Consider the following 72,089-nt stretch of genomic DNA (forward strand, 5'->3'; position numbering starts at 1 on the left):
ATTCAATCACAAGTGAACATATTGCCCTCTCCCTTTCAAACATTTTTCTCCTTTGGTCATCCTTCTTACCAGCTGGCAGATAGTTGTCCAATCAGCTTTAGGTTATGGGGGCAGCATTACCTTGACAGGATTCTTGATTTTTTTACTTTCTCTCATACATTATATCCAAATCATCAGTAACATTAACTTTATCTTAAAATGAGACATAAACCCAACCATTTCTTATTTTTTTCCAACACCATCACCGAACTCTTACCCCACCCTACCTCTTTTGAATCACAAGCCCCACTCCTAACTTTTCCTTGGCTCTTCATTTGACCCTTAATTACCTACCTTCACACAGCAAAAATAATCATCCTATCAGGGCATTAATCAGATCTTGTCTAGCATTTGCCTGCCCGCCTTCTTCTTTTGAGAATATATATTGCCTTCTCTCTCACTCAGTCTTTATATCAGGCTCAATTAAGAAACCAGAAATCCTTCCAAACTTCCCCAAACCATCAAAAACACAAACCTAGAGTTCACAAAGCTTAGCAGATATCCTTGGACCTTGAATTTTATTCTCAGTCTTTTAAACAGATACTGTGTGTGTGTGTGTTTGCAGATATGAAGTGCATATGGAATGTCTTCTTCAAAGTTCTCATTTTTATTTTTTAAGGCAGGGTCTCTCACTGAACCTGTATCTCACAGATTCAGCTGACTAAATGGCCAGCAAGCACCAGGGACCCTGTTTCCTCTGCCTCCCCAGCCCTGGCATTATAGGAATGTGCTACCATAGACTGCTTTTTTATACGGGCACTGGAAATCAAACTCAGGACCTTATCTTTGCACAGCAAACGCTTTACTGACTGAGACATCTCCCCAGTCCTTTAAACAGACACTTCTTCACTACCCACTCTCCCTTCAGCTCCAGGAACCTCACACTTCCCTCACACAGATGTCTCCAGATTCCAGAAGGGAACAAATGGGTCAAATGCCTTTAAATTGATTTCTCTCTCTCTCTCTCTCTTTTTTTTTTTTTAGGAAAAATGGCTTTATTCATTAGATGGAGGACAAAAATAACTATGTCCCCTTCTTTTCTGCTTAAATAAGTAAATTTTTTAGTGCGGGTTTTAACATGGAGGGGCCAGGCCTGCTTGTTTGTTGTTGTGGTTTTTGTCCTGCCCAGTTTCCCGGCTGTTTAGTCCCAGAGAAAAATCACACATAGGTCTTCATAAGTTATAAAGCTGATTGGCCCATTAGCTCTAGCCTCTCACTGGCTAACTCTCACATCTTGATTAACCCATTTTTCGGATCTATGTTAGCCATGTGGCTCAGTACCTTTTTTCAGTGGGGTAGATCACATCCTGCTGCTTTGGTGGTCTGGGCAGGAGTGGGAGAAATCAACTTCCTCCTAATTCTCCTGTTCTCATTACATCATTTCTACTTCCTGTCTGGTTTTCCTGCCTATACTTCCTGCCTGGCCAATCAGCATTTATTTATAAAATGGTTGACAGAATACAGACAATTCTTCCGCACCACTTCCCCTCTTTAAAAAAAAAAAAAAAAAAGGAAAATACCCATAGTCCATATTTTGGGAATGTGGGCGTAGTATTCCAGGCTACTTCCAGCTGGTTGGAGGTGCTGTTAATCTTGATTTCTCCTTTCTTCCCCTTATTCTTCAGCTAACATAGAAGAAAGAAGATGAGCTTTGGAGTTGGACAGACTTGGAATAGCATCCTACCCAGTCACCTCTCTCACAGTCCCAACATTTCATCATTAATATAGGCACAGACCTACTTAACAGGGTTTTATGATACTCAGTGCAGCTCCTAGTTATTCTCTGGTCTCCATAGGCACTGCCTTGTTCCTTCTCTGCTCCGTCCACAGTATCTCTTTAGTCTCCCCCTTTCTTCTTTTCTTAGTGTCTCTTTCTTCTGGGTCAACTTTGTGCACAGTCAACCAATGGATGTCTTGGCAAAATATAGTGGAAAATGAAGCAGTGGCAGGCACTTGGACATTCTAAATACCCATTTCGGATGTTGTAAACAAAGGCTCTTAGGTTACAACAGCAAGTGTGCCATTGATGCTGGTTTGATTCCTTGGCTTCACTTAAACAGGAAAGACCCGGCTTTTACTTTCCTACTTTTCCAGCCTGAATTCATGTGTAAGTGACCAATTTCTTCTGTGACCAAGAGTAATGAGATCTCTGAAATATAGGGGACCTGAGAGGAAAATTCAGTGTAGAATTGAATTCATTTGATTGAATATTTAGATCTCACTGCTTGCAGAGAAACCATTTTTGTTGAAATAGAGTATATGTGTCTCATGCCATATCTTTATTTATGTAACAAGGCTTAGTTTAGTAGGAAAATTCTATACGAAGGAAGGAAACCTACTCTTATATTATGCTTACCCATTTTATGAGAGAAATATGGGGGTGCAGACAGAAAACCTGCAGACAGGGAATAAAGACCTCTAAGATATCAGGTTCCTAGAAATCTCTATATGTGGAAAAATAGAATCAAAAATAACAAACAGCAAATTACAGACTGAGCAGGTTGCAGGGATGATTTGTGGGGTATTTCTATCAGAACTGGTCCTGACTATAACTGCGAGATTTTATGAGGGAAATGGAGCAAATTACACAGTCTTCTGCCATTTGCTAGTGTTAGATTTGATGATCGCGTTTCACACACTATGTGTTCCTGATGTACAAACATAATACACTGCTGTCTGAGGTATTCAAAAACATGATTTTCTGTTTTGTTCATAAGGAAATGGTTGTTTGGGCTCTGGTTATGTGACTTTTGCTTTCTGTTTTGTGGGGCTGAGGATACCCAGTCATAAATCAGTGTTTCCAAAACCAGGCAGCCTCTCTTACCTGGAGGCACAGCTCAAGGGAAAAGGAGGTCCTTCTTCAATTGGAATAAGTTCACAGTGTAAAAAAGTCAAGACATCAAAACCAGTGAAAAGATGACTCAGTGAGTAAGACTGGCCCTTGCTGTCAAACCTGAAGACCTGGGTTGATTTCTAGGATCCGTGCAGTTGAAGAAGAGAACCAACTCCCACATGCCATGGTATTGCCTTCACCAACAAACAAACAAATAAATAAATAAATAAATATTTAAAAGCTCAAAACAATTAGTGACCTGGAAGTTGGTGAGTTGGAGCAAGAGAACAGAAATCACTATACAAAGTTGGATGACTCCATCACTGAATTCAAGTGGACACTTTCCATAGTCCTGTCTTACAGTTACTATTGCTATGAAGAAACACCATGGCCAAAAGCAAGCTGGGGAGGAAAGAGTTGATTTGGTTTACGTTTCCACTTGTCATCCATCATGAAGGAAGTCAGGACAGGAACTCAAGCAGGACTGGATCCTGGAGGCAGACACTGATGCAGAGGCTATGGAGCAGTGCGGTTTACTGACTTGTTCCCCAAGGCTTGCTCAGCCTGCTATCTTACAAAACCCAGAACCACCAGCCCAGAGGTGGTACCACCCACTGTGGACTGGGCCCTCCCCTATCATCACTAATTAAGAAAATTTACTATAGTCTGATCTTATGGAAGCATTTTCTCAATTAAGGTTCCCTCATTTTGAATGATTCTGGCTTGTATCAAGTTGACATAAAACTAGCCTTAGGCCTTAGACCAAATAGGTTTTAACTTCTCCTTCTAAACACTGTGTAAAAGCAGAAACTGTCCAGCTATTCAGTGCCTTTGTTTATGTATCCGTAATTGACAACAGTAGGGGACTGAAAGCGATGACCACAGATCACAAAAGGCTCTGCCTTTCTTTTACAGGAACATGATTTTCCTTTTTTCAAAGCTTGCACAGAGCTGTGCAAGGCTGTGAGCCAGAACCTGAGAGATGCAGCAGAGGACAGCAAGGAGTTGTCTCTGGAGCTCAAGAGATGGATCAGCAGTTAAGAGCACTCCCTGCTCTTCCAGAGGACCTGAGTTCAAATCCCAGCACCCACAACAGGTGGCTCACAACTGCCAGTAGCTCCAGCTCCGGGGAGGATCAAATTCCCTCTAGTGGCATCCACAGACATCTACATTCATGTAGACATACCTACATGGAGACATATAATACGCATATAAATTAATTAATTAATTTAAATAAAGAGACCCTATCTCAAAATAAACCTGTCTTAATGCAAAGTCTATATTACCTGTACTATTCCAATAAGTATCTATACCTTACATTACTATTAATCAATATTAAAATCTATCATATTTCCAGATGATTTCAAGAATATTTACTGTAGTCTATATAGATAACAATAAAAATAAATAAATAAATACCCAATGTTGGCAGAGACCACTCATTTGTTCCTGGCTGCCAAGACCCAAAATAATCACACAGAAACTGTATTAATTAAAACAGTGCTTGGCCAATTATTTAGGCATATTGCTAGCTAGCTCTTATATCTTAAATTAATCCATCCTTATTAATCTGTGCATTACCACAAGGTCATGACCTACCAGCAAGTTTCCAGCAGACTCCCATAGGCATCTTCCTCCTTTGGTGACTACATGGCATCCCCCTGACTCTGCCTACTCTCTCCTCCTCTATCTGCTTGGAATTCCTGCCTTGCTCTATTCTGTGCTGCAATAGGCCCAAAGAAGATTCTTTATTAACCAATGGTATTCACAGCATACAGAGGGGAATCCCACATCATTTCTCCTTTTCTGTCTAAATAAAACAGAAGGTTTTGACTTTAACATAGTAAAATTACATATAATAAAACTGGTATCAAGCAAGAATTATAGTTGCAATATTAATATTTTTATTGTAACTAAGGAAAACTATAATTATAATTATCTATTCTCCATTAAAGACCCCAGAGGGATATAATATTACCTAAGCTAACTGGAAGTACATTGTAAGCAACTTCCAAATCTCTAGAATTGACAGAGACATCCTACTGTCTGTACATTAACCCAAAGTTCTTTTGCAACATTGGGGCATCTAATCTTCAGCCTATAGGGTCATAGTATCTGGAAGACTTTTCCGTGAAGCAGGAAATTTCAAAGACAGCTCTGGCTATATTAGCAGTTTGTTAGTCACTCTCTTCTGTGTCCTGCAGAATGTCTTGCAGAATGTCTTGCAGGAACACTGAAGGACTATCTCACTTTCTTTAGGCAACTACATCAGTCATTTTTCTGTAGGTCCTTCATGTCCAGTTTATACAGCATACAATCAAGCAGTCCAGGCAAGAGCAATTTCTTGCCCAAATGGCTAACAAACTTTATAAGGAGCCTCTTCAATGCCCATCATTCTCTTGAAGTAGATTAGTATTGCCAGGAGCAGATGAGTCACAATGTCATGAAAAGTCCTAAGTTTTTAAAACATTTTAAATGCCATATTCTGTTAGTCTTGGAAATATTCGAAGAATATCTATCCATCTAAAATAAATCTCTGTACATCTAGAAAACTAACTAACATGACTACAAGCTTGACTGTTATAGATGACTATCTAGTAACCAGTATTTTTTAATTATACATCACATTTTAAATAAGCTGTACAAACATAATATCTTAATCAAGAGCAGAAATATAGATATAAAAAGTTGACCTTAAATTTGTATCAATAAACTAAGAACCATACCAAGGCATTAATCTGTATATCACATCCCTCTTTAGATGTAAACAAACATTTATGAACAATATTTTTGAGAATTTGTGTGTAGTTTACTCCAAACTGCTTCCTTCTTTTTATTGGGTATTTGTCCACAGAGAACTTTCAGTGGGTCTTGTTCCATCAAACCACATTTGTCTAGAAGGAAGTTACAGGTTCACATCTTCTGTGGAAACAAAAACAGAACCTCATTTCCAAAGCAACATATCCTTAGATCCAAATTTTGAAGTCAAGATACCTTTAAAGTACATATGTTGGTTTAGCAGAGCAGCCTGTACTCTTTGTACTTAGATCCTTCACAGTCAAAAAAATTCAATGAAAACTCTGTGTATTTTCCATTTTTACATAACCTATTTTTCTTTATCCTTTAGTCTATGACTATCTGTATTCTGTCTCTTTAAAGACTATTTTTTTAATGATTTACTTCTTTTTATAACTCTCTATACTCTTTTTTCTTCTGTTTCCCAAGTCTATGTACACTTATCCAACACTGTGACCCATTTAGAGATCTTTTCCATCTGAATTTGTCTTTATTACATATCTGTAATGATTTTCTGGCCAGGACCACTTCTTAAAATGCTAAGTGGAGTAGGTAGGACTAAGATTGCTTTTGCCTTTTGGCTCTGCCCAGTCCAACATGCTCTGTTCACTGCTTCTGAGACTGCTGAGTGGGAGCCTCAACTCTGGGTAGCACCATGCAGCATACGAACCTTTTTAATTGAGTAGAATCTAAATCTGCCATGCAGCACACTACGCAGCCTGGAAATAGCTCTGTGAATGGCAGCAGGAATCTACCATCTCTCCTGCCTGTGCACACCTAGCAAACCCAATCCTGCTGCCTGCCCAGAGGGGAGGCACTGAGCCACAGGTATGGTCTTAGCTACTTTCCTCCCAACCCCAAGTGGGTACACAAGCACCTGGATCCAAAGTGGGTGGTGGGCATTAGCCCTACATTGGGCACCATTCTGTTGGCAGAGACTACTCATTTGTTCCCAGATGTTCAGATCTGAAATAATCACACAGAAACTGTATTAATTAAAACACTGCTTGGCCAATCACTTTGGTATGTTAATAGCTAGCACTTATATCTTAAATCAACCTATTTCTAGCCATCTGTTTAGTGGCTACATGACGTTCTCCTGACTCTATCTACTCTCTCATCCTCTATCTGCTTGTAATTCCCACCTTGCCCTATTCTGCACTACAATAGGCCCAAAGCAGATTTTTTTTTATTAATCAATGGTATTCACGGTATACAGAGGGGAATCCCACATCAACCTATGGCAAAAATTGATGGCAAGCAAACATATAGCATATTGGATGCCACAGTCTGAGGATAAAGAGTATCTGTCATCCCCCTGTGCACATGTGCTGAGCAGCCCTTAAAAGCTGGATTGCCATCTTCAGCTCTCTCTCTCTCTCTCTCTCTCTCTCTCTCTCTCTCTCTCTCTCTGCACACGGACTTCACCAGGCTTATACCCCCCCCCCATAAACTCCTAAGCAGGTTTGTTGCATGTTCCGTGTTTTCTACTCACTCACGTCAGGTAATTTCAGTGGGTATAAACAGAACCTCATTGCTGTGTTCTTTATTAGAGGCCCTTTCTGTCTAATCTTACCCTCCCCCAACTCGTTTTATATCCCAAGAGAACCTGGAACCATTGGTCCTTCTGCCTCCTCCACCTCCCTGGGATGATGGACATGCACCTCCACACCTGGTTTGGAATTTAATCTTTTGAAACACTGTCCCACACAACAGCTTCTTCACTTATGTTTCATCATGAACTATCTTTAATTAGAAATATTCTATGGAGAATAATGATATAAGCTATGTTTTGTATATCTAGAAAGCTTTAACAAAGTCTGAAAATTTTCCACTCTTGCTCCCAACATCTCTTTTTAAAAATAAGCCATTACGTGGTGTATTCTTGGTTATCAACACACTCATGTAGTGTGGGGTTTTAGATGGTGAATAATCACAGTGTGGGGGCAAGCATGGTGCATACTGTGTAACCTCGGTTACCTGATGTGTGTACACTTGCAGCACCCAGAGGGATACAGCAAGCTGAGCTGCATGTGGCTGGGTGACTGTTCCTGGCTTCTTGTGTTTTGTTTCCTGTAATGCACATGCTACAAAATAAATAAAAGCTTCTTTTTAAAGTTTAAAAAAAATAAGCCATTACTAATACATTTGAGAGCTGCAGATGTATCTTAGTAAGCAGTGTGCTTGCCTAGTGCTCCACCGTGGTTTGCCTCCATAGCACCACATAAAACAGGAGTGATGGTCAAAAACCACATTTATCTCAATACTCATACCTCAAAATAAGTTTTATTTCTGCATAGGAAAAGTTCCTAAAATTTGTTTTTCAAGCATCTTTTTTTTTGTTTTTACTGGCTTTTTCTTCTTTGTATGAATTTTAGAATAATCATATAAATCCCCATAAATTGTTCCATTAGAATTTTGACTCAAAATGCACTTCCTTTACCAGGTAGTAGTTGAAAACTTGACACAATTANATCCATCTACTCAGAAACAATTTGTCCTTTGATACATTCAGTAATGTACATCGTTCATTCATGAATAACTTTGGGATTTGCTGCTCTGTGAGTGATGCTTTCCATTCTGTATGGATCATTGCTATTGTAAGAAAGGCTGCTGATTTTACACATCAGCGGATATGCTGCACTCCCCTTTGACTTGTGCTTATTTGCTTTGAAATGTTTTTTGAATTTTCTATGTAGATAATAATATATCTGTAGACAGTGACAGTTTATATTTTCGTTTCAATTTTTATATCTTATATTTTCCATGTCTTATTTATTAACTATGACTTACACTGTTGAATTGTAAAAGTAAGCACATTTTCCTTATTCTTGAGTTTTAGATAGTAAATACGATGCTTTCATATTATTTGAAGCACTTTATTTAACAAGTAAGAGGGCTCTTTTTATTTTCAACTTAAGAGGCTTGTGAGGACAAAAGGAGAAAAGCAGCTGGGACCCCAAAAGTTGAGAAGCAGCGCAAATGTTAGCTTACACAAAGCCCTAAGCTACATCTCAGCACTGAAAAAAAATTAAAAAGAGTCTTTTTATTAGTTACGGTTTTTTAAAAATTCCTCTATCATCATGTATAAAAAGCTAGAAGACAGGATTTTGAAAGCTTTCATCATTAAAAAAATATTTGAAGAGAATCATGTAATCTGATTTAAATATCACATAATGTATATGGTATTGAAATATCACATAGAAACCCTTAATGTTTACAAATTTTATTTTCTATGTATCAGTTAAATTATAACTATTTTAAAATTGTCATATAGCATTTCCTTGAATCTATGAGTGTCGTGAGAATAAGTTTTAGGCACATATATAAAATTTAATTTTGTTTCATATTATATTTTATTATAGTGGGTTATATAAAGTCATTTTCATGCAAGTATATAATGTGCTTACCAAAGTGAAATCAAGACTAGATAAACCACTTAAGCACACCTATAACCCCTAGTAAAATAGAAGTAGTAATTAAAAATCTCCCAACCAAAAGAAAGGCCCAGGCCAAGTGGCTTTAGTGCCAAATTCTATCACGTTTTCATAAAATTAAATGCCAATACTCTTAAAATTACTCCACAAAATAGAAGCAGAAAGAACATTGCCCAATTCTTTTCTCAAGGCCAGTCACTCTAATAGCTAAACTACATATAGACTCAAGAAAAAGAATTATTGATGAGTTTCCTTTATGAACGTAGATGCAAAAACCCTCAATAAAATACTTGCAAACTGAGTCCAAGAACACATCAAGATCATCCACCATGATCAATTAGGCTTCATCCTTCATCCCAGAATGGTTCAACATACATAAATCCATAAATTTAAGCCACCACATAAGCAACATGATCATCTCATTAGATGCAGAAAAGGCCTGTGACGAAATTCAACACTGTTTGGTGATTAAAAAAAAAAAGTCCTGGAAAGACAAGGAACACAAGGGGCATACCTCAAAATAATGAAGGCAATTTAATTTACAGAAGCCCACAGCAAACATCAACCTAAATGAGGAGAAACTCCAATTACTTGCATTAACATCAGGAACAAGACAAGGTTGTCCAGTCTCGCCATAACTATTCAATATCGTACTTGAAGTCTTATCTAGAACAGCAAGACCTTGAAGACGGGCAAGGGGATACAATTCATTTACAGAAAATATGACTGGCTTCATAAGTGACCCAAAAAATTCTACCAGGAAACTTCTATGGCTGGTAAACACTTCTGTCAGCAAAGCATCAGGAAACAAAATTAATACACAAAAAATCAGTAGCCTTCCTATATACACATGACAAATGGATCAAGAAAGAAATCAGGAAAACGACACCTTTCACAATAGCTTGCAAAAACAAAATATTGTAGTGATAGATCTAACCAAGCAAGTAAAAGAATTGTATGATTAAAAACTTTAAGATATTAAAGAAAGAAATTAAGGAAGCTATCAGATGGAAAGATCTCCCATGCTCATGGGTAGGCAGGATTAGTATAGTAAAAATGGCCATCCTACTGAAAGCAATCTACAGGCTCCATGCGACCCCCACCAAAAGTCCAACACAATTCTTGACAGAACTTGAAATGACAATCTCAGCTTCATATGGAAATACGCACACACATACACAAACACATACCAAAAAAGACTGTTAAAATGATTCTGAATAATAAAAGACCTGTTGTTAAATACCACCATTTCCAATTTAAAATTGTATTGCAGAGCTATAGTAATAAAAACAGCATAGTATTGGTACAAAAACAGACACATTGACCACTGGAATCAAATTGAAGACACAGACATAACTCTGCACACCTGTGGACACCTAATTAGAAAAACACAGTGGGAAAAAAACATCTTCAACCAAAGGTGCTGACTAACCTGGATGTAGCAAAATGCAAATAGATCCACATTTATCACCATGCACAAAAATAAACTTCAAATAAATCAAAGACCTCAAAATAAGGCCAGATACACTGAATCTAATAGAAGAGAACGTGTGGAATAGTCCTGAATTCATGGGCACATAAAAAGACTTTCTAATCAGAACACTGATACGCAGGCACTAAAATCAACAACTAATAAATGGGACCTCATGAAACTGAAGAGTTTCTGTAAGGCAAAGGACACCATCAGTTGGACAAAGCAGCAGCCTACAGATGAGGAAATATTTTTGCCAATTATGCATCTGGTAGATGTTAATATTTATCAGATAGAGTTAATATCTAAACATTATTTTAAAATGAAAAATAACTGGGCATCAAGAAAACACACAACCAGCCAGGTGGTGATGCGCATGCCTTTAATCCCAGCATTCGGGAGGTAGAGGCAGGTGGATCTCTGTGAGTTCGAGACCAACCTGATCTACAAGAGCTTAGGTCCAAGTCAGTCAGGTTCTAAAGCTACAGAAAAACCCTGTCTAGAAAAAGAAGAGGAGGAGGAGGAGGAGGAGGAGGAGGAGGAGGAGGAGGAGGAGAAGAAGAAGAAGAAGAAGAAGAAGAAGAAGAAGAAGAAGAAGAAGAAGAAGAAGAAGAAGAAGAAGAAGAAGAAGAAGAAAATACACAACCAATTTTTCAAAATGGGGTACAGATCCAAACAGAACCTTCTGAAAAGAGGAAATACAAATGACACACACACACAAAAAAAAAAGTTCAACAGCCTTAGTCATCATGGAAATGAAAATCAAAGTATTTTGAAATTTCATCTTATACCAGTCCAAATGGTCAAGATCATTTAAACAAATGTCAGCTCATGTTGGTGAAGATGTGGGAAAAGTCACTGCTGGTGGGAGTGCAAACTTGTACATCTCCTACAGAAACCAGCATGGAGGGACCTCCGGATCCAGCTGTACCACTCCTGGACATACTTGCCAAGGATTCTTCATCCTAGTACAGAGACATTCAATCAACCATATTCGTTGAGGCTCTATTTGTAATAGTCAGAAATTAGAAACAGCCTAGATGTCCATCACCAGATGGATGAGTAAAGAAACTGTGGTTCATTTGCACAATGGAATATTAGTCAGCCATTAAAAAGGAAAAAGAATGAAACTCACAGATAAATGGATGGAGCTAGGAAAAAACTCATCCTAAGTAAGATAACCCAGACACAGAAAGGCAAATAGGGTATATATTCACTAATGGTAAGTCTTTAATAAGCAAGCTAAAATTCATATAACCACAGAGGTTAGGTATAAAGTAAGGGACTAGTGGGGAGAAATGGATCTCCATAGGAAGGGGAAATAAGATGGATGAAGAGGGAGAGGATCAAATAGGGAAGGGGAGGGAGGGACGCAGGGGTGACAGAGGAAGTTTGAGGAAGAGCGACTAAGGGCTATTTGAGAAGCCACATGAAGAGTTGACGCAGTAGAACCTTCCTAAGAATGTATGAAGCAATCTGAATGAAACTGCCAAATAACAGGGGAGACAGAACCCCAACAGGATATCTCTCATAACCAAGTGAAGTTTCCAATGCTGGGAATGATTACTTCTAATCAAGTTGTTGGCCAAAGAGGCTTCATGGGAACCCCCAAGCAACCCAGGTTATTGCTAAGGTTATTGGTTGCCCTTTACAAACTAAGAGTAAGGCCCTGTGTTTATGTCAACTTGACATAAACTGAAGTCATCTGAGAGGAGGTTAGTTTCAGTTGAGAAAATGACTGTGTTCTAGACAAGCCTGTAAGACATTTTCTTAATTGGTGTGTTGAAATAAGAGCAGCGGGGCCCGAAATAACAACACACAAACTGTATTCATTTAAACACCGCTTGGCCCATGAACTCTAGCCCTTACAGGCTAATTCTCACACCTGGACTAGCCCATCTCTAATGATGTGTGTAAGCACCCCAAGGTGTGCTTACCGGTAAGATTCTAGCCTCCATCCATCCTGGGTCAGAGCTGCCTGGGAGAGCGGAGCCTGGTGTCTCTGCTCCAGAGAGCAGAGCTGTCAGGTCTACCCGGGAGAGCTGAGCATGGCGTCTCTGTCTGAGGCGTCTGGCTCTGAAAAGAACTGCATTACTTCTGACCTCACTTCCTCTTCCTCCTGTTTACTCCTCCCACCTATGCTTTAACCTATCAGGGCCAGCCAAGCAGTTTCTTTATTGCTCAATGACCTTCCTCCATCATTGGTGATACATGGAGGAGGACCCAGCCCATTGTGTGTGATGCCATCCCTGGGGTGGTGGTGATCCTGGGTTCAGTAAGAAAGGAGGCTAAGCAAGTCAAGAGGAACAATCCAGTAAGCAGCACCCTTCCATGGCCTCTACATCTGCTCCTACCTCCAGGTTCCTGTCCTGTTTGAATTTCTGTCCTGAGTTCTTTTGGTGATAAACAGTGATGCAGGAGTGTAAGCAAATAAACCCCTTTCTCCCCAAGATGTTTTGGTCCTGGTGTTTCCATACAGCAATAGTAACTCTAATTAAGACAGGCCCTATTGCTGAAGGCAACACCTACACAAATCATTGAGCACGGAAAAGTCAAGCCAGTGCCTACCTAAAGCTTTCAATCCTACAGACTAGTGTTCATGGTGTTGGAAGGTACTCTGCATGCTACCAAGGGAGAAAGGAAAAACACCAACCAGGCTATAAACTCTTCGATCTACAAGGATAACCTGCCAGCATGATATACTTGTGAAATTGCAGCACAAGGCTTGTAAGAGGAACCAACCAATATCAAACTGGATTTAAGGTTCATTTTACGAGCTGAAACTCATCCCCTACACTGCCCAAGTGGCCAAGAACTAACTTGAGATCAAATAGGCCAGAGACATAGGGAAAAACCAAACTCTAGTGTCCTGCTAAAGTAATGAAGAAATACATTGACAAAGTTCTGCTTGTCCAGTGTCTTGCTCAGCCCTGATCAGAGAAGCTTCCTCCTTCAGGAGACGGGAACAAATACAGAGCAGAGACCCACAGTCAGACACTGCGCAAAGAAACCTTGGAACCTTCAGTCCTAAATAGGATGTCTCCATCAAATCTGTCCCCTTGGAGCTCAGTGAACCATACAAAAGAGGAGGCAGAGAAAGTGTAAGAAACATGGCGGATGGAGGATAACTAGGCAGCAAGGTCTTCTAACTCCAGTAGGACCGATACACGGATGGGCTCACAGCGACTGACGCAGCATGCACAGGGCCCTCCCGGGTCTGCACCGGCTGGGATCCCAGAACTGAGAGGAGAACTGGACACAAGCCCTTAGCCCTAACTCAGAACCTGTCTCCAGCTGATAACCACTCGCAAATGAACAATTGGTTTTCTCTGACAGTTCCAGTAAGGATACAAACCATTTTTAAGGGCAGGCCCCGTGCCTAACACAAAATGAGCTCAATGGCATCTTTGGAGCTTCCTTGTTTGAAAATGTTTCGTCAAGGCAGCTTTTTTTTTTTTACCTCCCAGAGCTTTTGATTAGATATTATGGCTTTTGATTTTGTATATCTATGGGATTCCTGTGTGTACAAATGTGTGTCTCTGCATCTATGTGTGTTTCTTGTGCTTTTTCCTTGGCTCTTTTTCTTCTCTTCTGCTTGTTTGGTCCTATAATGGTTTATCAGTTTTTGTTTTTTAATTTCATCATTATCCTTTAGAAGTTTATTTTCTAAGGAGAGACAGAAAAGGTGGGGATCTGGGTGGGGGAGGAAAAGCATAATCAGAGTATGTTGTGTGAAAAAAATCTATTTTCAATAAAAGAAAAATGGGGGGTAACCAAGACAACCACAAAGAACATTTTTAATGAGATAGTATTCCAGCTCAGCTCATAATGAAAGAAAGCATTAATTAACAGATTAATGAAATTGTATTGGTATTTGCTATCTAATCAACGTGGAAGGCGGGATATATACATCCCTATAAGAAAAGGTCAGATTTGGTTTGGTTTGGTTTGGCTTTCGAGGCTCGGAAATGAAGGAAAGTAAGTCTACAAACAGACTGGATGCTCCCTTCTCCCCATCCACCTCACAGCATTGACTGCAACCACGTCTCAGAATCACGCCTCACCTCTCTCTCCCTGCTATCCAGATCAAAAGCCACCTTTATGAGGTGATCTGACAGAAACACAGCTGAAACATTCCTTGTGAGGTACATCCAGATGGCTTGTGTTGACGCGAGCGTGCCTTCTCCTCTCACAGAGTGAAGCTGTAAGAAGAGCTCACTCAAACCCTCAGGAGAATTTCTTTCCCTGGGAACACATGGAAGGCATCAAACCTTCGCTATCTGGGCCCAAGGAAAAGGGGGTAAGCCTCTGTACTAGGGGAGCGCTCCTGCCCGCGGTCCCTAGATCGTTTCCATACCAGCCTTCTCGTGACCTTCCATAGAGCTTCCCACATGCTCCCTTTTTTTTTTTCTGCCACTTTCTCCGACCTCCAAACCCGGTGAGACAGGATACTGGATATCCTCCATCATCCAGCCTCAGATGGCACTCACCCGAAACGGACCTGGGACCTAACAAGCGCCATACCGCCCCCTGGCTTCCGACCTCTTCCCTTTATCACGAGATAGTGCCCCTGCTGTAAAGTCGGTGGCCCACCTGCTACAGAAGGATTTGCTTCACCTGCTTTGCCACGCTCATGTGCCTGTCTGGGCCCCTGACCGTGGGCTGTTGGAGAACCAAAGGTCAGTCTCCTGACCGTGACAAGGGCTGGTCACCTGTTTAGCAGAATGACTGCCGTGAGGTAACCGTGGAAAGTTGCTTAGTCGACTGTGCTCGGAAGGGTGTCAGATGCCTCAACGGCTGTTTGGTTGCAAGTTTCTCATCAGAGCTTGAGTTGCCTTTTAGGCAGCAGAGCCAATGTCTCTCTTTATGAAAGTAAACCTTGAGATGGGAATTCCTGAATAGAAACTTTCTCCCCATCAAACATAGGGATCATCCTTATTATAATAAGACTGGAAAATCCCCTCTGTAGTAAACAGACTCATGACGTGTGTACCCACCAATCCTCCTAGTGTGAACAAAACACAACTCCCAGACATGCAAAGAAAGCGTGTGTATCTGAACCAGATACCAGAGCTAAGATCTGGATAGTTTTCTCCCGTGTGGCTTCTAAACTAACCCACACGGCAGCTCTAAAGAGCAAGAGATATGTCTAATTCAACAGTAGTCTCCGGGCTGTGGGTATAGTTCGGCCATGCTGCATTGGGCTTTAATCTCCAGAACCCACTAATATTTTTCAAGTAGTAAATGGGTGATTCCTGCATGGACCGGTTCCATCCATAGGTTCTGCTGGAACCCTGTGGAACCCTACTGTGAAAAAGACTTCTGGCCCTCAAAGAGACACAATGAGATGATCGCTTTAGCTCAGCACCTTGGGGAAGCATTTTACCCCCATAAATCTCAGGGTTTCTGTCTCTAATACCAAGGCAGGGGACTAGCTGATGTCTAAGGTCAGCTTACACATTTTAAATCTCGATCCTGAAAGTCAAATCAAGCACACTTTCTTCAGGCCGGCAGGGAACATTCCCTCTATGAAAGCTTCTTGGTCAAGGGCAAGAAAACGTGCCTTGGCAGTTAACTGCAAGTAAGGTGGTTTAATGGAAACCACCCAGAGGAAGGCTCCACTCCGTTCGCTTGATTTTGATACACTCTGTGTTTAGGGAAACTTGAAAGAAAAATAGAAAATACGCCTATGGAATGGAGACATGTTCAGAATTTTATTGTGTTTAATGTATACATATATGTATGAATATACATATCCATACATATCCATATATATCCCAGTCTTCAGCAAAGAACAGTGAGGTTTAAAACAATGCTTTTAGATGACTGAGATCCCTCAGATGTCAAGGGAAGATCTCATATTACACACAAATAACTTATTTAAATTAAGAAGGTCTGTAATCAGGACGCAAGATGGGTAAAAGCACTTGTCACCCAAGTGACCAGAGCTTGATTCCCAGAACCCAGAACAGAGAACCCATGGTGGGAGGAAGGAACTTAGACTCTGACCTCCAAATGCACAGGGCACACTCACACAAACTCGATAATAATAAATGAATTTATAAGATTTCATTTTATAAATGAAAGTCTGTGGTTAACTAAGCTAAGTTGAAATAGCAATAAGGTTTTGTAGAACTAACACACACGTAAGTAAATTGAATTCACCTGAATAAAATTCTAGATAGTGCCCTCTTGTGGCAAAAGCATGCAATTGCTGAATGGAAGTTTTGTCAGAGTACTGGGCAAAGGGTGGCAGCCATTTATTAAGCATTTTTCACATTTCAAGGATTGCCCTAGATATGTTTCACATGTCAATAAGATTTTTTAAAACCTTTTTTAAAAATAAATTCTAATACAGGGCCTTATGTATCTTATTCTGGTCTCTAAATAACTCCTTATGAAGCTGAAGACAACACTGCCTTTCTGATCTTCTAGCGTGGGCCAAGCGCTGGAGAGAGCACCACCTTGGCGCTGGACATAGAACCCAGGGCCTGGCAGACACCAGGCAAGCGCTCTGTAGAGGAACATCTCCAGCTCTACCACGAACGGCGTGGGGAAAGTGGTTTTCAACTGTGGAGAGTCCTGGAAATCTTTTCTTTCAGGTGAACTCGCCACTCGCACAAAAGCTTATACAGCTTGCATCTTGGGCATTCACCAAAGGCCTGCGCCTTAGGGTTAGTTCCCAGCTTGGCACCCCTGGAGGGCGGGTTGTGGGTCACTGGGAAGGGGAGGTGTTCCCTCAAAGGAGAACTGTGGAACTCTGGGGCCTCTGTCTCTTTCTCCTCCTTCCCTCCCTCCTTCCTTTCCTCCCTCATATGCTGGGAGGTGAACGCGAATGTTCTACTGTATACTCCCACCACAGTGGGCTGCCTACTATAGACCCAAAGCAGTTTTAGACCAAACATTCCTGGACTATGAGCCGAAAATAAATCTTTTTCCTTTATTTGGTGATCTATCCCAGTTACCTGTTTTAGCGGACGCTGCTCGACACGCGATGTATTTTCCCCTCGCTATCATGGAAATGGCAGACATGGCTAACCTTGGCCTGTCTTCCTACAGCTTCACTCTATCTCCTGGGATCCTGAGCTGTGACTCAGAAGCTGCCAGTCATACTTCAGATCCTGCTCATGGCCCCTAATTTCAGGTTGGCAAGATGAAGAAAGAGACAAGAAAGAAAAACAGCAACACCAAAAAGTAAGAGGGAGCTAGGCGGTGGTGGCGCACGCCTTTAATCCCAGCACCCGGGAGGCAGAGGCAGGCGGATCTCTGTGAGTTCGAGTCCAGCCTGGTCTAGAAGAACTAGTTCCAGGACAGGCTCCAAAGCCACACAGAAACCCTGTCTTGGAAAACAAAAAATAAAAATAAAACCAAAAGTGAGAGTGAAGAAAGGAAAGGGGGGGGGGGAATCACAGCTCAGTAAACACATTGTCGATAACCTTAGCCATCCTGGGTCTTTTTATTCAAGTGGTGGGGGTGGTCATGACTGTGAGGCATTTTATGAACAAGAACGACCTGCTTGTAACACTACATGCATATCTTCACTACAAATTATACTCCAGGTCTCTCATGACCCAGGTGTTAACTTACAGTAGGTTTCTCTACCACAGGTCCCAAGCGTGTTTCCAAATGGCGTTGAGCCCTCATACCTGGGGCCGAGGAGATACGCAACCAACCACTCTGATTCAGAGTGCTCAGTCCCTGCTTTACAGAACCCACGCTTCGGCCTCTTTAGGGGAGCCGTCCCTTCACCAAAGGCTGCACACTCAACTAACTCATTTGCTGCTTAGTTTCAAGTTCTCACGCGGGAACCAGGCTCAGTATGCTGAGATCCTCCAGCTGGTTCTCAACTTGTGGGTCATGACCCCTTTGGGGGCACCAAATGACCCTTTCACAGCAGTCCCTGTATATCAGATCTTTGCATTGTGATGCATACCAGTAACAGAACTGCAGTTATGAAGCAGTAATGAAATAATTTTACGGTTGGGGGGTCAGCACAACATGAGGAACTGTAGTAAGGGGTCCCAGCACGAGGAAGAGTGAGAACCTCTAGCGTGTATTCAGTGTCTGTGTTTCACATTTCGTGTCTGTGTTTTGCTCATGTTCACCCTTCCGTTATGTTCTGTCTCTTATGCCTCTCCCTCCAACTTCTTACAGAAATGCCAGGATTTCAGTTCATATAGAAACCTCCAAATGTTTACAGTTTGAAACTTGAAATGTAAGACAAAATAAAATAAAACTGTGTGTGAAACCCTGCCTACACTGAATGAAATAGGTGTTCTGCCCAGATGAACGTCGGCTCGCAGACCTCAGCTTCTGCCGTGGGGGCCTTTGTGGACTGATGTTCAAGCTACGGCTGGAACATGTCCGTCTCCTATGTCTCATAAGGAAGAAATTCCAGAAGAAACTGCTCGGGGCTTCTGGACTCTGTCACATCACTGTAGACGTCTCCTCCAGGTAAACAGCCTACCGTCTTCTGCATGAACGTCTCATGCTCGATGTGTCCGTGACATTTGATATTCCCATCAGTTCCGAAAAACATGAGTTTACAATGTCTGTGATAACATGTTTCTTTATTCTCTCAGGGACCACTCATAGCTATATATTTTTCTCTGTGTTCAAAAAACAATCTGATCATCAAGAAAATCTATCCCACTCCTATGGATAAAGTTATGATAGCTCTAGTGGGGACTGTGAAAACTCCTGGAGGATCAAGATATTCATTGACTAAGACACCTGTGGACATTTGGACTTGGGTCTGAGAAGAGAATTCCATCATTAAAGTTCTCCCTTCTCATCTCTTCCTAATTAACTACTGAAGGGTAAGATTGGCACCTGACCATCCCTGGGGACCATGAGCCCATCATCAACCCCTTTCCCACAGTCCGTCTGTTGTACATGTTGGTAATGTATGTGCAGAGAAGTACAAAGTAATTAGGCATGCTCTGAACCTACAACACTCGAAAATGTAAATCTCTGCCACTCTCTGGGCATACAGCACGTCTGCTTTTAGTTCCTCTTTAAGCCTTGCCCTCAGCCCAGACATTCTTTTCCAGTTGGTTAGCTGGTTGGCTGGTTGAGTTTTTCAAAACCAGCACACAAAGTAATGGGTTTCATTGTGACATTTTCATACATACTTCATTTTTGCCAATCCCCCTCCCCTCCTCTCCTCCCTGTCCTCTTGCATTTCTCCTGCTGGCCCCTTTTCTTCCCCGGCAGCAGCCTCTCTCTGCTTGCGTCCCACACCTATTCCATCTTCCTCGCTCTCCTCCAAAGACCTCTTCTTGCTTTCTCATGATCTCCTTCCTAATTTGATGAACTATATGTCCCCCAATACACACATATAAACAGACACATATATACATATAAATTAAAATCTAGGATCTGTGTATGACAAAAACATGCAGTATTTATCTTTCTGAGTCAGGTTATGTTGCTTAATAAAATAATTTCCAGTTCCACCCACTTTCCTGCAAATGTTATGACTTCATTTTCCATTATGACAGTCCAAAGGGTTTTGACTGCAGAACTTCCAAAATTGATACAGAGTAAAAATAAAAAAAAAAGTCACATCTTCAGATCATACAATGGGGGGGAGGGGCATGGAGAAAGGGGAAGCTTCTAGAAGGAATAGCTGAGGAGAAAATGTCTCCAAGGAAGGTCCTCTGTGAAGCTCCAATAGGAAATTAGGCTAAAGCTCCCTGGCAAACAGGAATAAAGGTTAAGCAGGCATGATTCAGCATGCCTCAGGCAACTGGAATAACAAGAGACCTATGATCACATACATCATCATATATATACATATGTGCAAGACACAGGCCAGTTTCGTTTACAGCTTATAGTTTCAGCAGCTGGGCAGTTTCCTTGTAGAAGCTTTGCTCCTTAAAATTGGGGTTCTTTAAAAGATGAATGGAATGAGGGCTTTCCTAGATTTGGGGTAATCCTCAAACGTCTTGAGGTAGAACCTAAAAAGACAAGAAAGGAAGGAATGATTACAAACAGAGTAGTTGTGAACCACTGAGCTTGCGCACGTCAACCCGGTTATTCAGCACCTGACCCTTCCTGGGGCCCATGTGCCCATCATTGGCCCCTTTCCTACAGTCTGGCTCTGTTGTCTTGGCCACCTGTGTGCAGATAAGTACAGAGGACGATCAGGGGGTAGTGGAGATGATTTTACAATATTACAGATGCACTTGCCATCAACTTTACACTGGAAATTGTTAAAGTGGTAAATTTTATGCTGTGCATATGTCACCAGTTTTTTTTTAATAGACAAAGGAAGTACTCATTTGGGCTCACTCTGCTGAAAACTGCAGGAAGCTAGAGCCTCCCAAAAATCTGGACAACTGGTGAACTAGTGGCAAATTAGTAATGGGGCTCTCTGATTGGACCAGGGGCCTGCTCCACAGGAGGAAATCCACATCTGGGACAAAAAAAAAAAAAAAACCTGGACAGGAGTCCACGGCTGGGAAGCAGAACTGCAACTGTTCTGCTAAGTGGAAAAGACGTTGCCCATCGAAGTGCTGTGTAAATAGCTCCATTTACACCCGTAGATCGGTGCTACGACGTTGCTCAGAGCAGCTTCTTTTGGCAGTAGGCAGCAGTAACTGCGAAGATTCATAATGAGTCAAAGTGTTAAGAACAAGGAAATGCTAAGTGCTCAACCATGAAAGGAGCTTCTGGATCATGCCAAGGCTTAAGGAGAATCACAGAAGATGGGAGAGGAAGAATTGCGGGTCAGGAGAAGGAGTGGAATGAAGTGGAATGCTGTCTTTAGAACACGGCGGGCGTCACCATTGCACTCCGGTCCTTCAGCAGTTGAGGCCTGAGACCTGTACAAGACTGAGCTTGTCAATAGCCTGCCATGGTCCCCTCCCCGGGACCTCCAGGAAGAGAATCATAGCTAGTAGGAAGGTGTTCACAGGGCTGGCCTGCCCCTGAGGGTCTACAGGCAGTTACTAGTTGCTAGAGTGAGGGAGAGACATTTGCTTTGGTGGTGTGGCCACCTACAAGGATCTCAAGCTCTTATAAACAACCCCTTACCCAGGATCCTGTAAGCAATTCTACGAGACTCACTCGGTCATGAAAAGTAAATAAACAGGACTAGAGAGATAGCCCAGCAGTGAGGAGCTCTTGTTGGTCTTCTAAAGAACCCGAGTTTGGTTCCCAGCACCCATGTGCAGTGGCTCACAACTCCATGCCTGTAACTCAGCTCAGTTGAGGGCCTCTTCTGGGTGTGCACACACACACAATACACACACACACACACACAATATGCACGCACGCATGCATGCATATGAACACACAGACACAATACGCACACACACATGCACGCATGCATGCATATGAACAAACAGACACACACAATACATGTAAATAAAATAAAAATAAGCTTTTAAAAATAAGATAAAACCATTTAAGAGTAGGGGAAACAATAAAGAGTAGTAATGATGAACATGATAAAATACATCATATATGTAAGAAAATGCCTTGAGGCTCATTATTGTATCTAACTAACACATGCTAATTTAAAAAAATTACAAAAAGTTATGGGAAAAGTTAACCTCAGAGAATTGATAGCACTTTTTGGAAAAAATCCCCTCCTGAAACTTGGGAATGCCGCTGTTACTATGGATTGCTATGCCACTATCATTATGAATTTTGCCCCCTAAAAGGTAGGGTGAAGTCCTACCTCCCGACACCTGAAGATGCAGTCTTGTTTTGGAACTCTGGTCACTGCAGATGTAACTAATTAAAATAGCTCATAACGGTGCAGGGTGGACCCTTAATCCCACAGACCTGAAAAGAGGCAGGAAGGCGGAGGGGATGGGAAGGTCACAGGCAGACTGGCAGAGGTTAGAGATCTGCTCCAGTCATGGAAAATCAAGAACAATAGTCTCCACCAGAACCGAATAAAGGCAAGGAAGGGTTCTTCCTCAAGCTGTTCCAGAGAGCACGGCCCTACCTGTACCTTAAGACCAGAGCTCTGAAGAGAGAGATTTCCCTTGTCCTAAACCCATGCAGCTGAGGGTCGTTTCCTTCGACAGCCTAATGAGATTAATGCATCTTACAAAAAGCCTCTACCCTGTGGGACTAAATTGTCCTCTTTGCTAGCTGAAGCTAATGGCCCTTGAGGCATAATAAAGACCAAATACACTCAGCTAAAGTGCTTTGGGTTTAGACTGGAAAACCAGAAAATAAATAAATAAATATAATAAAACGTGCCGGAAGGTCCTGGCCTGAGCTGCTTTGATTTGAAAAGATCCCGAGTGCGCAGGCCACCCTGCCAATGCCTGTCCTTGCTTCATGAGCACCTACACAAAGCCCTCTTGGTCCTATTAAAAGAGCCAGCCCTGGCTCTCCCTCCAAGAGGACCATAACCAGATGGCCTCAATTTGATTCTGATGTTGCACCAGCTGGAAACTTGTGGTGGAATTCCTGACCAAGTATTTCACGGTCTAGGTCTCTCAAAGACCCCCTTATGCACCCGGCAATGCCCTGACCTCTGCCATTCTCTCACTGCCTCTGATAGGCAGCAGACTCTCCTGAAGTGGAGGGCTGTTATGTTGTCTCTCAAAGGCCATGAACCTTTGAAACCCTGCCCTCTCTCTGCGTGTCTCTCTTTCTTTCTCTCTCTCTCTTTCTACCTTTCTTTCTTTCTTTCTTTCTTTTTCCGAGACAGGGTTTCTCTGTGTTACAGCCTTGGCTGTCCTGGAATGGCTCTGTAGACCAGGCTGGCCTTGAACTCACAGAGATCCATCTGCCTCTGCCTCCCCAGTGCTGGGATTACCCTGTACCTTTCAATCCAGGAGGTGATGGACATAGGTCATGGGGAAACTTCCACTTTGACTGTTCCCGAACTGGTCTCAGTTCCCACTCAGAAGAAAGGAGACTGCGCCTCATCTAATCCTGAAGACTACTAGAGAAGTCATTAACAGGAGAGACGCTGAGGCAAGAACTTAAGGAGCACTCAGCCCCGTTCTGTACCCCATATGTTCCTCCCTGGTCTCTCAGCTTTCTCGCTACAAAAGTTCCTTTAAGGTAGGCATGTGAAGTAAACAATTCATTACCCTTTCCTCCCCAGCACCCCTCTCTGTTATCTCTGTTAGCCTACTCAACCCTTGCCTGATGGGTTAAAGCTGAAGACCAAACCTTCCAAAGGAACGCCTTAAATGCCTGCAGTTCCAACATATACCAGCAGATGGAGCACTCGGGGCCCACCTGCTTACCTTACCTTTCCAAGAAGCCTGGACATGCTGACAATGGGACGGAAGAGAACTGAATTGAAGCACGGACATTTGTTTCACCTCTTAGCCCATTATCTGAACTTTCCTGTCAAGTGGTTATCATCACCAGGCATAGAACCTGGACCAACCAACTAACTCACTGTGGGAAGTCACCTTTTACTTTTATTCTCCTATGTTAACTATGCATAGTAGTAAGCTCCATTGTGACATTTTCATACACTTGTAAATGCACTTTGGTCGTTTCTGTTACCCTCTCTTGTCCTTTCCCACTCCCACTCATCCCCTTTCTCTTCCCAACTATTTCCCTCCTATTTTTATGGTTTGTTTATGATTCCTCGAGTTTCATTAGGGTTGCTCATAGGAACATGGGCACCTTACCATTGGCAACACCACTGGGAAAAAAGTTTCTCTCTTTCTCCCATCAATAGTAACTAAATTCTCAGGGAAGGAGAGTGGGAGACCCTCCTCAACAAGGTGGGCATAATGGCTGCCCAGCCATCCCCTCTGGTGCCTCTGTCTAAGTTATCATTTTCATTGTTTCCGGGCTCCCTGGCTGTCAGCATTCAGGCAAAATTCTTGGTCACCCCAGGTGACCAAGCCAGCGCATTTCCAGGGTCCCGTGGCTGCTCAGGTGCCATCAGCACACACCCTATGTAATCTATGCCAGTATGGCCACGTAATCTATACACATGCATGGTGTGGGAAACTATCCCGGAGATTTTTACGTACCGACGAGGTTAAATTTTGCCTTTTTACCTTTTATTCCTGGTCATCAAATTCGATAATTTCCTCAATCTTTTCAAATCTGTTTACCACTACCTTTTGTAAAGTCTGGATCTCCTGTCCAGTGTTCTGCTCTAATGCCCTCATTGAGGATTCCTAGGTATGAGGTCTGTCCAATAGAGATAATGGCTCATCCTTGGACATAATCTTACTAGCATGCATATTACCTGGGCTGGTCCGAAGGTAGTGAGTTACCCCAATTAACTGTTCACAGTTACAGACTGAACTCCTGTTCTACACTCCCCCCACTTTCCCATGCGCTGAATTACCTTTAAAAGTGGACACGTCCATTCCTCTCTCTCTCTCTCTCTCTCTCCACATTTCTTCCAGACAGACCTGTGCACTCCCTCCTTCGCCTTCCCCCATTCTTTATTAATAAAACCATTAAAGTGGGTTTCATTGTATATCTTGTGGTCCATTCTCTCGCGCACAATAATATCAATCTATACAGTCTTTTTATTTATTTATTTATGTACTGCTACCATTATCCAACTCAATTCCGGCTTCAGTAAAAGCTTGAAAAGTGAGGATTTAATCACATAATTTGATAATTTATCACATTTCCGTTATCATGTGTTTGTAAATCTGATTCCAAATTCTTCTGCAGTCTCACTGGAGAAGAATGCTCTGTGATGCCACAACCTTGGGACACTGTTAGCTGTCACCTTGACTTCTCGAAGGCAAGCCTCTGGTAACAGCTGTGAGGGGCTGTTTATATGAAGGGATGGCCTCAGAAAACACCTGTGAGGGGTTGTCCTGACGAAGTTCATTGCTATGGGAAGACCCATCTCAATCATGGTAAGACCATTCCCTGGTGAGGGACTCTGGACTGTATAAAATGTATACAGAGGTTCTCAACCTGTGGGTCACAACCCCTTTGGGGACACATATCAGACATCCTGGAGAGAAGACGTTTACGTTACGATTCAAAACAGTAACGGATTTACAGTTGTGAAGTGGCAATTAAATAATGTTAGGGTTGGGGTCAGCACGGCATGAGGAAGTGTGGGAAGGCAGAGAACCGCTGGTATAAAAGGAGAGGGCAAGCGGAGCAGAGCACACACGCAATCATTCATCTGCTTTCTGCATTTGACTGTGAATGAATGCAATGGGACCACCTGCTTCGAGTTCCTGCCCCCTTGACATCTTCGCAATGACATTGCTTCCATAACCCGGAAGTGAGCCATATCAACCCTTTCTCCCTTAAGTGGCTTTCGCCAGGGCATTTTTAATCAACTCCGTTGAAAAGCTTACCTGTGGTGGTAAAAAGCTTGCATCCCAAGGAAACAAAGTGAGAAAAATGCAAATGCAAGGGCTGGGATGGACCACGTGGCCAAGGCATAGCCCATCCATTCAATGATCTCACCCAGGAAATTGGCTCCCGAAACATACGTAAACAAGCCACCTGTGTGTAGAGAATCAGAAAAACGGTGCTCAGAACCTCAGTTCTGTGATACCGCATCCCTGGCTGTTGTTCCGGAACACACAAAGACGGGTAAACAGATGTAAGATGGGAGGCCCCTTCTACAGCCAGAGTTTAGAGGAAGGCTCTTAGAAATAGAGGAAAGCAAAGCAACCGCAGCCCTTTGCCTGCCGAAGGTTCTGGAATCCTGGAGTGGCCCCATCTACTGATGGGCATTGTCGGGATTTCTTTACAACTGTTAGGCCACCAGCTTTGAGACGAGACGAGCACGAGGTGCAGACGGCTGCTTCTCCTTCCATTCTAAAGGACATTTTCAGGCCACTCCTTACCTTCCCAAGCCTTCCCCGGCAAGACCCCAGTCACACAAAGTAAAACAAGGCATTACATTGAAATGAAATCTTAACAGGTGTGAGAAATGATTTGATTCGTTTGGACCCTTTGATCCTCCAGTACCTGGTTCCCTGCCCTCAACACTGCTCGTGCTGAGAGCAGAGGATATTCGCCCTGCTGGGGCTAAAAAGCTCTGTTGCTATTGAAGCATTTCTCTTCTACCCACCAGATAGCTCTCGTCTCAGAACTACCTAGAAATCAAGGCATTTCTGACGACGTTAAATATACCCACACTCAAGCTTTATGAGCCGTCTTAAACTAGAAAAGTTGTGACCAAAACAGCTTTTCTCCTCCTGTAATTACGTTAAAACGTGCTTTCAAGCCGTTCTCTCTCACTCTTAGAACTCTGCTGGAAACTGACCTTGGTGATCTGGTTTCTAAGAACTGTCCCAGCTCATCTTGGCTTAATCATTAAACCGGAGTTTTCTAGTGTTGAGTGCACTTAGTGTTGGAATGTGAGCGCTGCCCACGGAGTCCTGTGGGAACACTTTGTCCCCAGCTTGTGGTACTGGTTCAGAAGGCTGTGGAACCTTCTGGCCATGGGTCCTTGCTGGCAGGTGGAAAGCTATTGGGGATGGGCTCGAGGGGGATAGTTGCCCTGGTTCCTGCCCAAGCTCTCTACTTTCTGGCTGGCTACAGAGATAGACGAAAGCAAGTAACCCTACGTTCCTGCCACCAGTGATAAGAGCCCTCCTAGCACGCCAGGTGTCCTCACCTTCTCTACCTGGACGCTGAGATAACTAACGGTGCTTCTGTCCAGTGTTCTGTCCCAGCTGTGAGAGACATGGCTGACACAAGGAGCAAGTTCCTTGACTATTGCTTTTCCGAAGGATGACACTGTGTCGTTGTCTTCCTGCCCATGACACCCTTGACTTTGTGAGGGTCCAATTACCCATGAACATGGTCTAGCTTAGTTCCTTGGATACCAAGAAATTAATAATACTTACCATTTAAAATAGCCCTAACTATGCAGTAGGCCACCCCATCCAGGTTCTTGTTAGCACACTATGATGTTCACCTGACATCTTTAGCTTCTTTGCTAGCACAGCCAAGGCTCACACTCTGTGTAAATGACAGGCTTATATACTAGGCTGTAAACTATCCCCACCTCTTAGCCAAGCTTGGTGCCCTCTGTCACCTTGAGGGTACTATGATCTTCCTACCTAGGGTGGGCAAGAGGTCATTTATGTCTCTGTCTCTCTGTTTCTCTCTCTCTCACTCACTCACTCTCCATCTCTCTCTCTCTCTCTCTCTCTCTCTCTCTCTCTCTCTCTCTCTCTGTGTGTGTGTGTGTGTGTGTGTCTGTCTGTCTGTCTGTCTGTCTCACTCTGTGGTGGGGTGGGGAGTACCTGTAACAAGACCAACCTTGAACTCACTATATGACCTTGAACTTCTGACTCTGGATCTTCCTGCCTCCCCTTCCTAAGGGCTGGCATCACAGATATGTACGGCCATGCCTGAGTTAAGTGTTGCTGGGAATGGAACCCAGGGCTTCATGCATGCTAGGCAGTCACTCCACCAACTGAGTTAGAGCCCTAGTTGTCTTGGAGTTTCCTTAGATTCTGCAGAAGGGACAGAGTATGCAGGGGAGGGCAGAAGCCAGCCACAGTGTACATATTGCACAGCTGTGCTGTCAGAACCCTCCCCATTTGTCAACCCCTGGGGCAGGCTCCAGTGAACACTGAAGATCTGATAGTCAGGGAGGTGTTACCTTGTGGAATCTTATAGACGATTTCTCCAGGCTTCCTAAGCTGGCGCAGCAAGTAGTCACTGTGGATGTTGATCCCCATTCCCAAAACAAATAGGAAGACACCTTGGCAAAGAAGAGAGGAAACAGATCAAAAGATACACTCTGCTTTGATATTTTTCGCACAAGATTTTTTAGTTGCCACATCTAAGAATGGTATTCAGATACGGTCTGAAGCTTTCTGGGAGGAGAGGTTTTCCTGTTCCTAGGGTAAAAATGTTAGCGCTCTCGTAAGGTGTGATAGAGAGAGAGTGGGGCAAGCAGGAGACAATAGCATTGTGTGTATTAAACAATAAATAAATAAATCGATAAGTAACAGCAAGCACGTGGCCGACTCACTAATGGCCAACTGGCTGGCTCATTCACCGGCCAGCTCCACGCTCTCCTTTGTCATGCCCCACTGTGAAGGTTGGAAGTTGACATTACATGTGCATGCAATTGTCAATGCACAAACTCTACCAATAAAAAAGTGACTCATTTCTTTATAGTTAAATATAAATATTATGCTCAAGATAATGGTTTGATAAAAACTAAGAGTTATTATTTTTAACCCAGAGGTCTTCCCTCTCTGCTGTTTTGTTTTAGAGCCAAACAACACCCTCCGTGTGTAACCGTATTTCACAGTGAAGCCTCTGCTCCTGGGTGATGTGTGAATGTTCACTCTGACTACAGCATAAGAGGCTGAAGGACAGGCTGGAGACGGGATTCTCAGTGTGGAGGCCACTGACGGCGGACGTCTGGGCTAGACAGACCTGTGGCTTGGTGTAGGACAAAGCTAATGCAGCTAAGGAGAAGAGAGCCCAGCAGGAACTGGTTCTGAAGACAGCGGAAGTAGTTAAGTCAATAGGCAGAATGTGATAAGTGATATTACTAAGGATTAAGAATGATTTCTAGGTCAGGCAATGGTGGCACACAGCTTTGATACCAGCACTTGGGAGGCAGAGGCAGGTAGACCTCTGGGAGTTCAAGGCCAGCCTGGTCTACAAAGCTAGTTTCAGAACAGTCAGAGAAACCATGTTAAAAAAAAATCTATATTGATCTTTTTTTTTTTTTTTTTTCTACATGAGCCAAGATAGTATACAAAGAACTTAAATATCCTGGACCTTGGTTCTTCTTACAGACGTGAGGGGAGCGAGCCAGGGAGATGGCTCAGTCAGTAAAGTGCTTGGCTTGCAAGCACTAGGACCTGAGTTTAATCCTATAGTCCATGTTTCTAAAAGTCCAGAATGGTGACACACATTAAGGAACCAAGTAAAGAAGATATAGAGACAAAAGGGTCCCTGGCACTCCCTGGCAAGTTAGTCTAGTCCTATAGAAGCTCCAACTTAGGTGAGAGACCTTGTCTCAGAAAGCACTGCAAGCAACTGTCCGGAGGAACAGCACCCAAGTTGACCTTTGACCTCCATGTGCGCCCATACACAAACACAAAGAAACATGTATGTGCACATAAATACAATGGAGGAAAATTATATTATATTTTTATTACTTTAAATTATTTTTTAATTTAAATATATTTAATTATATTCTTTCCCTCCCCCAAGTTCTTCAAGATCCTCTCCTCCCTATCCTATACAACATGAAGTTCTTTCTCAAAAAACAAAAACTCAACACAACAAGAAATCACACCAAACCAAGAAAACAATACCTCATCCTCAAAAAAAAAAAAAAACTAAACTGTAACCAAATAAAAGCACACAAAAACTAGTCAGTGGTGGCATGCACCTTTAATCCCAGCACTTGGGAGACAGAGGCAGGCAAAGCTCTGTGAGTTCAAGGCCAGCCAGGTCTACAAAGTGAGAAGTGAGTTCTAGGACAGCCAGTGGCTGTTGAACTAAAAAAAAAAAAAAAAAAAAAAAAACTGTCTTGGAAAACAAAAACAAACAAAAAAAATTTTTAAAGAAAGCACACATACATACAAAAAAACAAAAACAAGCAAACAAACAAAAAATCCTGGGGAACTGACTGGGAGAAGATCTTCACCAACCCCGCAACTGACAAAGGTCTGATCTCCAAAATATATAAAGAACTCAAGAAACTAGACCATAAAAGGCTAATCAATCCAATTATAAAATGGGGCACTGAGCTGAACAGAGATCTCTCAACAGAAGAAGTTCAAATGGCCAAAGGACACCTAAGGTCATGCTCAACTTCCTTAGCGATCAGGGAAATGCAAATCAAGACAACTTTAAGATACCATCTTACACCTGTCAGAATGGCTAAAATCAAAAACACCAATGATAGCCTTTGCTGGAGAGGTTGTGGAGAAAGGGGTACACTCATCCATTGCTGGTGGGAATGCAAACTTGTGCAACCACTCTGGAAAGCAGTGTGGAGGTTTCTCAGAAAATTCGGGATCAACCTACCCATGGACCCAGCAATACCACTCTAGGGAATATACCCAAGAGAGGCCTTATCATACAACAAAAGTATATGCTCTACTATGTTCATAGCAGCATTGTTTGTAATAGCAAGAACCTGGAAACAACCTAGATGCCCTTCAATTGAAGAATGGATGAAGAAAGTATGGAATATATACATATTAGAGTACTACTCAGCAGTAAAAAACAAGGACTTCTTGAAGTTTTCAGGCAAATGGATGGAAATAGAAAACACTATCCTGAGTGAGGTAAGCCAGACCCAAAAAGAGGAACATGGGATGTACTCACTCATATTTGGTTTCTAGCCATAAATAAAGGACATTGAGCCTATAATTCGGGTTCTTAGAGAAGCTAAATAAGAAGGAGAACCCAAAGAAAAACATATAGGCATCCTCCTGAATATTAACCTTCATCAGGCGATGAAAGGAGACAGAGACAGAGACCCACATTGGAGCACCGGACTGAAATCTCAAGGTCCAAAACAGGAGCAAAAGGAGAGAGAACAAAAACAAGGAACTCAGGACCGCGAGGGGAGCACCCACACACTGAGACAATGGAGATGATCTATCGGGAACTCACCAAGGCCAGCTGGCCTGGGTCTGAAAAAGCCTGGGTCAAAACTGGTCTCGCTGAACATAGCGGACAATGAGGACTACTGAGACCTCAAGAACAATGGCAATGGGTTTTTGATCCTACTGCACGTATTGGCTTTGTGGGAGCCTAGGCAGTTTGGATGATCACCTTACTAGACCTGGATGGAGGAGGGTGGTCCTTGGACTTCCCACAGGGCAGGGAACCCTGATTGCTCTTTGGGCTGAAGAGGGAGGAGGACTTAATAGGGGGAGGGGGAGGGAAAGGGGAGGCGGAGGTGGGGAAGAGACAGAAATCTTTAATTAATTAATAAAGAAATAAATAAATTTAAAAAAAATCCTTGGGAGTCCATTATATGTTGATCCGGAACATGAGGGCTGTCCTGGAGTGGTTCATATACCCTGGGTCACACCATTGGGGAAAATTGATTTTTCCCTCTCTAGCAGATATAAATGACGGTTCAGTTGTTAACTTTGACCCTAGCGCCTTGGTTTTCACTCATTCAATTACTCACTCATTTATTCATTTTTAAAATGTAACAAAGTGAAATATAATAAAATAAAACAAAAACTATTATATTGAAGTTGGACAAGACAAAGCAACAGAAGGAAAAGAGCCCAAGAGAAGGCTCAAGAATCGGAGAACAAAAATCAGAGGTGCAGTTGTTTGCCCACTTAAGAGTCCCATAAAAACACTAAACTGGAAGTCATAATAAAAGCTCAGAGGATGTGGCAAGATAGATTCGTGCAGGCCCTGTGCATGTGGCTTCAATCGCTGTGAGATCACATGAGCTTTGCTGTTGTTGACGTAGAGAGCCTTGTTTTCTTGGTGTCCTCCATCCCTTCTGGCCTTTACACTCTTCCCACCTCCTCTTCCACAGAAAATAGGAGAAATTTTCAAAGATCAGTTTCTTCCATTATTTCAGGTGTTCAGGGAAAGCTTCTTTGAGGAGGGTAAAACTGGTAGAGAACAAAGCAAGGAAGAGGGCCAAACCTTGAAGCTCAGCGAAGCAGAACTGTCTAGGAAGGCTGGCACAGCACAGGCCTGACTACTTGAACCCCAGCACAGGAAATGAGGTGACAGGGTGCAGGAATAACCTCCAAGTCAGAAAGACCTAAAACATTTGGGTTTTGTAGGTAGGGGAGCCTGTGTGTATCATGGAGCAGTAGAAATCTATCTGCCCATTTTGAGATGGGAGATGATGGCACATATTTAAATCTTCTCCCCGACTGCCTTGTGGGGAGGAGGCCAGAGGAGGAGTCTGAGTGGAGAAGAAGCCAGCAAGGAGGCTGCTATAGGATAAGAGACAGTGGTGACTGACACTGTGGGGCTGGGGCTAGCTGGGAAGGGAGGAGAGATGGATTCACTTACCCAAGCTAAACCGTACATCTGTGTACCACTCCTCAGGGTATTCTGCGCAGTAAATCAGATAGTGTGCTTGAAGAAATCCATTTCCTGTGCAGAAGGCAATCGCTCTCAGAAAGAGAATCACTGGGTAAGGCCTCCCTCTGGTGAGCAAGGAATAAATAAATGTCCTAGAAGGGAAGGAGAGAGTGATTAAGAGTCTTTATTGTTGGGGAGGGGAGGGGAGGGTGTAGGCAAACCACGATAGACTAGTGCTGTGCCATAATGTTCCTGTAACCTGTGAAGATTTGTCACTTGTATTGGTTTAATAAAACACGGATTGGCCAGTAGCCAAGCAGGAAGTATAGGTGAGGTGACCAGAGTAGGGTCTAGGAAGAGGAAAACCCAGGTGCAGAGACAGCAAGATAAAAATGCTGCACATTGAAAAGGTACCAAGCCACGCGGCTAAACATAGGCAAGAATTATGGGTTAATTTAAGTTGTAAGAGTTAGTTAATAAGAAGCCTGAGCTAACAGGCCAACAGTTTATAATTAATGTAGACCTCTGTGTGTTTCTTTGGGACCAAACAGTTGTGGGACTAGGTGTGACAAAAATTTCCATACACAAACACTTAAATGGTGTTTAGGTGGCATGCTTCTTGGTGGTGGCATGGACCTAGAAACTCCACAGAGTTATAGCAAAAAACGTGGTCTAGAAACTCCACAAAGTTGTGGTAAAAAAAAAATATGTGGTTCTTACCAGTATCTCCACCATGAAGCTAGACTCTTAGGAAGCCAAGGAGTGGGGTAGATCTAGCAGCCAAAGCCATGGCTTTAATCCTAGCCATATCGCTTAGCAAATTAAAGACTCATGTGGTCAGAAAAAGAGAAATATACAGTAAAGACCAATTCAGACAGAGAAAAAAACTCTAAATAGTTTACAGTCTGTTTAAAAATATACATAGGCTTGGGAAAGAAAAAAAAGGATAAAGTTCTTTTTTAAAAAAAAAAAAAAAAGAGTAGTTGGGTGGTTGGGTGTGGTGCACACCTTTAGTCCTAGCACTTGGGAGGCAGAGGCAGTAAGATATCTGTAAGTTCAAAGACAGCCTGGTCTACAGAGTGAGTTCCAGGACAGTTAAGGATACAGAGAAACCCTGTCTCAAGTCCAAGCGAATAAGCACATCAAGGTCATTACCGTAAACACTTTTCCCTTGAATTTGGCCCAGTCAGTAAAGTGTTTCTCTTAACAAGCATGAGGGCCTGAGTCTACTCCCACAATCTGGTTTGCTTTTGCCTGATATAGCGGCATGTACTTGTTAATCTAGCACAGGGGACACAAAACATGCATTGAATGGACAATTGCTATCTAATTCTAAAACGATGATTTTTACTGGGTTTTTTTTTTGTCTTTTTTGGTTTTTAGGTTTTGGTTTGTGTTTTGAGGGGTTGGGGAGTTGTTTGTTTGTCTTATGACATTAAAAATGCATAGAAACTACCATTTAGTCCTCATTTTATTTACACAACAGCCTTGAAAGGTAGGTACAAACTCCATCTAGCAGTTCATGGTGGCGGGGAAAGACCCAAAGAATTATCACCCTTATAAAAATCAAGGTAAAAATTGGCCCCACAAAAAAAGTCCAAATCAATTCTTTTTCATAACTTTAAATATTCACTAAAAAACTTGCAACAACCCACAGGACTCTGATAAAGAAAATGCTGCATTTCATCGAAGGCAACAAACCCTGTGATATTAACTTACCCTAGACCCATTTACCATGCTCTCGCTCTCTGCAGCTTGAAAACTAAGAGCCCGTGTTCCAAGTGTTGGTGAGGGTAGGAAGGTGTGGGACTCTTTCACAGGTCTCATTCCCAAAGAGAAGCCTTTACTCCACCTGTCTAGTAGCTCCCGAAGAGGTGAGCCCCAAAAGTTTGTCTCTATGCCAACTGACCCAGTGTTGAATGATTTAAAGGGGAGCCATGTCTTTTGGTGTTTTGGTAGCTTGGTACCCTAAGGGGCAAAGACATACCATATGAAAGATTAAAAGGGAAAAGCTAGGGATGAGATGTTCTCAGGAGTATTGCAATGCTCAGATGGGAAAGTTGTAATTGGAAATACCAATATAAATGGGGAGTTCAGAAAAATGGCCCTCTCCAAGGTCTGGGAGTAAAGATCTGCTGGCAGCAGCCTGCAACCAGGCCTTCATCCTTCAATCCCTCTCCCTAAAGGAGCTAGGGCACCATGGAGAAATAGCTAATGGAACATCAAGGGCAGGGAGGATAGACAGTATATCAGGATGTCTTACTGAGTTGGAAAGTAAAGGAACAGTTGAAAATGAGCAGGGAGACGGGCGGTTGCCCCAATTATAGACACCAACTGCTCCACTAGCCGTGCTTGTGATAAACAGGGTGCAGGAAAGAATAATGGTTGTAGACAATTGCAAATATTGGATCAATAAAGTTCTGTGAGTCCATACTGGTCCATTAAAAACATTATAAACTTTGTCACTGCTAGAGGTAACTATTACATTAAATCCTTGCTCTGATAAAACATAGCTAGAGGGACAATTAAGCACTTATCCTACGTCCCATGCTCCTGCCTTTTTACACTTGTCACCTGCAATTGATGAGCAAAAGCTTTTCTTCTCAGTAAAACAGCAGTAAGTAAATACTACAGTCAGAAAAGCTATCATCTGAGGGACTCCAAAATCACCCACAGACTACCATCTTTCCATGACTTGATTTAAAAGAGCGACTAAGTACAAAAGAATGGAGAACCAGTTCAGGCAGGATCATGAGAGAGGCCACAGCCACCGTTTAGCAGAGGGACCTCACACAAGAAGGCAATAGCACAAACTATTTCTTCCTTTGCTCTTCAGTTCAAAGCTGGAGAAATGGCAGATGTGTAGCTTCCATGAGAAGCCCCTGCAGGGACGGAGGCGGGTAGGCGAGGAGGGAGTCACTGCCATATCTGAAGTCAGCAGTGCTGTGACATAGCACGGGACTTTTCGAGGATGGTTTTATTAATTCTTCTCTTGCTTGAAAAGAAGTCCCAAGACCCACAGCCTCTGGTGTGGAGAACAGCTCAAGTCACCTGGGATCTAGGCTGTCTCATCAAAGGTTTACTGAAGCCCCACTAGAATGGCAGTAATAAAAGCAATCACATTCTAACTGGTCACCCTTGAACATCCATTCTCCCAGCTAACATGTCGCAATCTATCCACTCCTCTCCCCAGAGCTGCATACCTCCCTGATGCCCGGATTACAGTGGCTGGGGGTGGGGGGGGGGGCACTGTTTTGTGATGCTTGTGGTTTTCATCTTAAGTTCACAAGAGGACACTGACAGGGACTTGCTCTTTATCCCTGGCCTAGCTCACATGGCATAGATATTCCTCAGGAGAAATGACTCTGCGCCAAGTTAATTAGACACCCAAGAAGTCCAACAAATATGCAAACATCTTGAGTAAATAACATTGAACAACACACACTGGGTAAAGTGGAATTGCCATAACAGAATGACTTTAAATAAGCCCCAAAGTATCCTCCAAGAAATGTTTTCAAGACAGGAAATAGCGCTTAAAAGGGAACTCCATAACAATACAGTATGAGAAAAATACACTGGTTAACTATTAGGTGCAATTCTTAAAATAAAGAGTGGTGGCGCACGCCTTTAATCCCAGCACTCGGGAGGCAGAGGCAGGCAGATCTCTGGGAGTTCGAGGCCAGCCTGGTCTATGAGAGCTAGTTCCAGGACAGGCTCCAAAGCTACAGAGAAACCCTGTCTCGAAAAACCAAAAAAAAAAAAAAAAAAAGAGCAGATGGCATTGACCTGGAAGTTCAAGAAGGAATGAATGACTAGACTCAAGATGTTATTCAGGGAGGAAATGGACCACATCCATTAGAGTTTTTGTTTTAATTTACATGTGTGTGTGTGCGTGTGTGTGTGTGGCATGTGTGTCTGTCTGTCTGTCTCTGTGTGTGTCTGACTGCCTGCCTGTCTATCCGCCTGTCGGTCTTTCTTTCTGTGTGTGATGTGGGAGAGGAGCAGGTGCATGGCACCATACCTGGTGATAAGAACACAACGTGGGGAGTCAGTTTCCTTCTTCCACCTTTTCCTGGGGTCTAAGATCCAACTCAGGTCCTCCGACTCTCATAGCCAGTGCTTTTGCATACGTCTCTCTAGCCTATCAGTTACATTTAATTTTTTTTCCTGGTTGAAAAAATATTTAGGTGCCAGAAATGTAGCAGAAGAGAAAGTGATATTCAACATGTTTGTTTGAAGAGATGTGCAGGTGAGGTTTGACTACAGAGTTAGGGACATAGCACACATTCCGTGATGTCTAGGGTAGCACCCTGAGTTTAAGGCCAAGGAGATAGAATGATGGATTTTCAGAGGCAAAAATCTTCAGATCAAATTCCTGTTATTTTACACACGGGAAAGCCAGAGCCTAAGGAAGTTAGAATAACATGCTCATAATTATAGATCCAACTGATGGAGTAGCAACAAGATCTAGGTTTTCTAGGTCTGAGAAGATGGCTCAGTCAGTGAGTGCTTGCTGCACACGCATAAAAGCCCGTGTTTGGTTCCCTGACACCCACGAAGAGCCAGCTCCAAGAGTGCAACCCATATATACCTGGGCACACACATACACCATATACCCATTTAAAAGATCAATTAAATTAAACAAATAAAGGTCTTTTGTTAGATTCAATTACCTACAGTAAACTTGTTGATGACTCCTTTGATATTTCCAAAAAATAAAACATGCTGTTATATGTGAATGAGTGGTAGGCTCATCACTGCAGTTAAGTAAGCCCAAGATCTGTTATGTCAATCAAGGCCTAATTACATGTTTATTTATTCAAGCATCTGAGGCTGCTCATTTGTTCATTCCCCAGGCACCCAGACCCAAAATAAGCACACAGAAACTATATTAATTGCAACACTGCTTGGCCTATTAGCTTAGGTTTCTCATTAACTAACTCTTATATTGGAAATTAACTCATTTCTATTATTCTATGTATTGCCACGAGGCTCACAGTTTACTAGGCAGATTCAAGCATCTGTCTCTTTCGGCGGCTACATGGCATCTCTCTGAATTTACCTTCTTTCTCCCAGCATTCAGTTTAGTGTTCCTGCCTAGCTCTATTCTGTCCTGTCCTGGGTCCAACCAGCTTTTTGATGCATTAACCAATAAAAGCAACACATATACAGAAGGACTTCCCACATCAAGCATCCAGGTGCTTAAGCTTATTGTGGCTCTCTTAAAAGGACCTGTGAGCCACATTCATCACAGAACCAGAAATGTGTCTGAAAATCCCGGGCATTGGAGCTGAATTTCATGTGTTGGAACCTGCATCCCTCTGGTTCATATATTGATGATGTTTGGGAGATGGAGCCTAAGGAATGTGATTGATCTACCCGTGGATTAATAGGCTATTGAAGGAGTGAGTTTGCTGTGTAGTACATGTGTCTGGTCTTGCTATGTGATGCCTACTGCCACGTTTTTGTGCAGAAAGGATGCTCTCACCAAGTCCCATCACCAAAATACCATCAACATATGAACCTGAGGGATGCAGTTTCAAACACATGACACAGATGCCAGTGTCATGTTCCTGAACTTCCCAGGCCCTAGCTCTGAAAGCTTAAGAAACTTCTATCTTTTATACATGATAGAATCTCAGGTATTTTTTTCTAGCAACAGAAGGTGAACCAATACAATTGTTACTTGACTTTATACATTTCATATTCACTTATACACTCACTCGCACACACACACACATACATGCAACCACACATGAACACATGCACCCATGCACCCACACACATGCATGTATGCAACCACACATAAACACATGCACGCGTGTGTGCGCGCACACACACACATATGCCTTTCATCAGACCATCTGCAGATAATACAGAGCAGACAAAGTCTGGAGACTAGGATATGAATCACAGTTACCCTTTAGACAGAACTTCTAGCTTCAAATCCCAGAAGCTCGCCTAACAAAAGCACTGGGTTTGAAGTCAGAAAACTTGGACCAGTTTTGCTTTCCCTAGAAATGGAGTCTTATTCTTTCCCTGTCATATCTCAAGATCGCTGTGAGGTCAAACTTGGTAATCTAAGCATATAGTACAAGCAATCTCAATCAAGAGATTACTATCTCTAGCATCACAAAAAAACATTTAAATAATCTATGTAGATAGATATTTAAACTGTAGCATGACTGACAAAAGGTTATACACACTTGTTGCTCTATATCCAAGTCAAATTTTATAGACTTAAACAGCCAGGTAGTCTCGCGGGTCCACAAATCTTATGTCTTGGCTCTCTTGGCAAATACCACCAACCCTGGGAGGACACAGAAACTTCTCTCTGCCTTTCCGAACCTGTCCACTTCATGGTCCAGTCCCTAGCCAGGTGCTGGGTCGTAGGATCTTGAATTCTGTGTTCAGAGCTGCAGAGGAAAGAAGGGTTTGTTTCTAGGATCAGCTCTCTTGAAACTATAGGCTGCCTCCTGATGCCCTAGTACCTAACAGCACGTTCGGATGCAGGCCACTAAGGAGCCCTCTTTCCATTCAATTATAACAGTGAACACACTCACTTCTATAAATAAAATCACCACCTTGGCCTCCCATGTCCTTCAAAATGCAAAAGAAATAAGAGGAGCCTGCAGCTCTGACACCAAAGTATTTCTGCAAGTCCACTTGACTCGCTTTCCTTCTGGGCAGAGTGAAAATCACATGGAGAAAGCAAGTACTCCTTGGAGGTGACGTTCTGACTTGATGGATTTGACTTCTCCATAACAGATCCTGGGCAAACGTCTTGTCTGCAAGCGGAGGTGAGTCATAACTATAGGATTATCATGAAAATTAAATACAATGATTCAAGAAAAATTATTTAACAAGATTAGTGTTGAGCACTCATTTCTCCACAGACTCCCATTCTTGAGAGCTTCAGGGCTCTAAAGGTAGATTAAATTAAAAGTAGGTTAAGTTCTCAGGTGGAAAGGGTCTAGAAGGCCAACAGAAAGTCATTTCAAAAAATAACTGTTTGGCTCCTAACAGTATAGTCTTGTCCGTTTCAACAATGTCCCCAATGAGACCAAATGAGTTCAAATACTCAGTTCACAATACCTTCGAAGTAAACCATGTTTCCAACCCAACTCATGGCCTCCTGAATCAATAATCTTTGCTTCCTAACTAAAGGGACATGTCAGAGTAGGCTGTCTACAGTAACGAAGTGTCAGAGGTGCGAAACGCTAGGAGCTCCTGTTACTCAGACCACAGCACAGTTGGGGTACAGCAGTGAGGCTTTGGTGTGCAGCCATTTGGGATCAGGCTCTTCCAGGTGGTCTTAGGCGTGTAAGTGAACAAAAACAAAAGAATGTGGAAGACTCTGTGAGTTTATTGACAATCAAGTTTCAGGATAGAAGTGTGTGTATTATTCCCATCCTTGTTCCTTTGCCCCCACACAACCATAGAGAAAACTGGAAAATATATTCCACCAGGTTTCCCAGTGAGAAATTTGGTAAATATAGAGAATGGGTGGGAAGCCAGAAGTCCTAGGGAACAAATAAGGCTCTTAGGATACAAATGACTCTGCCCAGGGAAGTTGGAAGCAATCAAAAAAAATGTAGCTCAGCATAGAAGAGAAGATTAAATAAATAAATAAATAGAAGGGAAAGAGTTAAAGAGTTAACTGGCTCACAAGACTGCAAATCAATACCAAACAGTCGAGGCAAGTTTCCCCTTCAGGTTTGTGATGGTTTATCAGCCAGACAAGAATCTAGATGCCCCCTGGAAGATGGTCCTTTGACATGCCTGTGAGAAACTATCTTGCCGACATTAATTGATGTGGGAAGGTTCATCTTAATTGTGGTCAGGACCATTCCCTGAGCTGAGAATCCCAGACTATATAAAGGAGAGAGAGAGAGAGAGAGAGAGAGAGAGAGAGAGAGAGAGAGAGAGAGAAGCACTATTAGTATGAGTGCACTTGCTATTCTCAGTTTCCTGATTCTGTGAATGATATGACCAGCTACTTCAAGCTCCTGCCGCCCTGACATCCTCACTGTGATGGACTGTACCCTAGAACTATGAGTCAGGATAAAGCAACCCCTTCTCCCTTAAATTACTTTGTCAGAGTATTTTACCTAAAACTTTTAGTATTATTTTACATATATGAATGTGTGTGTATGTATGTATGTATGTGCACCATGTGCATGCAGTACCCACAGAGGCCAGAAATGGACATTAGATCCTCTAGAGCTAGAGTTATCTATGGTTGTGAGCTGCCATGTGGGTGCTGGGAATTGAACCCAACAGCCAGTGAGTGCTCTTAGTCCCTGAACCATCTCTCCAGCCTGAATAGTGTTGTCACAGCAACAGAAGACACTAAGACAGCATCCTATGCCCTACTATACTCTATGGCTATTCCATGCTATGGGATCAAGTCTCTTTAATTCCTTCCTACATTTCTACTGTAAATTTTAATTCTTTTATGCACATTCAGATGGAGACTGATAAGTATTTTCTAAATGTACAGCTTTCTGTCATTGTTAAGTAAATGTTCAGTCTAGTGTGGGGTGGGAGACACTCTCATTGGAAAGAGTTAACTGAAATTGCAGACCCAAATTAAACCCAAACCAACTCATATTTAACTAAATCTTCTTCAAATAAAAGTACTATTGCTAAGATTATCAAGCCAATTGAAGACTCTCCACTATATGAAATTTTAGACTTCACTGCCAATCAAAATAAATTCAAATTCTGCAAATATGTACAAAGCTCCCAGCATCACATTTAGCTGTCCTACACAGCGGCCCTACATCTTCTTTCGTTCACTATCCCACTTCCCTGGTTTCTTTCACAGCAAAACTCTTCCAAAGAGTGGCCCATACTTTCCATCTCTATGATGTTTTTCTCATCTATTTACCTCCTTCCCCATAAAAACAAGCCTTGGCAAGGTCACCCAATACCACATTTCCAGACCAAGATCAGATTTTCAGCCCTCTTCAAACTGGACAAATCAGTCACTCCCATCTCATGGAAACAGTTCCAGCAAGCACACCACACTCCCTTGGTTCTTCTGCTTTGTTGATTTATCCTTATTTTACTTTGAGGGCTTCTCCTCAATCCTTTGTCCTGCACATATTGATGTCCCAGGTCTCAGACTTTTTTCTACTTTATTAACCACCCCTATCGATGTGATAACACCTCAAATATTAAATAGTGTCACTATGGTCTGATTATCTTTCAGCCTTAGTCTCCATGCAACAGCATTGGAAGGTGAGGTCTTTGGAGAGGTGTGTGGGTCTTGAGGGCTCTACACTAGTGAATGGATGGACGGAGATTCCTCTAGTGAAGGGTTTATGGGAGTGGCTGCTTGTTCTTGCCTTTCTAAACTCCAACACATGAAAATACTACAAGAAGACCCTCACCAGGTGCCAGCACCTTACTACTGAATCTCCCAGCCTCCAGAACTGTGAGGGCTAAAGCTCACACTCTTTCCAAATGTCCAAGTGTGTAGTGCTGTCCTACAGGTGGAAAGTAAACGACGACGGTTACCCACTCCGTCAATCACTCAGGCTCATAGGCAGCTCCCTGCTAGATGTTTCCCGCCATTATGTCCTGGAGAGTTCAGTTTTAACACACCCAAATGAGAGTCTGGATTCCCCAGTCACCTCAAACCTACACTTCCTCAAGGCTTCCTCATCCCAGGAAATTCCTAGTTAAGTCTCCCAATTCTTGTCTAAAATTCTCTCTCCATCCCTTTCCCCCTACCTCCCTCTACTTCCTGTAAATCTGCTAGCAAATTCTGTCATCTGTATCTTAGAACCTTACTTCCAGAATGCAGCCCCATCTCACCAACTACACCTCTTTGAGCTCACGTCACCATTAACATTTTGCTGAACAGCTTTGTAAAATCCTCCTGGCTTGAAGTCCACACTCCTTCCACTATGGTCTCTTCTCCACTTGGCAAACCCAATTAAGCCCTAAGTTTAAGAAAGCTTGTAGGAACCAAGAAGGAAGGATAATATCAAGGAAACAGTGTCTTACAGAAAGGAAAAATTAGTGTCTCCGAGGGAGTCCCAGTGGATATATAAACCACACTGAAGGCCAGACCTATGCCCAACAGTAGATGGCAAACACAAAACAAACTCCAAGGTATTTGCCAAGATTTTTTTTTGTCTCTTATTGCTTTGTTTGGGATTTTTTTTTTTACCTTACTGGTCTTTTGCTTGTATGTTATGGTTTACTATTTTCTGTCTTTATGATGTGTGTGTTGCTTGCTCTTCCTTTGTTTCTTTTTTCTTTTTTGTATGTCCACCCCTATGGACTTGGGTGAGTTTCTCTTTTTTTCCTTTTTTTGTTTCTTTAGCATTTTTTATTGATTTTTATTGAGCTCCACATTTTTCTCTGCTCCCCTCCCTGCCTCTCCCCTCCCCTGAAACCCTCTCCTAAGGTTCCCATGCTCCCAATTTCCTCAGGAGATCTTGTCTTTTTCTACTTCCCATGTAGATTAGATCCATGTTCATTTTGTTTTATTCTTGTTTGTTTCATTTGCCCGTTTCTCAAGAGAGAGAGAAAGAAGGCGTGGCATTTGAAGGTGGGATGTTGGGGAGGATCTAGGAAAAGATAAGGAAATGGAAATTGTAATCAGTGTATACTGCATAAAAATTATTTTCCATTTAAAAAATGTAAAATTCCTAAGGAGTGTGATGTTATCTATCCTGTTTACTATTGTACCTGTGGTACCTGGCACACAGTGAGCCTGGACTAGATACGAAATGGATGTTGGTCTGTCACCTGCTGTAAATGGATGACATTCAGTACACAGATCTTGAAATTCTATCCCCCTGCAGATGGATCAGAACTTCCACTTACAGGATGCTGAGCCACGCGTACTTTTCACCTAGTCTTCTTGCTGCGCACGACTAAGTTGGTGGTCATTGTTCTTAAAACAAGAGTGGGAGGATTCTGAGTGGTGGCAGAAGAAAGGCGCCCAGCAAAGACTTAGAGACCTGAAGAACAAGGTGACATTGAGCTCCTCGAGTTTTCTTTTTGCCTCCTCTTTCAAGAGCTAGAGCTGATGGCGCTAACAAAGATGAGGCAGAACACGCAGAGACACAAAACACAATGGAAATCCTCCCTTTCCCTCTCCCCACCCCTCTCCACCTCCCTCTCCTGAGACCAGGAACAAAATAGCCTGGCAAAATAGAAACTCATAGGAAATGGGTGCTTTACCACAAGGGGAAAATGTATCCCCACTCCCACCCACCAAAAAATTTCAGAAAAACTCCCCCACCCCACCCCTGAGCTGGGAAAAGCACTTTAAGCCCTGTCAAGTTGTCAGAGAGCATTAAGAGGAGCCAGCACTTTAAGTGTTCCCATAGCCTCTCAGTGCAATGTGAGATCTGTGGGTAGTCTGTCCCTGGACCCTAATCCTCCTTCTGGTCCAGGTGCTGTTTAGAGAAGGCTTAGTGAAGAGCAGGGCTGTTCCCCACTTCCCAACCAAAGTGAGGCTGCTCACTCTTGCTCCCCACAGTCAGGAGAGACAACTTAGGAGGAGAAAGGAAATACAAAGTCTCCAACCAGTGGAGGGCAAGTATGAACCCTGGCAACTGTAAGGAGGGGTTTTCACTTTCAGGTAACCTGGACTTGTGCCCACACCAGGCAGCAATATGGTGATGCTCCCACATCCTTAGCTGGAACAGTGTAAGGAGACGCTAGTGAAAACAGAAGGCACAGCTCAGCAGATGAGCACATGCTTAGCATGCCTAAACCCTGGGCTCAGTCTCCAACATATACCAACACACACATATATGCATGTACACACACACATGCACACACACATACACACACATATACACATATATAACACATACACCAACACACACGTACACAAACACCAACACACACATACCCACACACACGCAAACACACATATACACACATGCACACACACATGCACACACACATACACACACACCAAAGTAGATTTTAGCGAGATTCATATGTCCCAGTTGAAAATCACTCACCATTCCAAGTACTAAGAAGATCTCAAATTGAAAGAAAAAAAAATGAGACAGAGGCCAGTACACTATAGCATGCAATTCTTAGGCTTGAGAAGATGGCACAGTGGGTACCACTGTTGGCCACACAAGCATGAAAACATGAGCCAACTCCCCAGAACTCTCATAAAAGCAGAAGGCTGGAGCTCCAGGGTTTGTAATCCTAGTGACCTATGGGGAGATGGCAGACAGGGATGGAATATTCTAGCCTGCTGTATAAAGAGGAAAAACAATAAAGACCCAGTCTCAAGCAATAAAAGAAGGCAATGACCAATGCGCAAGGTGGTCCTCTGACTTCTACATAAGTAACATTGGTGTGCACATGTCTGCTGCATCCACGCACAGGAACGTACACACACATACCCACACAACTCAAAAATTTTTTTTTCAAGAAAATGACTCCATGGTTGTGCCACAGAGTTCTGTGTCAACCTGACACAAGCTAAAGTCATCTGAGAGGAGGGAGCCCCAAGTAAGGAAATGCCTCCCTAAGATGGGGCTGTAGGCAGGCCTGTAGTGTGTTTTCTTAATTAGTGATTTGATGGGGGGTGGCCCAGCCCATGGTGGGAGGTGCCATCCCTGGGCTGGTGGTCCTGGGTTCTGTAAGAAAGCAGGCTGAACAAGTCATGAGGAACAAGCCAGTAAGCAGCACCCCTCCATGGCCTCTGCATCAGCTCCCACCTCCCAGGGTCCTGCCCTGTTTGAGTTCTTATCCTGATGCCTGTCAACAATGACCAGTGATATGGAAGCATATGCAAGTAAAGCCAGTCCTCCCCAAGTTGCTTTGATCACAGCGTTTCATCGCAGCCATAATAACCCTGACTAACACAATGGTTGAGCACACTGGCAGCTCTTGCAGAAGGTTTGGGTTTAATTCACTGAAACCACATGGAGTCACAACCATCTGTAACTCCAGTCCTAAGGGTTCAGATTCCCTCTTCTGCAGGCACCACACATGCAAGTGGGATACAGACATCCACACAGGCAAAGCACACATGCATGTCAAATAAAAATTTTAAATGCGCAAACAAGAATGCAGAGAAAGGAAAACTCCGAGAGTTCTTATTCACTGCCGAAGAGAGTGCAAAGTGGTGACGTCACTATGGAAATAAATATGGAAGTTCCTTTAAAAAAACTAAAAATAGAACATCATATGATCCATCTACATCACTCTTGGGAATACAGTCAGAGGAATACTGCAACACATTCTACAAACTAAAGACACCGTTCACCTATGTTTACTGAAGCACTGTTCACTGTTGAACCAGCCTTGTGTCTGTCGGTGATGAACAAACTTTTAAAATGTGGCCCATTATATTCACAATGGAGTTTTGTTCAGGCCTGAAGAAGAACGGAAGGAATTGCGGCACTCGCAGGAAAGGGAACGCAATTGGAGACGGAAACATTAAACAGAAGAAACCAGACTCAGAACAACAAATTACTTGCTTTCTCTCATATGTGGATCCTAGATTGTACATAGATGCATACAATTCATATACATACACATACACTATACATGAGGGGAGGGTAGAAAGACTGTCTGCGGGGAAGAAAGAGAGCCAGAAGGAGGTAGTGAGGGGATTAGAGGGAAGAATGGGATTGAACATGGTCAAAGGACATGATATAATTAAATGAAAGGTCTTTATAAAGTGTGTCAACATGTATACTGAACACACCAATAAAAACTACAAAGAAAAACTATTACCCTGGCAAAAGGGCACAGCCTTCAAAGTTGGATCCACCTCAGGGTAGCTCCTTTATAGATCTATCTCCATTCCATTGTTTACTTAGACAAAAAAAAAAACGAATAAGAAAAAGCATATTGCAATTTCTGTGACTTTGTTGGGTGAAAGCTTCAGGCATGTCTGTCACTAGCATTGCTGGTGTCTCCCACTCTCTGTTCCCCACTCTGTGGCCCTGTAATCACATTGTCACTCACATCTACAAAGGTACAGGAGTCATGTAAAGGAAGTCATCAGTCTTCCGTTGTCTGTACATAAATTGAGAGACATCAACATGGGACCCAAAGGTCCTTGCACACCAAAAGTAAGAGTGGATGAAGAAATAGAATTAAGGGGTTGGAGAGATTTCTCAGTGGTTAAGTCTTCCAGAGGACTCAGTATGGGTTCTCCAAACCCACATCAAGTGGTTCATGACTGCTTATAACTCCAGCTCCAGGAGACCTGCCCCCTGATCTTGTGGATTGTGTAAGTACCTGAACACACACACACTAAACAATTTTTTTAAGGAAAGAAAGGGATTAAATGGAACATAACAGATACCTGGGAAAACTGATGCAGTTTAGAAAGACAAACAATAGCCCAGCCATGCCTTTAATCCCCACACTTGGGAAGCAGAGGCAGGTGACTCTCTGACTTCAAGGCCAGCCTGGTCTACAGAGAAAGTTCCAGGACAGTCAGGGTTACACAGAGAAACCCTGCCTCAAGAGGAAAGAAATAAAAAAAAGGGAAGGGAGGGAAGAAAGGAGTGAGAGAAGGGGGAAGGGAGGAAGAAACACAAACAATGGGTTAGATATGTTATAAGTATAAGCAGGGATCACACAAACCCACAAGTCAGTTAGTACTGAAGACGGTCAAATTGGCAAAGATAAATTATAGACCCCATTGGAGATACTTCTGCTTCTAGTAAATTTGGAGTAATGGGACCTGGGTTTATCCTTCAGACTGGAAATAAGCAAGACAAATTATATGCAACAATAGAACAAATTGTTCTATTGTTATTATCCTGCTCTGTGATAACACACTCTCTCCAAACACTCCTTAATGGAGAGGGGCTTTGTTGAACTCCTGGTTCCAGGTCTCAGGACATCAGAGCAAGGAAGCCACAGAAACAGTTAGCAATAAATGTATGCACGCTAGCGCTCAGATTATTTTCTTCATGTATACAATCCAGGGTCCGCTGCCTAGGGAATAATGCCACCAACAGGGGGCAGGCCTTCCCTTCTCAATGAAGGCAATCAAGGTAATACCCCTCCCCCCACTGACATGATCCTAGGCCTGTCTCCCAGGCCAATGATCTTTCCATTGACAGCGATAAAGAAAGACATAGAAGAGTCAGGAGTGTCTCAGTGAGTTGAGGAACTTGCCATTGAGCCTGATGACCTGGGTCCAATCCCTGGGACCCATATGGTGGAGGAAAGAAACTGCTCCCACAAGTCATCCTTTGACTTCCACATGCATATGCATTCACAGAGAAAGAAAGAAAGCTAAAAAGGAAATGTCGCAGGCATGTGAAAAGCTATGACATTCAAATGGCTATTATAACTACATTCCATGTGTTCTTGAAATTAAGCCAAGCCATAAAAGATTTTCTAAAAATTTAAACTTCTATGGATGAAAACTACAGTTAGGAGGGGAAAGGTCTATTTGACTTATAGTTTATAATCTATCAAGGGAAGCCAAGACAAGAACTCACGGCAGGGATCTAAAACAGAAAACAATGATGCTTACTGTTTACTGGCCTGCTTGCTCTGTTTGCCTACTCCGCCTAGGGATGGAGTTGCCCACAGTGGGCTGGACCCTCTTGCATCAGTTAGCCATTTTAAAAAGCCCCACAGAGCAATTGATGGAGGCAAGTCCTCGGGTGGAGGTTGCTTTTTTTCCAGGTGTCTCTAGCTTTAAACTTGTAAACATGTAACCTTTTATTTTTTTCCTTTTAGGGAATCTCCTCTGAACATTTCCCTTGAGTTCAGATTTTACTCTCTCTCTCTCTCTCTCTCTCTCTCTCTCTCTCTCTCTCTCTCTCTCTCTCTGTGTGTGTGTGTGTGTGTGTGTCTGTCTCTCTTTCTCTCTCCTCTTTCTCTTCCCTCTCTCCTCTTTGTCTCTCCTCTCTCTTTCTTCTCTCTCTCTCTCTCTCTCTCTCTCTCTCTCTCTCTCTCTCTCTCCTGTCTATCTCTCTCTGCACCTGATGGAGGAGTTACTTTCATTGGTTAATAAAGAAACTGCCTTGGCCCATTTGATAGGCCAGCCCTTAGGTGGGTGGAGTAGACAGAACAGAATGCTCTTAAGAGGCTAGATAGAATGGGCCAGGCAGTGTTTAAAAGAATACAATTTGTGTCTTGTTATTTTGGGGCATAAGCTAGCCAGGCAGCCGGGAGCTGGACAGCAGGAACGTGGCCCACTGCTCCTTCTACATGCACCCCCAAAAATGAATTACTTTTCCGATCCTGTTAAATTACCAGAATATTTTTATAGAAAACTTGAATAATTCTCAGGGACCCACAGCCATACACACAGGATTTCCAATGCTCTTTTTAAGGACAGATTTAGGACTATGTACTATGAAACTGAATGGAACAGACTTAAAGTGTATGATCTGATGCTTTAGGTGTGCGCATATCCATGACACCACATCACATCAAACCCAGCCATGGCCATCGCCACCAAGAGATCCTTCATGTCCTCTGGACCTTCAGCAAACCACGGGCTATCCCTTATGTCATCACATGCTATTAGGACTTTATAGAACTGGAATGAGAAAGCGCGCATTCATTTTGGCTTGGTTCCTTTTTCTTAGAATTATTTTACCCTTTTTCCATACCGTAACATGTGCCAATATTCCATTCATATTATTTCTGGAAAACGGTTTGTTGTATATTTATACCACAGTTTATTACTTTCGCCTACTGACTAACGTTTGTATTATTTCCAGTTTAGAGCTACCAGCAAAAGAGCCATTGCAAATATCTCCACGCAAGTCAGTCTATGAACATGCGCTTTTACTGTGAGCAGGGGATATCCAGAAATGAAATATCATGAACCGAAGAGAATGTAAACACTTACTTTTTAAAATTCTTTCGGTGTTCAGCTTTTTCAAACACTGTCAAAATACTTCCCAAGGAACTTATCATTTTACGTTTCAATCAGCAATGTATGAGAGCTACATATGGCTACATGTTCCTTTAGCCCACTTATTAGGTTCCTAATGATATCATAGTTTAATTTGCATTTTTCTTGCTAGCTCATGATGAGAATCTTTTCATGTTCTTATTGAGCATTCAGCTATTTTCTTGGGTAAAATATGTATCTGTGTAATTTTTTCATTAAAAAAGGTGTAAAATAAATTATTAGAAGAGAAGAATGTATTTTAGTAAGTAGTACTAGAACAACAGGCTGTCCATATGCAGAAGGACTTTTGATTCATATTGTAATGCTAGAGATAGCAGTAGCTCTAACTGAATCATAGGCCCAAATACAAAACCCAAAGCTGTACACCTTCAAGAAGGAAGCACAAGAGAGCACCCTTTTTACCAAAGGTTGAGCAAAGGCTTCCTATGACAACAAAAGCACAGATAAATGGATAAACTAGAGCAGCTGAGTTAAATGCCTCTGCTTTGCAGAAGACAGCGAGTTAAAGAAAAGGAAAAATTACAAGATGAAAGAAAAATGCCTACCTGGCAAAATATGTCTGTTCAAGTATATAAATAACCTTGAAGTTTAATAAGAAGACAATTGAAGGGCTGGAGAGATGGCTCAGCGGTTAAGAGCACTGACTGCTCTCCCAGAGGACCCGGGTTCAACTTGAATGGGCTCAAATTCCCAGCACCCACGTGGCAGCACACAACCATCTGTAACTCCAAGACCTAACACCCTCACACAGACATACATGCAGGCAAAACACCAATGCACATAAAATAAAAATAAATAAGTTATTTAAAAAAAGAAGACAATCGGATAGACCGCTATTTAGATTTGTTCATTAAATGTGTAGCTTTGGGCATGTAAAGCAGCTTCCCCAAGAAATGGAGGCACAGAACAGACAAGGCTGGAAGTGCAGAAGCACAGCCACCTGTATTGTAAAAAGAAGACGGTAGAAGTGGAGAGGCAAAACCCTCTCCACTGAAAAGGATCTTCAGACAGTTAATAGAAGAAGAAAAAAATAAGAAAGCCAAAAACACACCATTTTGTAATGAAGAGCCAGCAACATGGATCAAATATAATGGACCAGTTTTGAAAATGGCCCAGAGCCTGACTTCAGACCTTGGTAATAGGATCAACCGGTAGATGCAGAGGATGTTAAGAATTAAAAAGTGGGGAGACAGTCCAAGACTGCGTGTATAGGGTGCAGGATGGTTCTAAATCAGGGGTCACCAGATGAGCCCCTTTCATGACAGGGTATCCCATTTCCACTCACAAATCCAGAGATGCGCCATCATCGTTAGGGGATCAGCTCAAGCGCTTGCCTTCACACACTGCTCCAATCCACTCACCCACCACAGCTCGACATGCACTCACCGAGGAATAGCACAAGCAAGAACAAAATGAGATGACCCGTGTAAATCATTAGAATAATGCCCAGAACACCCAGAGCCCAATAAATATTGGCTTCCCCTCCCCCTTCTCCCTGTTTCCATAACCAAATGGAAGGCAAATTGCACTGTTGGACCCAATTCAGAGGTTTTTAAATTTTAGAGCTCCTGTGTTGGGCTGAGGGTCATTAGAGGCTTCTGGGTTGAGGACAGAAACTTCTGAAGCAGCTTGAGTTGGACTGAGGCTCCCCGACTGATCTACAGAGTCAACAGCAGGGTGGGGAGAATCCCAGGTTCCAGAAGCAAGTTGCCGCATCCTGGCAAAACTCCTAAGAGAGAAAACTGGTGGATTCTGAGGAGAAGAGGAGGAGGAGGAGGAGGAGGAGGAGGAGGAGGAGGAGGAGGAGGAGGAGGAGGAGGAGGAAGAAGAAGAAGAAGAAGAAGAAGAAGAAGAAGAAGAAGAAGAAGAAGAAGAAGAAGAAGAAGAAGAAGAAGAAGAAGAAGAAATGAAAAAAGAAAAAAATGCATGCCCCCATCTCCAACTGTCCTCAGCTCATTCCTCCTCAGTGGAGGAAAAGTGATTTACTCAATGGGCCAGTGTGAGAACAAGAGCTCTCAAAAAATGCACACATTTCAGCCTTTCCATCTTCTCAAAGTAAACACACCTGAGGAAACCCTCCAGTTGTCCAGCAACGTGTACGAGCCAGTTTGAAGACAAGGTGTTAGAAGATCATATTTTCTCACTGTCCCCTAAACCAGCTTTGTCTGTAGGAAGGGTGGTGATCTGTCTCTATCAATTCCTCGTCCTGTCTGGGAGGCAACAGTGGAGCTGTTTGGGGACACACCCCCCACTCAAAACCCATCCACAATCTGCCCTGTCTCATGGGCACTCAAACATGGACAGGTCCCAGGATCCCAGTATGTCAGTGACATACACCTTTGCCCCCTCTGTTCACATTGCCCCCTCATCTCTTCCTTGTTGATATTGCTACCACCCAAGTGTCCACCGGGAAACAGTGGCAAGCATGCACTAATGGCCCTCGCCTGCTTCTCCCCTGAAGGCAAGCACCCAGAACAGTGTAGCTCATTTTGTTTCCTGTAGGACTTGCCAAGCCCTAGGGACATTCAAAACTCTAGTAGAGGTCAGGAGTTCAAGCCCCACCCACTCCTCTTCTTTGTCATGTAACTCGGTACCCATCACCTGGACACACAGCACACATTTGGATCCCTGTTTGCTTGTTTTTGCTTGTTCTTTTTCTGTGCCCTAAGTTAGATTTAATGCCAGCAAGGAGTTGGCCCTTTCTGCCATGTGTAAAAGTTATATATGGTCAAGAACTCCATGGTGTGTTTACATTTTGGTAGACAACCATACAGTCCTTCGGATGTGCTTATGATGTCATCCCTTTAAAAAGGAAAACTTCAGGACGGATGCTCTCTCTGACAGGCATCCACATAAAGGACCTGGAGCCTGAGAATTGTCAGACAGCCATGTTTGCTACCAAGTCTCTGATTAAATATAGCACATGCTTTGTAAAACACACCCAATGCCTTGCTATAGAATTTAATCAAACTTTACCATAGACTCCCCAGGGCACTGAATGTAAACCTATACCACTCATTGTTTTCTTAAGGGTTTAGTCACAGTTTCTTGCCAGAAATGAAGCCTAGTCTGAATCCTAAGTGGTATGGAAGAATTTGGGCTGCAGGAGAGTTCTTGGAGAAAGCAACAAGCACTTTCTATTAAAGCCATCCTCTTACTTCGCCGACTGGGAAATAGTTTAGCATCTCTTAGAAGTCCTAAGACTCCAGTGTGACTCTCACAGTCCAATACCATCTAACCTGGGTTTTTTTTTTTAAAATCTTTGTTTTTGTTGTCTTGTTTTGTTGAGACAACGGTCTGATTCTGCAGCCCTGGCTGGCCTGAACTCCCCATAAAGACCAGGCCCTAATGGCCTCAAACACACATAGACCCTCCAGCCCCTGCCTCCCGAATGCTAGGATTAAAGGCGTTCACCACCATATCCAGCTCTTCTAACCTTCTGAGGGGAGAAATTTTTTAAGGTCACTTTATTATTATTGATGTCACTTGCAAATCTCTAAAAAGATACCATCTATGCCAGGTACTTAAGTGACAGTGATGGCTGCAATGTAGGAGACCAAGTGCTCTTGGGACAGAGAATATCGGAAAAAGAATACGGACAAAGAGCACTTCCAGGACTGGAGCGGAGGTCAGCAGGAGGTGAGATAACTGTCTGCAATCAACTCAGTGGAGTTAGGCAGCAGTCATTTCCACATGGCTAAACAATTCACCACAATAGACTCTGAAAATGAGCTGACCTGGCCTTGCAGCTTCAGCGATATTGATTCCTAAGTGATTGCCAGCACTCCCACAATGCCGTCTGTCATCAACGGTCGAGTTCATTCCTGCATTTGACACATTTGAGGTGGGTGCCAGCTGTATACCAACACTTTTCTCTAAGAGCACAGCGTGTAAAGAGATGGTACAAAAGGAGAAAACAGCTTGTCCTTTGGGACTTAGTCTAGTGTGTTATCCTTGTGCTGAGGGAAGTGGACTCAGATTTAACAACCCCCCCCCCCGCCCCATAGAATAGCTTGCTGCACTGAACGGTCCCCAATGAACACTTTAAAAGAACGTGAGCCAAACCTATGCCTTTCGTCTTCCTCAGAACTAGTCCCCCATCTTATCCTCTGTTGTAGCAAGACAACCTGATGCTGCTGACTTAATTCATTCTTGTTTCCAAGCCAATGGATCCTAAATCCTCCGGGAATGTTTATACCAGGAGCCTAAAGAATCTTCACAGCATTCTAATCTTTACTTTTTTTCAGAGCCTCACAAATTCTAGGCAAACGCGAAGCAAATGCTACCTTCTGAACTGAATTGGGTACCAAAAAGTGCACGGTACCTTTTCATCTAACCTATCAGTCAAATTGATTGACAGCTGTCAGAGGGGAGGTAGGTAAATCATGCCTTCTTACATGAGACTAAATCCAAAGCAGACAGGGAAAAGATATGTCCAAAGAGTGTGCACTAACGTGGGGAGATACATATCATAAAATGTTAGCAGACCCTGCTGGTAAAAATGCTTGCAACATAAGCCTGACACCCTGAGTTTGGGTCTTAAGAACCCACATAAAGGCCAGTGTCATACAATCTGTAATCCAGAAGTCCTACCTTAAGATGGAGGTAGAGACAGAATTGCTCACAAGTTCTTGGCCCAAATAACCTGGAGAATGCATTCCAAGAAACACACACACAAAGATTAATTTTTTGAAAGCCTTAAAATGTTATTCAGGTAGAACAAAATTTATGTATTTGATATAAGAAGGATGTGTGAAAATCTGTTAACATCTAAAAAGAATGACAGACGTGTTTTGATTCATGAATTACATATTAAAAGTATATTTATATTCTTTTAAATTCCAGTTTTTGCTTTAGCAGACATGGGTTACCTTGTGTGACTAAAACAGTAACAGTGTTAAACCTATGACTTTTAAAAAGGAAAAACAGGTTTGAACAGCCTGTCACTGTGGTGAGAGCCCAAGATGGGATCCAAGCGCCCAGGTATCGACTCCGAGTCTTCAGACTGCCCAGGCACTGGGGTAACTTAGCATAGTCTGCTGTTGGTTCCAATTTCCCATATGCAAAATGGAGGTGATTGGAATCCCTATCTAACTGGTTGGTGTAAGGATTAGTACCTACATCACATAGAGTCTTAGGCACAGTCTAACATCTAAGAAGCACCCAAAACAACAGCACAGGAAGGGCTCAGGAGTCTCAGAGGAAGAGTTGAAACACAGGTGGGAAGGTCCACAAATATCATATCCTGGTGACTGAGCAACAAGTCACTCAGAGCTGTGTTTTCAGGAGGCAAATTTCTCTCAGACAGATTGAATCCCTGATTCATTTAAAGTTCCTCTGAAGATGATGGACAACATGTACTTAATTGTTTTATGGGCAATTACTTCTTTGTTTGTTTTAGAGGATACTGGTCATATTTTGTTGCACAAAACACCTTTGGGGTTTAAAATAATCTAAAAACTAGCCGGGCAGTGGTGGTACACACCTTTAATCCCAACACTTGGTGGGCAGAGGCAGGAGGATCTCTATGAGTTCAAGGCCAGCCTGGTCTACAAGAGCTAGTTCCAGGAGAAGCTCCAAAGCTACAGAGTAACCCTGTCTAAAAAAAAAAAAAAAAAAAAAAAAAAAAAAAAAAAAAAAAAAAAAAAAAACGTTTATAGGATTGTCAGAAAATATTCATCATTTTTCTATATGAAACGGACTCATAAAAATATTGTTTAGATCCAAGCTATCTCAACATTCTAGAGGCAGAGACCAGGGGATCTTCTTTGTGAGTTCCAAGCCAGTCAGAGTTACATATTAAACCTTGTCTCAAAAATCCCTGGCAGGGGAGGTTAATGTTGACCATAAATAAATCTGAAGATAATAAATGTCCATACAGTCATATTTCCTTGTCAAATGTCTATTCCCAGCAAGCAAAATCAAATGCTTGTCTTTTATCTCCTGCACCCAACATCCTTCTTTCTGTACACCTCCATAAAATAAAGTGACAGTTACCCTGGGATCCCGTCCACAACAGGCTCTTGGAAAATATTTATTGGACAAGCATTAATGTATTCCTACTTGCCAGTACTTATCTTTACTAAATGAATGAGAATTCCGTTGACCCTGCAAGATCACTAAGTTTAAATTTATACGTCTGGCCCCTTCTTTCCTGGAAATGAGGTGTTCCTTAAGAGAAAACTCTTAGTCTCCCACAGAATTTTTTCATGTTTGCATTTATTTATTTATTTATTTATTTATTAAAGATTTCTGTCTCTTCCCCGCCACCGCCTCCCATTTCCCTCCCCCTCCCTCAGTCAAGTCCCCCAGTTTGGATGCTCACCTTACTAGACCTGGATGGAGGTGGGTGGTCCTTGGACTTCCCACAGGGCAGATTTTTTTTTTAAATCTAACTTACCTAAATCGACTTGATCTGCCCCCCCCCCCCCCCGCTCAGATCAGCATAGCTAGCCTTTGGCAGCCTTTTTCTCCCCGTGGCCCCTGCTGTTTAGCTGCAGGGAATAGCTACCTGTCTTGAAAGGGGGCGGGGCTTGAACTGAAGTTGTTCGGCGGAAATGAGCTGGGAACCCTGCCAGGCACCAGCGGGGTCACTTTCCTTCCCCTCCACAACCTTTCTCAGTCCCCGTTTCTTTTACTGCACAGTGGGCGTACCAAGGACTTCTTGTATGTTTACAGTGAAGCCAAACAAGACAACCGACGCTAAACGGGCATCGCAGGCGCTTCTGCTATGCCCTTCCCCCTGGTCGTCTCGGTTGGAGGCTGAACAATCCTTGGACTCTCAGTCTCTCTTTGATCGCCTTCCTGTCTTTCCTCCCGCGCGAGAAAGGCAAAAATCTGAACTCGAAGTTACTCATCGAGAATATTTGCGCTCTCCGTTAGCTTTGGGTCGCTCACCTTTTAAGTCCTGAAGGACCTGGAAAGGTGGGCACAGCAACTGGCGGTGAGCGCGGTTTTTGCGAGGTGGGGTCTAAGCAGAAACCCCACTCTATCCTCATCTGTGAAGTCCGGGCTGGACTCTGTCCTCCTCCGTCTTCATTCACACAAAGACTAAACCGATAGAAGAACTTCAGAGAGTTCCAGAGACCTCACCTCGCCAAATCCCTGAACCAATCTGACCTAGCTCTACAACAAAAAGGTGAGGTCTCCAGACTGAGCAGGCCCTTGGCAAGGTGAATGGCTGGAGAGGGACGCGCCCTGGCCAATAGCTCCTTTCCAGCCTGGGCTCCCCAGCTTTCCCAACCCACTCTGGCCGCTGCCACTTCCTCTCCAGCACTGCCAGACAGTTTGGAGTATCTGAAGGGCGTTCAAGGGACAGTGAAGGCTGCTCCTGACCCGCCGGAGCAGCCCCAACTCTGGGAAGTTCAGCCTGAAGCTGGGGGCCCGTCTGGCACTCAAAGTCTGCCTCACTCCGAGCTTCTCCCCATTGAGCATGCTACCCCTCGACGTGGAGCCCAGCCTGGCGCTGCGCTCTGCAGAGAAAAACGCTAACCTGTGGAAGTAATGTGCGGAGAAGAGACCCAGCAGCACATTCCCGGGCTGTCCGAAGAGGGAGCGGGGCTGCCAAACGAGCATCCCTACTGACACCACGAAGGAGGGAAGCTCCTGCAGGAACCAGGCGATTCGTGCAGGCAGGAGGGAAACTCCCGACGATGCACTCTGGCTGTGTTTCCCGTACCTGCCAGGTGTCCCTGAGTACAGGATCAAGGATCCCAAGGTAGCCAAAGTGGCGCTACCTGCTAGCACCGGGCCCTGGTGGCACACAATCGTCATCTCGCTGTTCACAGCTGGTGGCTGCAGCACGCCTGGCGGGGAGCGCTGTTCCTTTATGGAGCATCAGACGCCACCCCGTGTCCGCCCTTCGAACCTGGGTTCCCTCCCCTTAGCCCCCCTCCATCGTGCCTCCCACCTTGGCGCAGCCCGCCATGGCTCTGCTTAGAAGCAACGCCCATTTCGCCCGGCTGGCTCTTTAGTTTGCAGCTGGGGCACAGGACCAAAGCTCTTGTGGAATCAAAGAGTGCTGGGGGGGGGGGGGCTTCCTTCGCCCGTGCCCGCCGTCTGCCTGCATCGATTTCAACTCCGCTCCCCTTCAGGTGGCCCTAGGATGACTTGCTCCTTACCAATTCTGCAACTTCTGGGATCAAGCAATAGCCCAGACGAAGGCACTGATGCTTCTCCATCCCTTAAGCACACTCTCTGCGCTGTCGCCAGGCAATGCCCACTACAGATCGCGTTAGCCAGGACTTCCACCTGCTCCAGTGGCCGATGTTTCTTCCCTCCCCTCAGTTTCTAACCAACCCCAGGTACTTCCTTGGACTTTAGATTTGGCAGTCTGGTGCTTCGAAACTCTGCCTTTTCCTTTGTGCTTCTTCCTCACTCAGCATCTGTGCTAGCTCCGCCTCACCACGACCCTCCCTCAACCCCTTAAGCAGATGCCAGCCTCGAGGGTAAGCGCCCTAATTCTTCCGTGGTTTCCCTTAGCAGCTCCTTCCTTCTCCTTAGCGAGAAGTAGCGCCTTTCCCACTTCTGAAGCGCTCAAGTGGGGTACAATAGGTTGGTGAGGATGCTCTCTGGATCGCCCAGCCTTCGCACACGGGACCGGTTCTTTTCCGCTTATGTTTGCCTTTTCTCACTCTTCCCTCAAACTCCAGACAGCCCGCAGCTCTTGTATTCTCTACCTTTTCTTTGCTTCAGCACCCAGCCTTTCTTGGCTGCTTTTTCTTCTCTTCCCTCCTTCCTTTCCCTCCTCTGCCCTCTATTTTGGCCTGACCTTCTCTTCCCACCTGCTGTTTCCTTCAGTCTCCATCTTCTGGTCTCAACCTTCTTTGATTACTTTACACCTATTTCCCCCTCTGCTTCCCGCTTGGAGTAGTTCACCAGGCTTTCCCCCCTTTGCTCTCTCCACTCACTGGGATCTTTCTCTCCCCTTAATTCCAGCTCACCGACTGTAGAATCATTCTCACTTCCCCATCCACTCCAGCCAGTCCTGGGACTACTCAAAAGAATGCACATCCCCAGTCTGTTCCAAGTTAGAGAAGTTTCTTCCCCACTGGGATATGTGACAGATGGGGATTCTTTAGCGATACAGGACATCCTCTTCTTGCTGACCAAGAAGTAGTAAAAAAATCACCCTGCTTGCATTAAAAATAAAACAAATAACCATGTTTGTTTGAAAATGATCAGCACGCAGAAAACACCCAGACTGACTGGAGCTCTATGCTGGTTTGAATAAAAATGGTCCCCACGGGTCCATAGGGAGTGGCGAATTAAGGAGGTGTGGCCTTATTGGAGGAAGTGTGTCACGGGGAGAAGGGGCGGGGGGGGGGGGGGTTGGACTTCGAGGCCAGGCCCAGTGGTTCACTCTCCCTTCCTGCTGCCTGTGGCTCTAGAACTCTCGGCTACCTCTCCAGCACTATGTCTGCCTTCAAGCCACCAGGCTTCTCACCATGATGATAATGGACTAAACCTCTGGACTGTAAGTCAGCCCCAACTAAATGATTTCCTTTTTAAGAGCTGCAGTGATCACGGTGTTTCTTCACAGCAATAAAATTCTAAGATAAGCACTCTGCGTGGAATAACCAGGCATCGATGTCTCAGCAGTTCCCTGCAGTGTGAACACTGGCCTACTGTACATTCATCACTAACGTCTCAGTTCCTACCGGCCCCTTAAAGATGCATAAATCTAGATGCCAGCAGAAAACCCAACTTCCAAAATTGCACTTTCTCCCTGCTAGAAAACTCCACTTAGATGCCCTTCAAAGAAAGACTTCAAATTTTACCCATTTATCTTCTCCTCCATCCTACCCAAATTTCTCTCTGGATGTGGGCTGTTACCTCTTCTCTACCTTCAGGAGCCATAGCCACCTTAGGAGGTTTGTTTGTTGAGTCAGGGAGCCACGGATGTCATGGCGACATAATCAGAACATTGGTGTTGTTTTCCAAATCAGCTTAATGAAATAACTTTGAAAGAATGAAAAGTCTCCATCTCAGTTTCATCCTCTCCCTTTATAAAACTTTTCCAAATGTGAATGTTCACTGTCCTTTTTATCCCCACACCTACAGCAACTTTTTGCCAATAAATAACCCACACTTAAAGTCAACTGCATGATAAAACCATTAGCCTGTGTGTCTGTGGGTTGGCAGAGAGTGGCTGATCCAGGCTGAGCTTAGCTGATGCTGCCTTTGAGATGCATTCCTCTGTGGAAACCTCAGAGCACAGCTTCAGGTAGCACCTTGATCAGGAAGTAGCCTTAGCCCAGGCCCTCTCCTGGGATGAGTGTGCTAGACCCACCATTCTAAGTAATTCCAATAAAATACAATCACAAAAAAAAAAAAGACCTGTTGAGGCACAGGTCAAGACCCAACATACTCTTGCTTCCTCATCATTCTATTGGCCAAATCAAATCACATGGCTGGTTCATTTCCATTGTAGGAGCAGAAAATTTGTTAAAAAGTTACACAGCAAAGGGCAAAGAGATATAAGAAGAGAATTGAATCCAAAAAAGCAACTGTATGCATTAGATACACAAAAGAGGGGATAAAATTGCAAATGTCAAGCTCGATTGGTTCTTATAAATGAAATGTGTTCTTAGAACCTGTACCTAGGTCAAGAGACAAATCCTCATTTGGGGGGCTGCCCTCCCGCCTCCATCCACCCTCTCACAGAATAAACCACTACCATATTCACTTCAAATACCATAAATTAGCCTTTTTCTGCTTCTGAACTTCATTTAAATGGGATCAGACAGTATTTGCTTTCGTGTGTGTTTTAATGGCACTTGGAATTTATCTTTCTCAGTGATTGTAAGACACAGAGACACAGAAATGATGGTCATGAGAGGAAAAGTTGACATTCTTAAGTCCTTAGAAACAGGAGACACAGCATGCCATACAAGACTCCCCAAGAAACAGCAGGGCCCAACAGGAAGCATCAAGACTAAACAGATGAGGCAGGATAAGGAAGACTATTTTATGTCCAGTAGATCAGGAATACAGAGGATGACCCTGGCTGGCTGTTTCTTGACCCTGGGATACTTAAAACTGGCATATAGTAGCCCAAACATGAAAGCCCAAAAAAAGGAGTTTCAGTTTGCCCATGAAGGGTATATTATAGCCATTTAAAATTTCAGAGAATTATCTTTCTCTGGGAAGGGTAATTCCTGCCTTGTCATCAAGGCATGGTTAGTGTATTTGGGGTGTGTGTGTGTGTGTGTGTGTATGTATGTATGTGTGTGGGTGTGATCCACATTGTTGCAAATAGTTCCAAACTGTTTATTCTCGATGTGCAGCATTCCCTTAAAAGAGTACATTCATTACAAGTGACAAAAAATCAATCTAAGAAAGAAAATGGTAATTTAATCTCACAATCTAAAGTATAGTCCATTATGTCAGGGTATGAGGTGGCTGGTCACATTGCATGGCAGTTAGGAAACACAAATGAACAATGGTACTTGGCTTTCTTTCTCTTTTCTTCTCTTTCTATTCAGTCCAGGACCCAAGCCTGTAGGATGCTGTTGGCTACATTCAGGGTGGATCTTCCTTCCTTAACTAAACCCCTTTGAAACACCCTCATAGGTTTGCCCAGGGGTGCATCATCTAGATGGTTCTAAAAGTAGTCGCATCAACAGTGAAAACTAACCTAAAGTTTACCCTTGCTCAACTTGACACAAACATCACTAAATCATAAAATTCATCCTCAATGGCTCATGGCAGTGTAAGAACACAAATTTTATGTTTTTAAAACAACTGAAAATTGCACTCTTCCACACCCCTCTGTAGTAGGAGCTACAGGCTGTACTGTATTTACAGGTACAAGAGCATTCTCCCACAGCAGAGGAGTGTCATGGGATGCTGTGTTCTGGACACAACATGGGCATTGCACTCATAAGCTCACTGTGGTGATGGCTGCCTACACAAGAGCAAGCCAACAAGACCCATCAATATTCCAGCAAGCTGCATTAACTGCTTTCAGCAGGTTATAAAGATATTTCTTAGGAAAGGACATACAGGTGGGAGAGGGATATGTTGGATGCGTGGTGGTAGAGGGGGTACTTAGGATCAAGATACACTGTATATGTTAAAAAGTTGTCAAAGAATAAAACAATGATATTTTCAAAGGAAAACAAAATTAACTTGAAGATAGATTTTTACCAAAACAAAAAAATTATGGACGATAAACAGTCATAATGTGGTTCTCATGAGCTCATGAAGGTATGTGTAATACAATTAAATTTTAAAAATTAAATGTTTTAATGATCAAATAAATAAACATCAGTCTAGAACTTTTCTTATATTCAATAAAATATTATTCAATAAATGAGAAAAGTATGGTTCAATAAAAAAACCTAAGAGAATTAATGACTATAATAAAATAAATGGTAAAAAAAATATTCTAGCTAAAAGATGAATAGCTAAAAGGTGAGTAAGTAGTCACATGGCCGGACAGTCCTGGGGGACTGAATCCAGGCCCCCTCCAATTTCCTAAGCTTTTCTGGCCATCCAGTGGGGTGGAGTTTCCTGATGCTAGTTTTCTTTACCCCATTCCACCCTACTCCCCAAGCCTGCCTTTTCATCTACAAGGTCTTTGGATCCCCCAACACAGCCTGCTTCAGGGTGGAGGGGATCTGAGAGCCTGCTCCAGTGCTGAGGGGACCTAAGAGAGGGCAGACCAAGAAAATTCTCAAGTACACAGTTAGCCACAGCAAAGATTGGACCAAGACTCAAGACTCTGCTGGCCTCATTTGAAGGAAGAGATGGACAGGCACCAATGCAAGAATTCCTCCAACATCCTGAAAAGCAACATGATAACACCAGAATCCAGAAAACATGCAACAGGAAGACTTGAACATCCTCACCCAGAAGAAGTAGAAGAAATTGGCTTTAAACGTAACCTTATGAAAAGGATGGAGACCCTTAAAAAGGAAGTAAAAAACTCCCTTAAAGAAATGGAAGAGAAGACAAACAAAAAGTTAAAAGAAATTAATAAATCCTTCAAAGATACCCAAGAAAACCAAGAAAAAGCAATCAAACAGGTAAAGGAAACAGTTCAAGACTTGAAGACCGAAATGGAGGTAATAAAGAAAACACAAACTGAGGGATGGCTGGATATGGAAAATCTGGGTAAATGAACAGGAACTACAGAGACAAGTATAACCAACAGAATACAAGAGATAGAAGAAAGAATCTCAGGCACTGAAGATACTATAGAGAAAAGACTCATTGATCAAAGAAAACAGCAAATCCAAAAAATCCTTAACACAAAACATCCAGGAAATCTGGGACACCATGAAAAGACCAAACCTAAGATTAATAGAGGAAGAAGAAGAAGAAGAAGAAGAAGAAGAAGAAGAAGAAGAAGAAGAAGAAGAAGAAGAAGAAGAAGAAGAAGAAGAAGAAGAAGAAGGCCCAGAAAATATATTCAACAAAAATAGAGAAGAAAGTGTTCCCAATCTAAAGAAGGATATTTCTATGAAGTTGCAAGAAGCTTACAGAACACCAAATAGACTGGATCAAAAAAAAATCCCCTTGCCATATAATAATCAAAACACAAAGCATACAGAATAAAGAAAGAATATTAAGATCTGCAAAGGAAAAAGGTCAAGTAACATATAAAGGTAAACCTATCAGAATTACACCTGACTTCACAATGGAAACCATGAAAGCTAGAAAGTCTTGGATAGATGTGCTGCCAACACTAAAAGACCATGGATGCAAGCCCAGTCTACTATACCCAGCAAAGCTTTCTTTCACCATCAATGGAGAAAACAAGATATTCCATGGCAAAAACAGATTTAAATAATACGTATCCACAAACCCAGCCTTACAGAAAGTACTAGAAGAAAAACCTCAACCTAAGGAAGCACCCACAATAGCACAGACATCTGACAACCCTCCATCAACACAACTCAAAGAAGGGAAACACACAAACACTACCACCAAAAAAATAACCACTGGTTGTTAATATCGCTTAATATCAATGAACTCATTCACCTATAAAAAGGCACAGGTTAAGAGAATGTATATGAAAACAGGACCCAACATTCTGCTGTTTACAAGGAATACACCTCAACCTCAAAGACAGACACTACCTCAGAGTAAAGGGTTGGGAAAAGGTTTTCCAATCAAATGGTCCTAAGAAACAAGTGGGTTTGGCTATCCAAATATCTAACAAAATTGATTTCAAACTAAAATCAATCAGAAGAGTTGGAGAAGGACACTTTATACTCATAACAGGAACAAATCATCAAGATGAAGTCTCAATCCTGAATATCTATGCCCCTAATATAAAAGCACCCATATATGTAAATGAAACATTACTAGAACTCTAATCACACAACAACCCGACACACTAATAGTAGGAGATTTCAACACTCCTCTCTCACCAATGGACAGGTCAACCAGATAGAAACTTAACAGAGAAATAATAGAACTAACAGATGTAATGAACCAAATGGACTTAACAGACATCTATAGAACATTCCATCCAAACAGGAAAGAATATACCTTCTTCTCAGCATCTCATGGAACCTTCTTGAAAATTGATCACATACTCAGTAACAAAGCAAGCATCCACAGATACAAAAAAAAAATGGAGTAACCACCAGAGTTTTTTGAGACAGGCTGGCCTCAAACTCACAGAGATCTACCTGCCTCTGCCTCCTGAGTGCTGGAATTTAGGCATGTACCTCCACTGCTTAGTGATATTCTTAACCTTTAGTCTATATGTTATAGATTTAATGCTGATGTCTCTCAAACTTATATAGTATGGTGGTTTGAATGAGAAATGTCCACCAATAGACTCATGTATTTCAACATTTGGGACCCAGATGGTGGCACTGTCTAGGATAGTTTTGCATTGGAGCCTTCCTTGGAAAACTGCAGGTGGACTTTGGAAATTTGTAGTCTCACCCCACCTGCAGTTCTTACAATGCTGCTTTCTGCATGTGGTTGAGATGTGATCTCTCATCTTCCTTCTCTGGCCTCCCTTGGTCATGCCTCCCCTGCAGTTGTGGACTCACCCTCCTGAACAGTAAGTCAAAATTAAACTCTTTCTGTGAACCATTTTGGGTCGTGGTTATCACAACAAAATGTAAAAACACGGCTCTCACCTCAATGGGGATAACAGACAGTTTATTCTGGAGCCAAATATGAGCGACCATGGCCTGGGAACACAGATGTGGTGTCCTATTCCTTGTCCCAACATGGAAGCAGTTTATAGCAACAGAACAAAGAAAACAGAAAGATCAAAGTGCTTTTCAAGTCCATTAGTGGAGACATTAAGTAGGTGGTTACAGCAAAGCAGGGAAATATTGACTGTAGGGCTCAGCCACCATGTGCTGATGCTTGGCCCTTCAGTCAGTGGAAACCACAGCTTTGCTAATACCTTCCAGAAGGTTTTTATCTGTTAGTCATGGACGTTAGGTCCACCCAAAGATGGGGAAGGAATGGCTATTGCTAAAGATAACCCAAAATAAATTGTAACTAGACTCTGGACCTGTCACATCCCAACTCTTCATGGTCACTGCAGTTCTTGTCACTTAAACGGCCTTCCAGAAGTTTCCATTTGAAGGTGTGCTTTCCTTCTTGGAACTTTTGTTCAGTTTCCTGTTTGCTAAGCATCACATTTTGTGCGTGTGGAGGTCACATATCGTCTGTTAAATAATATGGTATGTCCCTCGCAGTTAGGAAGACTCATTCCTGAGATCTCACCTAGATGTTATCCTAGTAGGCAGGATAACAGTCTTCAGGAGAGAGGAATAGCTAGTAAGTCTATTATAGAAGAAACTCGTGGATCAGATGAGAACCATTTGCCATCATGTCTGAATCTGCCCCCTTTTAATTTTTATCCATCTATATTTGACACAATTTTTGCTTGTAATATATAATTAGAAATAAAATAATCAAGAACACTGTTTTGAGTAAATGTAAAAGATGAAGGAAACACATTAATTTAAACTACCAAAATTTACATATCTTTAAAACTAAATTAACCTTGTTTCCCCCTGGACTTACTGTTACTTGTTCTTTATGATTTTTCTTTATGAGCTTTCGCATGTATTTTTGGAGTATGTAAATAAATCTATTGTATTTTACTGAATTTTTCTGGGGGCTGTGACCTCCCTAGTCATAGCTTTTGACCAGGCATGGTCAAAAGAATACCAGGCACTGGGCTGTAGTGGTGCAGTCACAGTCAGGTTGTGGTGGCGCATGCCTTTAATCCCAGCACTCGGCAGGCAGAGACAAGCAGATCTCTGTGAGTTCAAGATCAGCCTGGTCTGCAGAGGAGTTCCATGATATGCTCCAAAGCTACAGAAAAACCCTGTCTCAAAAAAAAAAAAAAAAGAATACCAGGCATGTAGTCCTTTCTGTGGAATGGGCCTCAACTGGACAGCAGTTGGTTAACCCCAGAAGATTCGCACAACTATTGCACTCACACAAAGTATGAAGATCCATTCAACTATGGCACCAGTATGCATGTCTCACCTGACAGCTCATTGTTGTGACACACAACATCCACGGCTGGGTGATGCTATGGATCACTTGTCGCCTCCAGCAGTCTGCATAACACTTTCCAGAACTAAGAACGCTAGTGAGAAGAGAGGAAGCTGCTGGCTCAGTCTAGCTTGGTTTCTCCATGTCCTGAGGACATAAAAAGGGTGCGTATTTTTTGGTAATAGTATCTAGTTTAACTGTCTTGTTCTGCTGCACAACCACGACAGTGGTAATATCCTGTATTGTTTTGTGAGTGTCTGGAGGCTTCCCGGCCAACAACTCATGGGAGAGTATCTCCTACCAGGCAATGGGATTCTGGCAAAAACATATTACTTCTGGGTGATTACAGGTTTTTCTGTTTGTTGGTTTTTTGTTTTTTTTTTTTTTTGTTTTTTTTTTTTTTGAGACAGGGTTTCTCCTGTCCTGGAGCTTGCTTTGTAGACCAGCCTGACCTTGAACTCATTGAGATCCACCTGCTTTTGCCTCCCAAGTACTGGTGTTAAAGGTGTGTGCCACCACCACCCGGCATGATTACAGTTTTAAATATGTTTATCTTCACTCTTTATAGACTACAACTGGGGTGAGTAAGTACACAATCAGGTAAAAATATTGACTACAAGAAATTAAATAGTGATTTTGGTGAAATTAAAAGAAATCTACAACAAGTAATGAATTGTATGTGTCAACATTTACCAACTATCACAGGCTTTGATGTAGGCATGCATGAATGAGATAGTATTAATAACTAATATTTGGTGAGCATTGATATTTTTGCATGTGCCAATCCGATATAAACGCTAGTTCAATATATATTTTTCAATTCTGTCACCTCAAAGGTTAGGCCACTTCTTGTAACACATGTGTTCTGTGTGACCACCGTTAACACAGAGTTAGTGAACTTGGAATACTGCCCTAAAGAGAAATGCAGGCTTAGGTTTCTACAAGTCTTTGATGGTCTACATTTTTTGAAATGGCTAACACTTAATCTGGACTTCTGTTTTTGTCAACTAATCAATATAGGGTCTCATTTGGTGTGTTCTTCTGCTTCAAAACACCTTTGTTTTTTGACCCAGTAAACAGTGAATTCAGTGCCAATACCAATATAACCTATGCCTGAGTAATTTCTTCATGAGGTACATAGCCTTCCTGTACAAAGGAATACTTAACAGCTCTTCAGTACTAGGCTTGAGGGCTGTTTTCAACAATGATATAAACCAACAAAAACAATCAGGAGAGCATGGCATCGAAGGACCACATGAAATACTAGAAAGATGGTGTGTTAGTCAGGCTTCTCTGGAGTCACAGAACTTAGAGAATGAATTTTTATGCATATATACGAACTTATTGAAATGACTTAAGGCTGCAGTACAATGACGAGCTGTGAATGGAAAGTCTAAGAATCTAGTAGTTGTTACAAGAAGGGGCTGCTTGTTTATCCTGGCTGCCCAGCTAGCTTAGCCCTAAAATAAACCACACAGAAACTGTATTCATTAAAACACTGTTGTCCCATTAGCTCTAGTTTCTTATTGGCTAATTTTTACATCTTAATTTAACCCATTTCTATTAACCTGTGTATCGCCACATGGCAGTGGCTTACCAGGTAAAATTTGGCATGTCTGTCTCTGGCGGCTCCATAGTTTCTCTCCTACTCTGACTTTCTTCCTCCCAGCATTTAGTTCTGTCTTCCCCACCTACCTAATTTTTGTCCTATCAAATAGGCCAAGGAAGTTTCTTTATTCATTAACCAATGAAAGCAACACACAAATAGAAGGACCTCCTAAACCAAGTAGTTGCTCAGTCTAATGGGTGTCTCAGCTGGTCATCTGGGATTCCAAAGAAGAAGGCTCCAATGCCAGTAAGGAATGGGTGTGTTGACAAGGCAAGCATATGAAGAACAACCCCTTCCTTTTTCCCTTGTCCTTATATAGGCTTCCAGCAGACAGTGTGGCCCAGATTATAAGTGTGTCTTCCCACCTCTGGATTAAAGGTGTGTTTCATTCAGCCTCAAGATTCAGATCAAAGGCATATTGTTTGGTTGCCTCAAGACCAAGATCACAAGTATCCCTCTGTTTCAGGATTATAGTTCATTCCAGATATAGCCAAGGTGACAACCAAGAATAGCTATCATAGATGACTCTATAGTTTTAGCTGCTTTTGCAGGGGACCTAGGTTCAATTTCAAGCATTCATCCATATATAGAGACTCAAAGTGCCTGTAACTCTAATTCCAAGAGACCTGATACCCTGTCTGACTCCACTAGTTCCTATGTGTATATGGTACCCCTACATATACTCAGGTATACCCACATATATTTTAAATAAGTGAATATTTTTAAAGGACCACATGAAGGATATGTCTGCAACTGTGAGAGATCTGGAACAAAAAGGCAGAGTCCACCATGCTGCCCTAGGATGGAACTGTGCACTTAGGCGAGTCAACTGTTTATCACTTTGTGGTTATGAGCGACCATGGGCTAATGTGCTGTACATACTTGTTTCAAAGCTATGAGTAAAGTTAAACAAGTAGGCAGATGTAACAGCATAGAACCCACAAATGATGTAGACTGGTAAATATTTATCAAGTTAAGAGCATAGGACACATTTTATATAATATGTCATCGGCTTGACTTATAACTTTTTAATATCTAGACATATGAAATCAGGACTTCAACCTGATTCTTACTCAGTTCCACAAATGTTAGGGGCTGACTCACTGCCTACCCTCACAGTTATCCTTGGATGGAATGTTGAGGCAGGGAAGCTTTACGCCTTGTGTGCAGTATCTTCCTTTAGCCCCTATTGTCTCATTTATGCTCCATTATTAAACTCACATACATATTAAACCTCACCAGCAGCCTACTCCACTAAGAATGGAAACCTAAGTAGTTTAAAATGGACAGAGCCCTAATGAATATTGACACTGTATCATGCTTGCATCGAAACCTACCTGCCCAGTCCCATTTCTCCAGGGCCCTAGGATATGTTATATGAAATAAAGGTGGTCAAGTAAATCCTTTTATGACCATGGGCTACACCATTCTATTAACCTATACCAGTTTTCTACCATTTCCAAGTGACACCAGTTAAGTGTTTTGTTTGTGTTTTTTTTTTTTCTGGAGGAGCATTAGAAAATCACTGAGGACTTAAGATATGGTATTTCTTAAGATATTTCTGCAAGCTTTTTTGAAAGTTATGCAGACCTTTCAAAACATGTTACCAAACTAGAATCTATTCCTTAGATATTTATGTTTTAAATGCAATCTTTCTCCTAACTACATAGCCAAAAATATCAGTAGGAAAAAACAGAGACAACCCCCTTCTGTGTCCTAAAGAGTGAGCAGGCCATTTAGTCAGGCGGAAAACATCAAAGTATGTGAGCTACGGGGGTGGACATAGACCCTGGTTCTCCTGGGTCAAGTTCACTGTGTTCTTCAAGAAAGCAGGAAGCACAATAAGGAAACTAGGTTAATGCTAGGGCCAGAAGAGGGTTCAGGAAAGAACAAGCCATGTAGAGAGGAGGAGCATAGTGTTTAGAGGCAATGAGCTCTGGTTTTTCAAGGCAGGGTTTCTCTGTAGCTTTGGAGCCTGTCCTGAATCTCACTTTGTAGACCAGGCTAGCCTCAAACTCATAGAGATCTGTTTGTCTCTGCCTCTGAGTGGCTGGAATTAAAGGCATGCACCACCATCACCTGGCACCCTCCTCTCTTCTAACATAAAAAAAAGCCAAAAACACCTAATTGAGGGCCTCAGGGATTAATTTTCCCTAGAACACCAAAAACAGTGGATACAGATTTTTTTTTGGATTTCACAACTAAATTTAATTTTTTAAAAAAATAATGAGGACCTAAATGCTACCAATTTTTGCTTTGTTACTTGGATACAAATAAAAAATATTGTTTGCCATTGTATTGTCTTCATGGAAAAAATGCTATTTTGACATTTTTTAAGACAGAGAATAAGAAAGAGTCTTTCCCATTCTAAAAATAACAGTTGGTGGCCTGGTACCAACAGCTAGTAGCCCACAGTGAAAATACTACGAAGATGGACATGGCCTCAGGAGTAGACATCTGGAACCTCTGCTCCATAACCAAGTCTCAGTGCTGGGCTCAGTAACCAGGGACACAGCATCACCCAGGAACTTAAACTGGCGTAATCTTCAGGAGGGGGTCTCCATGGTTTCCGAAAAAAGAACCAGCAATGTTAATCTGACCATACAGGTCCAAAATGAGCGTGACCCTGAGAAGCAGAACCAAAAAGGAAGGAAATCAAGTCGTTTTTCTCTGGAAAGCAATTCACACTGCTCCTCCCTTCCCAGACGCCAGCCGTGGCAGAGAGAAGTGCATTCCAAACACAAAGCAGTTGTCTCATAGTGGGTTGTGGTCTCAGGATTTCTCAAACTCTCTAATACATTGGTAGTGGAGATACGTTAGGGGATGCTTAGAGAGCCACAGGTGAGGTGACTTCCTAGCTAGTGACATTTCCATGTCCCATCTAGAAGAACAGCCAAGCCAAGAAGCTTTCAAAATAACTCTGGAAAGTCCAAAGGCCAGGTTTGACACAGGCACTGGGTGGGGCAGACAGGCAGGTTCTGTGGAGTTACCTTGGAATATGTCTCTTCTGCTGGAGCTTTGTTTACTTGCTGTCACTTTGGTTAGCTTTGACATCCTATCATTGTTTTCCTAATGACGAATGAACCATGAGAAATCCTAACTTGTGTCCAGCCTCTGGGAATGTGTTTGAAACTAAACACACATCAGCATGTACCTCTCCTCTCTCCACCCCCACAAAAATAATAAATGAAATAGTTTTTTTTAAGCTGCGTGGTGAGCTTAGAGAAATAGCTCAGTTGGTAAAAAGTTTGCTTTGCAAACATAGGGGTCTGAGTTCAATTCTTGGAAGGCATTTAAAAAAAATAAAAGCAAAGCATAGTGGCTCTGGGAAGGCAGAAATAGGCAGGTGCCTGGGACTCTCTAGCCAGCTAGCTTAGCTTACTCAGAAAGTTCCATCCCCATGAAAGACCCTGTCCCAAAGAAGAGAAAAAGAAAGAGAAGAAAAGCACTTCAGGAACAACACCAAAGTTGTTCTCTGGCCTCCATGCTCACATGTGTACCCACAAATACAAACAAACATAGAGATGAATGAACACAAATACACACACACAAAAAAAAACCTCTTGAAATAGAACATATGGGTAAATAATCAGGAATCATAAATGCAAACATAAACAGCAGAATACAAGAGATGGGAGAGAGAACCTCAGGTGTTGAAGATAAGATACAGGAAATATGGTGTGGGAAATCCTTCTATATATGTGTTGCCTTTATTAGTTAATGAATAAAGAAGCTACTTTCGGCCAATGGCTTAACAGAATATAGCCAGGCTGGAAAATATATTTAGAGAAAGGAGGCAAAGTCAAGAAGAAGCCATGTAGCCCCACCAGAGTCAGACATTGGACAGAACTATACCAGGTAAGCCACAGTCACATGGTGATACACAGATTAATAGAAATGGATAATTTAAGATATAAGAATCAGCCAGAAATATGCTTAAGCTATTGGTCAAACGTATTGCAAATAATATGATTGCTGTGTGATTATTTCAGAGCTGAGCAGCTGGGAATGAACTAGTGCCCTTCTGCCACTAGATTAGTGTGCCAACATGGCCAACTAAATCCACTTAAAACCTGAGAGAGCTTGAAAAGAAATTCTAAGCAAAAAACAACAGAGTTCAGCACAGTTTCTTGGTAGCCACAATTTTTTTTTTCTAGATGGGCTCATGGCAAGCAGGGGTGCTGCAGCTGCTTTAAGAGAGGTGCAGTAAAAACTGCATGGCTTCATTTAAAATGGCAGCTTTCTGATTTGCCAGCACAAATGGCTCTGACTCTTCTAGGAGGTCTGGCTATGGAGCATTTAAATTGGGTTTGTGAGCAGAGTGCTACAACTTGCTTAATGGCAACAAAGACCTACTGTGTACCTGAAAATGGGGCAATGTACATCAGTCTCAGAGGCAACAAACTTGCCTCCACCATGTTGGACTGGGCAGAGCAAGCAGGCAAGACCGTGGAATTGGTCTTAGCGATGCCTGATTAGTATTAAAAAAGAAGAAGAAAAAGAAAAAAGAAGAGCATGCAATAAAGATATGCATGCAATAAAGACAAATTCAGTTGGAAAAGATCTCTGAATGG

At 42.7% G+C, this 72,089-nt stretch overlaps 1 protein-coding gene across 2 annotated transcripts; it reads right to left on the reverse strand.

Moving 5' to 3' along the window:
• Positions 1–16,271: 16,271 nt before the first annotated feature.
• On the reverse strand, positions 16,272–57,203 carry Srd5a2 (steroid 5 alpha-reductase 2). Of its 2 annotated transcripts, none has more exons than XM_050162945.1 (5): positions 57,094–57,203; positions 32,504–32,667; positions 28,128–28,229; positions 25,858–26,008; positions 16,272–20,538 (listed from the first exon to the last, which is right to left on the reverse strand). In XM_050162945.1, exons 1-5 carry the CDS (start codon positions 57,186–57,188, stop codon positions 20,472–20,474), a joined length of 579 nt encoding a protein of 192 aa, XP_050018902.1. In that variant the 5' UTR covers positions 57,189–57,203; the 3' UTR covers positions 16,272–20,471. The 2 variants fall into 2 exon arrangements, with proteins under 2 accessions (XP_050018902.1, XP_050018901.1); XM_050162944.1 differs by having other exon boundaries at positions 56,908–57,203.
• Positions 57,204–72,089: the final 14,886 nt, after the last annotated feature.

The sequence above is a fragment of the Alexandromys fortis genome, unplaced genomic scaffold (assembly GCF_014885135.2).
Source record: "Alexandromys fortis isolate MF-2015 unplaced genomic scaffold, M_Fortis_MF-2015_v1.1 scaffold_148, whole genome shotgun sequence".
NCBI lineage: Eukaryota > Metazoa > Chordata > Mammalia > Rodentia > Cricetidae > Alexandromys > Alexandromys fortis.

Excerpts from the sequence above, each read along its gene's own strand:
- Srd5a2 (XM_050162944.1), bottom strand. The coding sequence starts at position 57,188 with ATGACGATTGTGTGCCACCAGGGCCCGGTGCTAGCAGGTAGCGCCACT. Across the intron at positions 28,230-32,503 it reads AGATGTACGGTTTAGCTTGG|GTGTCTTCCTATTTGTTTTG; the intron begins GTAAGTGAATCC and ends TTCTTTGCCAAG. Across the intron at positions 26,009-28,127 it reads CGTCTATAAGATTCCACAAG|GTGGCTTGTTTACGTATGTT; the intron begins GTAACACCTCCC and ends CTCTACACACAG.